The sequence below is a fragment of the Humulus lupulus genome, chromosome 3 (assembly GCF_963169125.1).
Source record: "Humulus lupulus chromosome 3, drHumLupu1.1, whole genome shotgun sequence".
In the NCBI taxonomy this organism is placed as follows: domain Eukaryota; kingdom Viridiplantae; phylum Streptophyta; class Magnoliopsida; order Rosales; family Cannabaceae; genus Humulus; species Humulus lupulus.
In genome coordinates, this window is record NC_084795.1 from 163,623,626 (window position 1) to 163,695,714 (window position 72,089).

At 43.1% G+C, this 72,089-nt stretch overlaps 2 protein-coding genes across 2 annotated transcripts; both read left to right on the top strand.

Moving 5' to 3' along the window:
• Window positions 1-22,217: 22,217 nt before the first annotated feature.
• On the top strand, window positions 22,218-23,372 carry LOC133825192 (uncharacterized). Its single transcript, XM_062258170.1, has one exon. The coding sequence runs from the start codon at window positions 22,218-22,220 to the stop codon at window positions 23,370-23,372; it is 1,155 nt and encodes a 384-aa protein (XP_062114154.1).
• A 1,075-nt stretch (window positions 23,373-24,447) lies between these two features.
• On the top strand, window positions 24,448-26,742 carry LOC133825193 (uncharacterized). Its single transcript, XM_062258171.1, has 4 exons — window positions 24,448-25,111; window positions 25,211-25,273; window positions 25,469-25,640; window positions 25,713-26,742. The coding sequence occupies exons 1-4, from the start codon at window positions 24,448-24,450 to the stop codon at window positions 26,740-26,742; spliced, it is 1,929 nt and encodes a 642-aa protein (XP_062114155.1).
• The last annotated feature ends 45,347 nt before the right edge of the window (window positions 26,743-72,089 follow it).

Genomic DNA, 72,089 nt, shown 5'->3' on the forward strand with positions numbered 1-72,089 from the left:
TCAATTTTCAACCTAAACCAAGGATCACAAAATGTTACTAGTTATCTTACTATTTGTTCTTGTGGAGGATCTAAGGACTTACTCAATTATAAGCAACAAGATTATTTGTGTTTTTTTTTTCATTTTTTTACTGTTCCTAATTTTGTTTTATTATTTCAAAAAGAGGACCTTAAATATTAAAAATATGGTGTCTTAGTCGGCAACTAATTATTTCATAAATAAACATTTTTTTTACTCTCCCTAATTTTATTTATTTTTTAAATGAGGACCTTAAATATTAAAAAATATGACGTCTTAGTCGGCAACTGAACATCAATCCAGTGCATACTAAAACGTACAAAAAATAAATTCACAATGTACCTCAGAACAATTAGCTTACATACATACATACATACATACATTTTATATATAAAGAAAAAAAATAAAAATCAACCGTTAAAAAATATATTTTTGAGTGAAAAGAAATCTGAATTAATAAAAGGATTCCCTTACAATAACTGATCAAATTGGAGGGGGATATCCTCCAACTAGTGTACATCCTCATCCAGCCCTAGAGCAAACTTAGCAAGGCCATGAGCAGCGTCATTAACAGATCTAGAAATGTACATCCTTATCCAACCCTACAATAAACTTAACAAGGCCATGAGCGGCGTCATTAATAGATCTAGAAAAAAAAAGCTATTAATATCATTAACTAAGTCAGAGAAAAAAGAAATTTGTTTATCACTGATGGACCCAAAATGGGTATGTTTTAAATATTTATATCACAAGCGCACGAATCGTTCATATAGAATAGTGATCGTGTAAGCAAGGATGTCGAACCGAAATGAGTTGTCTAAAATTGAAAAGAAAACTATTATAAACCAAAATTAATAAATTCTAACCTAGCTCCAAAGATTGATAAAAATTTGTAACAATAAAAATAAAATAAAAGACAATAATAATGATATTAAAGACAATACATATAACATAAATTAATAATAGAAATCAAGATGGTAAAAGAAATATTATTAAGATAATAGAATCCACAAAATATAAGTTCAATAATATTTAAAAGTACATTGATTCCCAAGTTTGAGTAATAGTAGAAATTAATCAAACAATCACTTATTCAAATTAGATATTCTATTTAAGCACAAGTTTTTATAAAAATATAGGATCTATCTTTACTTTTAAAAATTATAATTTCAAAGCATTTAGTGTAAATCAATCTAATGAAATAACAAATAAATCAATGAACATTATTTATAAGTGTTATCCAGATTTCCGGATAGCGTTTAAATGGATAGCCTCGGGGAAGATAAATTATCAAAGTCTTTCACGAAAGGTGACCAGAGCTTGCGGATGGACAGAAAGGCTTCGCCTCTCCCGTTCAGTGTCCAGCAGACTCTTTCAAGCAACCGCGACGCGGAAGCTCGTCGATTCTCCCGGACTCCCGAAGGGATGTCCGTCGGGGAAGGTCCTTCCAGGAGAAGTTCTTATCAGGTTACCTTCGCGGATACAGTTCCGTGTCTCGCACGGAAGAAGACCAAGCGGCCGAGTCATGGAGGAGGCATAGTTGGAATGATATCCACCTGACACAGGATCCCGCCTGACACGCCCGACAGGTCGAGGCCGCACACATCCCAGCACGCCTAAAAGTACTATTTCGCCTACTGTTCCGCTGACAGCCTGGAAAAGACAGCTGCCTTTGTGCATTCCCCATACTTTCACGTGAATATACCCACATAGAGCCTGGTAGCCAGGCGACTACGGTAATTGTATCCCCTATTTATGGCTGGTGTAATTAAGACTCATGGGGGGCAGAGTAAAACCCTAATAAAAAACTCTGGCTATAAAGACCTCCTCATTTGGCAATAGAGAGGGGGGGGGGGGGGGGAGAAACGGATGACATAGAGAGAACTCTGTCAAAATCTCTCTAGCTTCGTCTTCTTCTAGAGAACTCGAGAGAAACACTGTGAGTTTGTGAGGTTCTTGTACACCAACCATTTTACTGTAATTCTCTACAAGTATAATAACATCGACTCGTGGACTAGGGCTCGTTAACGCCTGAACCACGTAAAAAACTTATTTGTCTATTTATATTTCTGCACTTCTACGGTTCTTATCCGTTTATTAGTTTGCCTGTATTCGTTTCCGAAAAACTCGGTAAACATTTTGGTGCTTTCATTGAGAGCTGTAGGAAGTTGTTAGTCAGCTCTTTTTCTGCGTACTGAAAAGATGGTGACTACGAGAAAATCCGCGGTTGACAAAAATGCTAAGGTCAACCCCGATACTATGATGGAAGATGCGGTACAAAACGAACCCTCGGCAGCCCAGACCGAAGGAGAAAGTACCCACGACTCGGACTACCAAGGTGAAGACCCGACGTCCCGCCAGGATCGGGTCAGTACTGAAGATACGACATACTTAGAAAACGAAGAAGAGTATGTCCGAGACGGTTACTACAAAGACGGCTACTACTACGAGAAGGATCCAGAACTGGTCCAAGTAGCCGAAGAACTGGTGGCCACTAAGGCCAAGCTCGCTGAGCAGGAGCGCGTCTCCGGAAAAATGCAGCGCATGATGGAGCGCCTCCAAAGTAAGTTCGGAGTTCTAGGCGACTCGGACGAGGACGCCTCTGTTTTGGGTGGTGCTGATGCCACCATGCCAGATCCCGCCACTGCTGGACCATCCAAAGCCGCCCCTAACAAGGGCAAAGAAAAAGTTGGGGAGCCTGTGCGCACTAACGCCCCTGCACCTCCTAAAGACGTGAATCACCAGGCCGACTGCCCCCCCCCCCCCCCCCCCCCCGCGCGCAGAAGGTCTCTGGCGCTTCTAAGCCCACACGTCCTTCAGCCCCAAGGGGGCACTCTGTGCCTAAAGGGCCCGGTGCTAAGGCACCCAGGCCAAGGGGAAGGAATAACCGCCCCAGTGATTCCATCAACCAGGACGGTCGGGCTGCGGACACGCACTCCGAAGATAGCTGGTCCACGGTGGACCTAAGGAAAAGGCTGGAGGCCAAGTACGAAAAGGTCAAAGGAGAAAAGGCCCGGCCTCGCGGAGATGACCTGCGAAATCATCTCAACGACAAGCTCCGGGGACGTGACCTCCCGGAGAGCGATACAAAGAGGCTCGAGGAACAGATTGCTGCCTTGACCAAGCTGGCCCGGAAGCAAAGTGGGGCCCTGTCAGACTCTGAGGAAGAAGACCCGGAACCATGTATTCGGAGGATCGCGGAAACGCCCCTCCCGGAGAACTTCAAAATGCCTCACATAGAATTATATGAGGGGAGGACAGACCCGCGCACCCATCTAGCTAAATACAACAAGATGATGCAAGTGGCGCGCGTCAGTGAGGATGCCAAATGCATGTGCTTCTCACTCACCCTTACTAAGTCCGCGGAAGACTGGTGGAAAAGATTAGCTCCCGGATCCATCCACAGTTGGAAGGAGCTATAGTCCGCATTCAGGAGGCAGTTCATCGCTGCCCGGGACCACGACATGGAGGTTGGTTCTTTAACCAACATCAAGCAGCTACCCAATGAGAGCCTCAAAGCTTTCATTCAAAGAATGATGGAAGCTACTGGTAAGACCAAGGTCAGTGATGACATGAAGCTGATCGCCCTTCAATCGGGGCTTACCGTCGGTTCCCTGCTATGGGGAGAAATGCAAAGGAGGCGAGCAGAAACTCTGTCCGAATTCATATCAAAAGCTCAAGGAATCATCAACTTTGAGGATGCCTACCAACAGGCCTTTGGAGTTCCCCCAGCTCCAACGCCCTCCGTAACTGCACCGAGCTTTGCTTCGCAAGCTCCCGCGCCATCCCTCACGCTTCCAGGAACCCAGTTCACTCCAAGCGTGTATGGACCTTCCGCGTCTGCTCAGACGCTGAGTCAAACCCATTTCTCTGGGTACGGAGCTGTACCAATCGGATGTAGTATTGCTCCCGGCCCGTCGCAACCGCAAGCGGAAGGCCCAGAACGACATCTGAGCCAATCGCGGAATAAACGAGGCGGAAGAAACTCCAACCGGGGGGACCATTCAAAGAAACCACGGAAGGACTATGAGCCCAAGTTCACAGAGTACACCAGTTTAATAGATTCACGAGAGAATGTCTATCGGGCGACCTGTAATATGGTCAACTACAGGAAGCCCCCGAAAGTATCTCACGGAGGAAGGCGTCCGCGAGACTCCAATAAGAAGTGTGAGTTCCACGGAGACGTGGGGCACACCACAAATGAATGTCTTCAGCTGAAGGATGAGATCGAGTCCCTGGCAAGAGCAGGACACCTCGGTCAATGGGTGAGGATACCCATAATCTATCCCAGACAGGGAGTAGTTCACGGAGCTGCATATTCTCCGGGACAGAGGGGGACCGCTAGCGCTCCTGAAGCCGGTCACCCCCAAGCTCCTGGGTCTCAGTTCCCAGCGCTTCCTGCTCCGACCTCTCCAGCACCCATTGCATTATTGGCTCCAGGACCCGGAAACCCATATCCGCCCGGCCTTGCTCCGCCACCCGTTGACGGACACGTAGCCACCATTTCCGGAGGACCGCACCTTGCCGGAAGCACCCGAAACGCCCAGAAAAGGTACTTGAGGGAGTTAGAACACACCGGAGAGATGTGCGCCTTGGTTCAGTCACCTGCTCAGCGTCCCCGAATGATGGATCTTCCCATCACCTTCACGGAAGATGACGCCCGACATGTGCACTTCCCCCACAACGATCCCCTCGTGGTGGAAGCTCAGATTGCCAATAAGAAGGTATCACAGATCCTTGTCGATAATGGAAGCTCCGTGAACATCCTCTTCAAAGCTTCCTTCCACGCGATCGGATTAACCGAGACAGACCTGACCCCATGCCCCATCCAGCTTCAGGGGTTCAATGGAGATACACTCATGCCATTAGGCAAGATTCAACTTCCAGTCACCCTCAGAGGAGAAAGCGACGCTTGTGCCTTCAAGCACTGCACATTCGTAGTGGTCGACTGCCCCATGGCGTATAATGCTATCCTAGGCCGACCGGTCCTAATTGATTGCGGGGCCATAACCTCGATACGCCACTTATGCCTGAAGTTTCCATGCGACGACGCGCGTATCGGCACCCTCCGGGGAGACCAACAAAGTGCACGAAGCTGTTATAACGTCTCCGTCCGATCCGTCTGCACGGTCCAGGAGGCGGTTGTTGCCGCTCCTTTAGTGGAAGATTTACCAGAAACTGGGGGTGCCCAAGGGGCATGCGTTGACGAACTCGACCCTAGAGTGGGGGTCGAGAGAGCGATAGAGCCGATGGAGGAAGTCGAAGAGGTGATCCTCAACCCGGGAGATCCCACCAAAGTCATTCAGGTAGGGAAAAACCTTCCATCGGCCATTCGAGAAAAGATCGTGGCCACTGTGAAGAATAATCAGGATATCCTGGCATGGTCCCACGCTGATATGACGGGGATTAATCCTAATGTTGCGTGCCACACACTCAACATAGACCCATCTGCAACTCCAGTTCGCCAAAAGAGGAGGCCGTTAGACCCAGTGAGGGCCGAAGCAGTCAAAGCTGAAGTGGACAAGCTGATGTCCATAGGCTTTCTCCAGGAATCACACTATCCCGTGTGGTTGGCCAACCCGGTTCTGGTCCCGAAACCCAATGGGTCCTGGAGAATGTGTATTGACTTCAAGGACCTAAACAGAGCCTGCCCGAAAGACTGTTTCCCTCTTCCGCGAATCGATCAGATGGTAGATGCCACTTCCGGGTATGAACTCTTATCCTTCATGGATGCATACTCCGGATACAACCAGATCAAGATGCATGTCGTGGACCAGGAACACACCAGCTTCCTCACGGACAAGGGTGTCTACTGTTACGTGGTCATGCCTTTCGGTTTGAAGAATGCTGGGGCGACATACCAGCGTCTAGTAAACAAGATGTTTAAGGACCAGCTGGGGAGGAACATGGAGGTGTACGTAGACGACATGTTGGTAAAATCCAAGACCTCCAGGGACCACAGCGACGACCTTGAGGAGGCTTTCGCCGTGATCCGAAAGTATGGAATGAAACTGAATCCGAAGAAATGCACTTTCGGGGTCTCGTCTGGGAAGTTCCTCGGTTTCATTGTCAGCTCCCGCGGAGTGGAGGCCAACCCTGAGAAAATTAAGGCATTCATAGACATGCCTTCTCCCCGGAAGCATAAGGATGTCCAAAGCGTTACCAGAAGGATAGCTGCTCTCAGCCGCTTCGTATCTAAGGCCACTGACAAATGTGTCCCCTTCTTCAATGTGTTTCGAGGAAACAAAAGATTCGAGTGGACCCCCGAATGCGAAGCAGCCTTCCAACACCTCAAGGAACATCTAACCCGAGCCCCCATTCTGTCCAAACCTGTCGAAGGAGAGGCGTTGTTCTTATACTTAGCTGTGACAAAGCACGCCGTGAGTGCCGCTCTCGTCCGGGAAGACGGCCGTATCCAGCTCCCTGTGTATTACGTGAGCAAGAGGTTGCTGGACGCCGAGTCCAGATATTCAATGATCGAGAAACTCTCCCTCTGCTTGCTAATCGCTTCGAGGAAGCTAAGGCCCTATTTCCAGGCGCACACCATCAGAGTACTCACCAACCACCCTCTCCGACAAGTCTTGCAGAAGCCCGAGTCTTCTGGCAGATTACTTAAATGGGCCATGGAACTGAGCCAGTTTGACATCCACTACCAGCCACGTGTTTCCATAAAAGGACAAGCTCTCGCGGACTTTATTGCGGAATGCTTGGGAATGAATGACCTCCCGGAAGATCCTATCCCGGAACTTCCCACATGGAAGGTCTATGTAGACAGAGCCTCAAATGAAAAAGGAGCTGGAGCAGGGGTCATCCTAATATCTCCCCAAGGACATCAGCTCCAGAGCGCCATCCGTTTCGCGTTCCCAGCATCCAACAACGAGGCAGAACACGAGGCCATGCTAGCTGGATTACAACTGGCCAGAGAAGTCGGAGCCCAAAAAATCGAAGTATACAACGACTCCCTACTTGTGGTAAACCAAATATCCGGGGAATACCAGACGAAAGGTGAAAAAATGGCTGCCTACGTGTCTCTCTCCCGCGGCCTCCTGCAGCATTTCAAAGGCTACCAAATCCGCTAGGTCCCCCGGGACCAGAACTCACTCGCGGACACACTGGCCAAGCTTGCAACAGACCCGGAGATTGAACAATATGGCCTAGTGCCCATCGGGCACTTAGAAGCACCTAGTACCGAGACACAGAGGGTAAATGCCCTCATCGACCATTCCCATTCCTGGATAGGACCCATCCTCAGATTTCTCACCACCGGAGAGCTCCCCACTGATAAAGCCGACGCAAGAAAGCTCCAGTATCAAGCTCCCCGATACGTGGTTATGGATGGAAAGCTTTACCGCAGGGGGTTGTCCATACCCTTCCTTAGGTGTGTTGCCGGAACCGAAATCAGCGCCATCATCCATGAGATTCACGGAGGCTTCTGTGGCGACCATACCTCCGGGCTGAGCCTCTCCAAAAAGATCCTTCGACAAGGATACTTCTGGCCCACCATGAAGAAGGATTGTGTGGATTATGTCAGAAAATGTGAGCAGTGCCAGAGGTACGCCAAGGTTCCGCGAGCGCCGCCTACAGAAATTACCTTAATGACCAGCCCCTGGCCGTTCGCCGTTTGGGGCATTGACCTAGTAGGTTCCCTTCTGACTGGAAGGGGTGGAGTGAAGTACACCATAGTCGCGGTAGACTACTTCACCAAATGGGCTGAAGCTGAACCTATGAACACGGTCACGTCTAAGAAAGCACTGGACTTTGTCATCAAGAATATAGTGTGTCATTTCGGGCTTCCACGAAAAATTGTGTCCGACAACGGGAAGCAATTTGACAGTGAGCATTTCACGGACTTCTGTGCTTCGCATGGAATCATCAAAAGCTTTTCCGCAGTCGCCAGACCTCAAGCTAATGGACAAGTGGAAGCAGTGAACAAAATTTTAAAGACCACGTTGAAGAAAAAACTCCAAGCATGCAAGGCTCATTGGCCGGAAGAGCTTCCGCGAGTACTGTGGGCCTATCGCACAACAGAGAGAACTTCGACGGGGCACACACCTTACTCCATGACCTTCGGTTGCGAGGCCGTCATCCCAGTAGAAACTATGATCCCCTCTCACAGGCAGGACACCTACGACCCTACCCGGAACCACGCCCTTCTCCAGGAGTCCCTGGACATGATCGAAGAGCTCCGGGAGCAGTCACAGGTCCAACTCAAAATGTACCAAGGCAAGATAGCCCGACACTTCAACACAAGAGTCAAGAGCCGTACATTCGAGGTTGGAGACCTTGTCCTACGGAGAGTATTTCCTGCTACGTAGGATCCGGGAGTGGGAGTCCTCGGACCCAACTGGGAAGGCCCCTATGAAGTCCACGAAAAAGTGGGCCATGGGACGTATCACTTGAAGAGACTCGACGGATCTAAAGTCCCGCGCGCCTGGAACGCGGAGCACCTCCGCCGTTACTATCAGTAGGCCCCGGACTATCTAGTCAAAAGTCCTTGGTGGACGTAGCAAAAATGTAAAATATGGAGACAATCCTCCCAGCTGTAAAACACATGCCTAACAGGCTAATTTAATAAAACACGGAGAGTTTCACTCCGCTTTTACTGCATTTTTTATCCCTTTGTTCCAAGCTGCGTTTTAACAAGTGACCACGCGGTCCGGAGACGTCCGGACCCCACGCTCACTTGGGGGGGTATACATGGCTAAGGCATAGCCATACGCCCCTTGAACAAAATCATAAAGAGAACACCACTTATGTGCTAGCATTGTGTTTGAAATTTTTAAATTGATTAAGCTTAGGTTGATTTATTGCCATGAACATATTTGCATTACGTGTCATGTGTGCATTATGTGATTATGTGAAAATTGCCATGAAAATATCTGCCATTATGCATCATGAAAATTATCTCCTGTGTAGCCCAGCGATGAACAGGACTGTAGGTTGGGGGACATTCAGAGAGCTACGCCGAAACACCCCCAACTTCCTAACAAGTCCTTCGCAGAATACTCCGCGACTGCTGAAAGCTTTGCTTCGCAAGCTTCAGCTCCGGGTCTCATAAAGTAATGCATGGAAAGATCCGCGACCGCTGAGAGCTTTGCTTCGCAAGCTCCAGCTCCGGGTCCCGCAAGGCGAGAGATGGCAAGACCCGCGGCCGCTGTAAGCTTTGCTTCGCAGGTTTCAGCTCCGGGTCTCACAAAATAATGCATGGCGAACTCCTCGACCACTGCAAACTTCGCTTCACAAGCTTCAGCTCTGGGAGCAAATATAATCGATCCCCCAATTACAGCAGGCCTTGCTTCGCAAAGCCTCTGCTCCAGAATCGCACATGGTAGGTGTGACAATTTCCCCGACCGCAACGAACCTTGCCTCGCAAGGCTTCATGCCAAGTCCCTGAAGTCGGCCACCGTGGGTTCCGCGACGACAGTTAGTTTTTCTTCGCAATGATCTAGCCCTAAGTCTAGCAACGCTCACCAAAAGAACTCCCGTTCCGGCACCATCCCGCGGAAACGTATTAAGTGTTAGCCTCGCAAGCTTTGTAAAGATCGCAATGGAGAGATGGAACGGGTCACCCTAGCCATCCCCGCGAACGGTATAACTACAAGTCCCGAGATTGGCTATTTACCTTAGGAAGGCTGAGTACGATGAAAGAGGGAGTCTGGCCATTGGAACCAGGAATCCTCCGCAACCTAGAAACTACGTGGGAAAAGACATAAGCCGTTGGAGCTTCAAGTTAGAAATGCATAGGTTCTGGCCGTTGGAACCAAAACCTAATGCGCCCCTACAGCAGTTTCTACCGTATAAAAGCCTACCCTAAACGCAAAGTTAAGAGAACTCGGCAGAAAAGGAAAGAAAATGCTATAATTATGGCAAATATGTCTGCAATGAGAAAAGAGTACAGGGAGCTTCGCCCCAAAGAAAAATACAAATGAAAAATAATAATCAGTAAAGAATATTTTTTACAAAAGATAAGACCCCTTCAAGCACTGGGGGTGGCAGCGGCATCCACGACCGGGGTCTCAGAGACAGCGGTTTCAACTGGGGCTGGCGGAGTCAGCTCATTGGAAGATGGAACGTCATCAATGGCAAGTTCAGAGGTCCCCGCCTCTTCGGGATCCTCTGCCTCAGGGACTCCAGCAGGCTCGTCGATGTTATAAGTCTGGATGTACATCTCTGGGCTTTGATCGCACGCCTGTATCTTTTCCCTCATGGCGGCGGCGTCCTCTCCCAGGTAGCCTACTACCTCCGGGTTTATTTTCCAAAGTTGGTGCATGAGGACCACGTGGGATAGATTGATCGTTCTATTCAGCACCACCCCGGCATCTTCCTTCTCCTTCAAGCGCTCCGCCTCAGAGGTCGCCAGCTTTGCCTCCGCGACAGCCAATTGAGCCCTCAGTTTTTCCAGCTCGGCCTTGGATGCATCCCGCTCTCCCTTAAGGGAATCAATCTCCTTGCACTGCACCTTATTGTGATCCAGCAAGGATTGCTTCTCGGTCACATGCCCCCTGACGGTGAATTGCAAGGCTCCAATCTGTTTATCCTTCTCAGCAAGCCCCAACTCCAGCATAGACGCGAGATCCTTGCTCCTCTTATGATCTTGCTCCTCCTTGTGCAGCCTATTCTGAAGAGTGGCATATTCCTCTTGCCGCTTAAGGAGGAGATCATTTTTCGATTGCAAGCGGGCTTCCAAGGTATCTTTCTCCTCCCTGGCTTGGGATAGCTCTTCCCAGAGCTTGGAGTTTTCGGCCTTCAAGTCATCCGACCGCTGCTTGAACTCATTCTCCGCGCTGGCCCGGTACTCTCGATATTTGGCAAGATATTTCTTGTCCGCCTCTTCCTCAGCCGTGCGCCGGGCCTGGTCAATCTTCTCCGAAGCCTCCCCCCTTATGCTCTCGACCTGTTGGGTCAGTTTCTGCTTCTCCGCCTCCAAGGCCTGGCGAGCCACCTGACTCTCCTCCAGCTGAACCAGAACTGCACCCACCTCCCGGAACGAGCGTTCCGCGATGAGAGAGGCCTGCAAGGAAAGACAATAGAATGAGTTAAGCGGAACCAAATGTACTAATACAATTGATCCCGGAGCACAACAACTGACAGCTTACCCCCGAAAGTTGCTGCTTTACGGCATGTGTCAGCAACAGCGGGTCTTTACTGCTACTGATGGCCCATTTCTCAGAATTGAGTTCGCACAAGCTCAGGGCCATATCCTCCATCATCTCCGCTCCGAACGGCGCCAATGAACGTCCGAGCCTAGGCACCAGCCTCTTCTCCAAGGCTGGGCCATCCAAAACCGCTCCAGCCGGGTGAAGGGATCTCACCCCCTCGGCCAGCTCAGCTCTCTTCACGGCAGACAAGTTGTCTGCCCTTCCTTGAGTAACAGCCTTCTCGGCCTCCAACTGCCTCTTCAAAAAATTATCGACCCGTCTTACACCCTCCAGGAGGGCAGCGGGAAAACAGGTTGGTTTCTGAGGGAAGTGGAACTTCAGGCCAGGCCGAGGAAGGCTTGCTTGTTGAGAAAGTGGAAGAGAAGAAGAAGAAGGAGACCCCGAAAGGGTGGACTCCCTTTGGACTGTAGGAGGAAGTAGACGGGGTATTGGGGACGGTAGCGAAGACACTACCGCCCCGCTTTGTGGTTGCTGCTGATGTTGCTGTTGCTTTTGCTGCTGCTGTGGCGGTGTTGATTGTCTTTGTGGTTGTTGTTGTTGTTGCTGTTGGAGTTGTGTTTGCTGCTGGTTGGGGGTAATCTGGTGGGGACTGCGCGTAGCCCGGAGGTCTCCATCACCTCCGGGAGAAGAGTGTCTAAGGCGTTTCTTCTTGTCGCCCTCAGCCTCTCCTCCGGAGCGCTTGCTCACCCCGGCCCTCTTCGCGGGGAACACAAGACCTTCCCCATCGCTGTTACTGCTCGAGACCACCATGTTCTCGGAAGGCCCCTCGACAGGAGGCTTCTCCACCACGGGCACGATTGACCTCTCCACCACCAGAGACCCTTGCGCCTCGCCACTTGTCTTCTTGGGTGTGGCAGCTTTACCTCCCCTACCAGATCCGGCCTTTCGTCTTTTCCCCTTGGACGGGTCTTGGCTGGTGGCGGCCTTCTTGATAAGAGAGGTAGCTCTCCCCAACATCTTTGCTTCAGGATATTCTGCAAGAAATGTGCGAAGCAAGGTTAACCAACCAGCAAGCAATGTGGAAAAAGATAAGCAGAAAACAAAACAGGCACCAACATAACATCACGAACAAGTCCCCCAGGCAGGGAATAAGAAACAAAAAAGGGAAAAGTTTGAAAGGGACGACCATGCACAAGAAACGTGGATGGCCTTCCCCGAGCAAAACAAAACACCGCTTCCTGCTCCAGGAAGCTCCCGTATTCCTTGAAGCCCGGGAATGACATGCTGAGGGGAGAAGGGTCAACCATGATGACACCTTCTGGCAGACTACTGTCACTCAAACACTCGAGGAGCTCATCTACCCTATCGCAATATCTGCCAAAGGGTATCCTACGCGGATCTAGCCTAAGGAAGCGGGGATCGAACCCCGCCTGAGAAGTCCGGGAAACCTCAGACAGGCTGGGGGTGTGGATCAATCGAAAACTAGTCTTTCCTCTTCCGGAGGTACCAGCTCCCGGAGTCCCTTCATTGGGGTAAGCTGCGGCGTGGCGAGCCTCGATCTCTTCTTCCTCCGGCTGGGGGTCGGGGAACCTCTCTGCCCAACTAGGAGATAAATTATTCTCATCCCGGGCCGCTTGGCAGATCACCTTGGACAGCTCCAGAGCAATCTGCTCCCGGATGTCAGCTGACACCTGACTTTGCCCCCTGCCACTCACTGGCTCAATACTTTGGAAAGAGGCGAGCAGCCCATACTCCCTCAAAGAGTCGGTGGTCACAAGTCCTTCCACCTTCAGCTCTTCCTCCGAGAGCCCCTCGTAGAATTTTGACCTCCTTATCATCTCCGCACAGCGAGGTGTCCGCGGGACGGCTTCTGCAAAATTCAAATACGAGTATTAGAGATCCTCCCGAAAGGCAAACCAAACGTAAAGAAACAAAGTTAAAAAGGAGAGGAAGGAGCACTTACCAGGGACTTTGAAGTCCAAAGATAGGGCTGGCACCCTCTTCAATGGGAAGCCAGTCGTCAGGAACCAGTACTCCCAGAGATCTGGAACCCTCGCGGTATGACAGGTGGGACACATCATGTCCAGGTACCTCTCCAGCTTGTAAAACCCCACCTTGTCTGGATGACCTCTCATGGGCTGAGACTTCAGCCCATAGAAGTATAGCACCTCCTCCGGGGTAGGGGCCTCTAGGTCCCGGGACTTGCAAAAGATGTACCACCCCGCTAGGAGCTTGTAGCTGGGGGGAATCAACTGGAAGGGGGCAATCCCCGCCTTCACACAGAAATTGGCGAAATAACTTCTTAGGGGCAAGTGCGCCCCACACACTATGTGTGCCCAGCTCTAGGCACCAAAACCCTCGTGACTCTGACTAGTAGACTCACCTAGCACCGACAGGCGGTGCCACATCAGGCCTGGGATGTTCTTCAGGCCTGCCTCTGAGGAATACAGCTCCAGCATGCCGTAGTTCCTGAACAGGTTCGGCTTCTGGTCCATCTCCCAGATTGAACTGTTGATAGTCGGTGGGCTAGCCGCGACCACTTTAGTTTTTCCTTTCCCCTTTGAGCCAGCGACAGGGGAACCTTTCTCCTGGGCAGATTCAGCCTCTACCGCAGCGATGAGTTGTTCCTTTGAGGTGTTCGTCATTGAACAAAAGAAACAAAGAAGAAAACACTCTAAGAAGTCAGCACCCTTGTCATACCCTAACGGTATCAAAGGCGTCGGGGAGACCCTCCCCGAAAACTGCTTGGAGAGGCTCCCACCGAGCTTGCCGAGGGGTTGGCACCATGCCACCCGAAGGATAGCAAGGAACCAAACTCAAACTCCGAGCCTAAGCCCGCCGAGAAAAGTGTTTTTCTAGAGGAAGACACCCTAAAGGCATTCACGCTTATGCCCTAAAACAGCAAACCAGAACAGCACAAGCAAGACGAGGAACAACTTTCCAAACGCAAATCATCAAAGCATGCAAAGAGATCACTTATTGGCTCACATCAGTCACATGCCTATCAAAGCCCTATTCACGCATGCATAAAGATGACACCGGCAGAAAACTCAACCCTAACAACTACCAACAATATGAGGTTTAGAAGGAAATTTCAAAGTAAAAATACTTACTGGTATTCGGGTATTTGAAGGTTGAGGGAGTAACCGGATCACTGCACCGCACGAACACGTGGAGTGAAAGCTGCAAGGACAGACAACGATTCAAACCTGGAACTTCGGCGAACAAACCTACGGCCAAAACGAAAGAAAAGTTTATGGATTCCTTACCAAAAGAAGTGGCGAATTCGAAGAAAAGGAAGCTTGGAAGCTTGAGAGTTCGAAGACTTGGGAATCTGAGAATCTGAAGGCTCGAGAATTTGAAAGCGTAAAGAGGAAGAAAGGTCCGTTCCCTCATTTTTATAGCAGGAACAAAATCGTTTCGAATTCCACCAATGGACGGTCCCGATCTTCCCATACCGCATGCATCAAATCCAACGGTTGGGGATGAAGTGCCGGTCCAATTTAAGACTCCTCGGATGGGAATAAAGTATTTATTTCCCATCATTATACCATCTCGGGCCCAGTGCACCATTAAATACCGTCAAATCACTACTCAGCCAGTCGCCTCACGCACACGTCTTGGTCACAGAGCCATTCCCTGCATGACGCGTGGCCCTTGCCACACTTGAGTGCTTGAGTTCAAACAGAAGAAATTTCCTTTTTGTTTTGTACTGACACTCAGGCGGGAAAAAGGAACTCTTCCAGGAACACAGGAGGTGACCCCTCGCCTAATCTAGAGACCAGAGCACCCGGAGGACTGTACAAGCTCCCGGACCTCTCAAGCCCCGTGACCTTGGGGGGTAAATGTTATCCAGATTTCCGGATAGCGTTTAAATGGATAGCCTCGGGGAAGATAAATTATCAAAGTCTTTCACGAAAGGTGACCAGAGCTCGCGGATGGACAGAAAGGCTTCGCCTCTCCCGTTCAGTGTCCAGCAGACTCTTTCAAGCAACCGCGACGCGGAAGCTCGTCGATTCTCCCGGACTCCCAAAGGAATGTCCGTCGGGGAAGGTCCTTCCAGGAGAAGTTCTTATCAGGTTACCTTCGCGGATACAGTTCCGTGTCTCGCACGGAAGAAGACCAAGCGGCCGAGTCATGGAGGAGGCATAGTTGGAATGATATCCACCTGACACAGGATCCCGCCTGACACGCCCGACAGGTCGAGGCCGCACACATCCCAGCACGCCTAAAAGTACTATTTCGCCTACTGTTCCGCTGACAGCCTGGAAAAGACAGCTGCCTTTGTGCATTCCCCATACTTTCACGTGAATATACCCACATAGAGCCTGGTAGCCAGGCGACTACGGTAATTGTATCCCCTATTTATGGCTGGTGTAATTAAGACTCATGGGGGGCAGAGTAAAACCCTAATCAAAAACTCTGGCTATAAAGACCTCCTCATTTGGCAATAGAGAGGGGGGGGGGGGGGGGAGAAACGGATGACATAGAGAGAACTCTGTCAAAATCTCTCTAGCTTCGTCTTCTTCTAGAGAACTCGAGAGAAACACTGTGAGTTTGTGAGGTTCTTGTACACCAACCATTTTACTGTAATTCTCTACAAGTATAATAACATCGACTCGTGGACTAGGGCTCGTTAACGCCTGAACCACGTAAAAAACTTATTTGTCTATTTATATTTCTGCACTTCTACGGTTCTTATCCGTTTATTAGTTTGCCTGTATTCGTTTCCGAAAAACTCGGTAAACAATAAGGCAAAACATAATATTTTTTTTTCTAAGCATTGGATGTGTACAATTTAATGACACATCTTACACAAAGAGTATTATGTTTTTGCACTAATGAAGAACAAAGTGTAAATATGTTCTAACAATCTAAAATACAAGATGTTGACCCTCGTTTTGGTCAACTAACACGGAGTTAAATGCTTGATGTGATGGGAAGTGTTGAAATAGATCTAATGGAAATAACAGTAAACGACACAACAAATTATAGTGGTTCGGCCCCACGAATTGGTCATGACCTACGTCCACTTAAGCTATTATTAATATTAATTCTCAAAGGAGTGATCAAAGAACTAGGGTTCTTTGAGTTTCACAAGCCTTAGAGGGATGAATAATACAATCGGAAGATAATAGTTATATTTCTCTTGTAAAGCATAAACTTAAATCAGCCAAAAGTCCCTTCCTTGAGTTATTTCTCTCTATTTATAGGCTCAAGGAGGATTACATGAATTAGTTACAGATATTCTTTCCTAAATAATCGGATCATCAGGGATCATGGGAGATAATCTCGGATATGATTACAATTGTACAAGATTATCTCAAAATATACGGAGTATACGACCAAGCTGGTCGTATGTAAAATCCAAATGCTATGTCAGGGGAATCTCACTGGTCGATGGTCGAACATAACTTCTGCCAGGTGTCAGCCACGTGTTAAAAATGTTTGCCACGTCATCCACGCCTGCTTTTTGGACAACACAAGATATTTAAGATGAAAGAAAATATTTGAAGAAGAAAATCCATAAACATTATTGCACAAAATGGGAAATCAACATACAAAATAAACACTATCTAGTTGCATATTGTTTCATCATCACCTTAATAATCTTAAAAAGATTAGAAACTCATAACTAGAATAGAAATTACAAACAAAAAAATTACAAACATAAATAGGAAAATTTGGAGGAGAAACCCCCAAATTTTTCCTCCAAAAACTCATAGAAAAATGATCAAAAAGAAGAAAAAGATGAAGATAATTGAGAGGTCTTGAAAGTGTAGAACTTGTGTAGTGTAACCTCCTCTAAAATAAGCACCCCCAAATCCCTTATTTATAGCCAAAAGAAAGGGTATTAAAATAATCAATTTAAATTAATTAAATTGATTAAATTAATAATAATAGGACAAATAAGGATAAATTATAGGGTGTAATGATGATGTTTTGGGGTAAAATGTGTAGAAAAATTTGGGTAAAAAGTTGGCATTTTTGACAAAGGGGACAAATGTACATTGTTGGGCTCAAGACAATAGGCAGCTGGCTTGGTGTGGGTTGGCAGGTGCTGGAGGCTGCTGGGCCAAATGGGGCCAGGCCCGTGGGAGTTGGAGAAAGGTTTGGTGGAGTGCTGGCCGAAACTTGGTGCATTGGCTGAAGGAAGGGGCACGGTTGAAGAGGTTGTGAGTTGTAGCTGAAGGCTTGTGGCATCAGGTGTTGGGCCAAGTGGTTGGGTTCTTGGGCTGGTGTGGGCCAGACTTGCTTTGGGCCTAGGAAAATGCCAATTCTTGTCTTTCTTTCTTGAAAATGCCACATTTTTTTCTTCTTCATTTTTCTTGGTTTTTCAAACACCAATAATACAACATACTCCCTACAAAATAAACATAAATTAAATCATAATAAAATATTTTCAACTATAAAATAAATCACGTTAATTCTTTGAAAATATTAATTATAACTTAATTTATATTTAACATTTAAGTTCAATAATACAACATTTTTTTTACCTTAAATTAAACAACAATAATTCAAATAATTAACTACAACATTTTACAACAAAATAACTATAAAAACACACAAAAATATATAAAATCAAAATAAACCCAATAAATTCAAAATTACTTTAAAACTTAATAAATCAATTAAAACTCAAGAATTAAGCAACAATTAGCACATAAAAAGTGGTAAAATAACTCTATTTTGTAGAGTTATCACACCCCCAAACTTAATATTTTACTAGTCCTCAAGCAAAAGAAAAATTAAAAACACACACATTTGTATATTCACTCAAAATGAAAAGGAGTCTAATATAGATATGCAATTTTGAATCTATAGCGGAGTCACGAGGAATTAATAAGGTAGTGAGATTAACAGATCTAGAAATGTACATCCTTATCCAATCCTACAACAAACTTAACAAGGCCATGAGCAGTGTCATTAACAGATCTAGAAAAAAAAGATATTAATATCATTAACTAAGTTAGAGAAAATAGAAATTTGTTTATCACTTCTATGCTTATTGACAACCAATGGAACAGTAAGAGCATCTGTTTTAACCAAATGTATAAGTAGACCTAAATCAATTGCCCATTGGAGACCAATAATCAAAGGTTTAGCCTCCATTTCCTTGATTGAAAAATTCCCAACGAAAGGTTTAGACATAGCAGCAACAACATTTCCAAAACAATCTATCACAACAACACAAGCGCCCATGACTCCATCTGAAGCATTAGTGGTTGCATCTGTGAGGATTTATGCCCTAAAAATATGTAAGAAAATATTTTATTGGTTTAAATAAAAGTACAATTTTATTATATTTGAATGTTATAATTATTGTTTGAATAATTTGTATAAATATCAGAAAATTCCATATTCATTTATGAGAATATGATCTTGTATTAGTACGAGAGAATTCAGATCATATATAATGAATAAAATAGTCAGCAACGTATTAAAGTAAGAAATCTTTAATGAATGATTGCTAGTACGATTTACTAAGTATATGAGATGCAAGTAATCTAGATTCAAATTAATTATGTAGATAGACATCTTAGTAAATGTGTTGTATATAATAGTGATTATATATGACATGAGTGATATGAATTAATTATCTTTATAAACTTACTGTTTTCCATAAAGATTTCATTCATATCACAATAGATGATCATTTGTAGATCAATCTAAATCATGAGTAATCATGAACTCTTGTTTATGTTAATTGGATCTTTTGATTCATTCGTTAAGGTCTCTTAATCTAAAAAGGCTAGTGAATTTTGTTTTTGAGATTCAATATCGTGAATAGCTAGGAACATGATTTTACAATAATGGAATCCATGTTTTCCTAATAGATCGAATATTGGTTCCCTCCAGGGTTAATTCTAAGACTGAATAGTTATTGAGCTCAAATCTATAGTTTGATTATATATTCATTATTCGCTAATGAATAAATGATACTTAAGGAACAAGAGGTAATTAGAAGAGTAAAACAGTAATTTTGACTAGTCTAATTAGCAAACCAATAAATGGAGGACAAAACTACATTTATTGATTACATCAATGGACTACAAGAGAAAACTCTGTAAATATAATTCTATAAATACTTAGAGTGCAATTCCATATTTATAGTGGAATAATCATGAAATTAATAAATAAGATTATTGAATTAAAGAGTTTAAATAATAATCTAGTTTATTGGAGCTTCGTATTATAGGTCTATGATCCTCAGGTCGTCTCTGTCCTATAGTGTCAATGGTAAGGATGTCACAAGGAAGATTAATAGAGAAAGGGATAAATTGTAAATGAATAAATTTTCCAGGGCAAATAGATAATTATGTGATAATTATAAGCAATTCATTAATTGTGAATTAATTAATTTACTAATTAGTTTTATTTGAAAGATTTTATATTAGTTAAAATAAATATTAATCATGTTTGAATTAATATTTGAGAGAGTTTAATTATTATGAGATAATTATTTAAAACTGAAAGTTTTTAAAATAAAGTTAATTTTGAATGAATTGATATATATTTTGGGAATATATATGTTGTCTTAAAATTAATTAGATAAACACATGAGAAAAATTAGGGATAACACATTAGTGGCACAGTGAGTGGCATGTGACTCACTGTGCCTAACAGTGAGTGGCGCCACACATGTGTGTGCCACATTTATGAGATTTAAATTTTGAATTTCAAATTAATTTGTTTATTTTATTATTTAATTATACTTTTTAAATATGAGTTAAATTAAATAATTAAAACATATTATAACTGATCATTTTTAATTTAATTGGATAAAGAATATTAGAATAATTTTAATTATCTTTATAAACTTGAAAAGAAGTCATACTTTTTCAAGTTAGAAGTTTCTTGGTTATCTGACTCTCTCAAATAAAAGAAACTATAGAATTTTCTCTAAGCCTGAAATTCTAGAAGTTTCCATTGATGGGAAAACTTATACAATGTCTTAATTATTTTCATATAAAACTTATACTAAACAAATTAATATAAGACAATCTAGAACATGTTTCTATAATTGAATTTAGATAGAGATAATGATAAGAACACTTACATTATATGCATCGGAATGTAATAGTCATTCCTTCAGTTTCTCTAACCCTTGAATCATTTCTGTGATAGAGTATACCAAGAAACTGAACCGATCTTCAATTTTCTTCACAACCTTCCAAAGTATCCTTTGAATCACCTAGACTAGAGTAGACAATTATCAACACATGAGATAGATACTAAGAGAAGAAGAATAGAAGAGAATATTGAGGCTTAGAAAAGACTTATGTTGTAGAGAGAATCTAAAACCTAGAGCATCAAGAATAGATCTTCTGATCTTCTCAAAACAAGTGATTCAAAAATCTGATTTCAACTCTCACTAAGCATTCCTTTTATAGGCTCTATTAGGTCATTTATTTTAATTAAAAAATCAATAAATAATAGATAATATTAGCCATTAGGTCGAAATTATCATGGGCTTTAGGCTCGTAAAATTTCCCATTTAATTTTAAGCCCGTGGGACTTAAAATCAAGCCATGTATTATTTTCGATTCATTACTTAATTAAATAATTATTTAAATCCTTTATCAAATTTATTATTTATAATTTGAACCTTGATTTAAACTTATTTATTAATTTAGACACCAATTTGTCTTAATTAATAAATCTACCCTAAAATCTCTTTTCTTCTCTAAATTGTATAACTCAGTGAAACTATCCAAAATTGACCTGAAGAACTTTGATAATTCTAATTGATAATTAAATCATTTAATTGAGACTATCTAGATGATTTTATCCAAGGTACAGTGGGGACCATGGGCCTATGAAATCAAGTTCCAATAAGTTATCATAAATTTAACAAATAAATCTACTAACTTATTAGTTCCTCGTGACTCCACTAAAGGTTCAGAATTGCACTCTTGAATTCATAGAACGCTCTATAAGCAGTATAGATAAGTTATTAGTTATCCATTGTTACAACCATAATTGTCACTCAATCCTCTATAGACGGTCCACAATGAGATGGGACTAAAAATATTGTTTTACCCTTCATTGTATTTTATCCTTAAAACACTTAGTTACTTGTAAATGATATTTCAGTAAACTATTATTAATTACTGAAATGAGATCTCTATAATTTAGCACCTCGAACCAAAATAAAAGGAAACCATAGTTTTACTTCTTCATTCGAAGCTATAGATGTTTATATCTATGATTAACACTCCCACTCAAATATACTACCAAGTTCCCAAGATGTAAGTATGGCTAGTCCATAGGGTAAGCTGATAACGAACAAGTCAAAGGACTAACATAATACAATGAGTAAGAATACTAACCACTTAGAATTGAGATTGAATTGACCTAGTGTCAACTATATGATATGACTAGAATAGATAATAACGGTATGTTTACTTATCCTATTTACTGTCAATATCGATCCAGTCCGGTGTAACAAATACATCCGATCTTATCTACTTTGCTAATGTCCTAGAAAGAACATAACACTACGATGTGTAAGTAGATCATATCATAGATTGACAAGTCAGTACACTGACTAATCTTATGATTAACTTATGTTTGAACATATAATCATATTTATATTCCACTGTGATTACGTCACTATAGATACGATTAGCTAGATGCTCGGGATTTAATAAAAGTTTATATTAAACAAATAATCATGCAAATAAAACCTGTGAGCAAAGTAATTGACCAAGTCAAAAATTGATTTCTGTTCTTTTTATTGATAATAAAATGAGATTACAAAATATAATAACAACCATAAAAAATAAACTTTTTTTAAGAAAAAATAAAAAAAATAGTAAAAGCTTGTGACTCGGTTTGTTCTCTTCCATGGCGAAGAAGAAGAAATTGATTCGTAAGCTTGAGATTCATGTAGGAGAGCAAGATAATCTGTTGATTCACGATGAGAAGGCTCCGATTGGTTCAGTTCCTAAGGGTTTGGCAATTGATGGCCCTGCGGCTGATGGTCTGAATAATATGGACAAGGTTAGATCTGAGGGTTTGAATCTCATTATTGAAGAGGACCGACTGAATGCAACTAATGGAACCTAGGAAATCGACACTAGGGGAGATGGAATGGCTACTCCGGGTTCGACTGCTGCTTCCTGGGCGGATAAGGTGGATGAAGGGGATTTTCAGACTTCGGCTCACCGTCAATGGCAGCAGTTCACGGCAAGTAAGCTCTCCTTTTCTGACCAGAAACTTGAATTTACTGAACCATTGTTTAGAGATGGACAGAAATATGCTAGGGTTGACGTTGAAGAGGTCAAAGTTCAACCTGCGAATTGGAGTTCGGTAGTAATTTGTATGGTTCTTGGTGCTAATCCTCCAATGGCTGTTTTTGAAGGATTCATCAAAAGAGTTTGGGGTCATCTAGGGATTGCTCAAATTGCTAGAATGACAATGGGGCTGACCATGGTCAAATTTAATGATGATGCTACAAGAGATCATGTGCTGGAGAATGGTATACTTCAATTTGATAGGAAACCTGTTATTATTCGGCCATGGACTGCTGATCTCAGTGCAGTTTGTCTAATTCGTTCAGTTCCACTGTGGATTCGATTACATGACTTAGGGCTTCAGTATTGGGGAAGTAAATGTCTTAGTGCACTTGTGAGCATGATTGGTAAACCGATTATGGTTGACAAGTTTACTAGGGAGCGTTCAAGAGTTCAATTTGTTAGAGTTCTTGTGGAAATAGAAATAACCGATAATCCTCCTAGAAATATTCAGTTTCTTAATGATCATGGCCAGATTATGGAACAGGGGGTGGAATATGAATGGTTGCCTATTAAGTGCAAGGTTTGCTCTGGATTTGGTCATTCTATGGTGGATTGTCGTAAGGAGCTGAAAGCCCACTGGGTTAAAAAGGATATTGTGGCTAAAACAGAGGTAAAGGAAATGAGGGATAAGGATTCAGCTGAATCTGAAGGTGAGATGCCTGCGATTTTTCCTAGTGCTACTGGTACAGAGGGTTTTCAGGTCAAGAACTCTGAGGGTATTCAGCTTACAGCCTCGGCTAATGTTGATAAAGCTAAGGGTGCAAATGAAAGTAAACAATGGCACACACCAAAGCATGTGGCTACTCAATCTAAACAAGGATTGGTGGCAGGTATTAGTTCTCTTCCTTCTGAGCAAGGGAAAAAGCAGTTGAATAAATTTGAGGTGCTTCAAGAGCAGATGAATGGTGGAAAAGAAGGTTACAATGTCTCTAATTCTTCCTATGGATAATTGTAATATTTTGAGTTGGAACTTGAGAGGGCTGAATAGTTCTAATAAACATACTTCAGTCTTAGATTTATGTAGCAGAAATAAAATTGGAGTTGGTGGTTTTTTAGAAACTAAAATGAGGGGGAACAAAATTATGGAGTTCATGGAGCATAAACTTCCTAACTGGGAGTTTTACTCTAGTTCGGTTACTAAGGGTAGACTTTTGATAGTTTGGAGGAAGGTTTTTGTGAGGATTACAATTATAGAGGAGTCTAATCAGTATGTTCATTGTTTGGTCAAAATGGCTGGTCAGAGGCAAGCTTTTTATGTTACATTTGTCTATGGTCTCAATACGATAGAGGGAAGGAGGAGTTTATGGCAAGGGTTACAAAGGATATCGCTCTCTGATAAAGCTTGGATCATTTTAGGGGATTTCAATGCCCCTTTCTCTGGTATGGACAGATCTGGTGGGAAACTGGTTTCAGGTTTGGAGTTGGCTGATTCTCTCTAGTGGCTTGCTGATACTCATGTTGAGTCTCTTAAGAGTATTGGTTCCTATTTCACTTGGAAAAATAACCAAGAAGGTCCAGCTAGAATCTATTATAAAATTGACCATGTGTTCATGAATGAGGATTGACTTGATATCTTTCCTCATTCTACTGCTGTGTTTAGATGGGAAGTATTTTCGGATCATTGCTCTTGTGTTGTTACTATCTTGCCTATGGAGAAGGTGGGTATCAAACTTTTTAGGTTTTACAATTTTTGGACAGACCATCATGATTTCAAAGAAGTGGTTATGAGTAGTTGGATGATTCCTATTAAGGCGATTGGTTTAAGGGCTATCTACTTAAAGACAATGAGGCTGAAGCATAGATTAAAAAAATTTAACAGAGATAACATTGGTGACATAGGTTTGAACTATCACAAAGCTAAGGAGGCTTACCAGGAAGCTCAACTTTAAGCTCAATCTCATCCTCGAGACTACAGCTTTCAAGAGGTAGTGAAAGTAGCTACTGAAGCTTTCACTATTCAGGAGCATATGTATTATAGTTTCCTAGCCCAAAGAAGTAAAATTACTTGGTTAAGGAAGGGAGATATGAATACATCTTTTTTCCATGCTTGTTTGAAAAAGCGCAGAGCTGAAAATGGTATTGCAACCTATATTACTGAGCAAGGTAGATTGATAGATAATTTTCATGATGTAGTCTCTCACTTTGTAAAACATTTTAGAAGTTATTTGGGTAGTCCGAGTTCGGCTACAGGCAGGATTGATTTACACTGTATTGAGATGGGTACCAAGCTCTCGATAGATCAAAAATTGCTTCTTTTAAAACCCTTTTCTTGTAAGGAAATTCGAGCTGCTTTATTTGGTATTCCCATCACTAAGTCCCCTGGACCTGATGGCTTTGGTTCTAGTTTTTTCAAGGTTTTATGGCAAGAAATTAGGGATGAAGTTTGTTCAGCAATTGGTCAGTGTTTTAACACAGGGCATTTTCCTTCTGAGCTTCATGAAACTACTCTATCATTGGTCCCTAAAGTCACTAATCCATCTCAGGCAATAGACTACAGACCTATAGCTTATTGTTCTACATTATATAAGTGTATTGCCAAACTATTATGTTCTCGTATGGCTTTAGTCCTTCCTGATCTCATTCAACTGAACCATGGAGCCTTTATTAGGGGTCGTTCAATTGCTCATAACATCATGATATTTCAGGATCTTATCAAGAACTATCGGAGGACCTCTACTTCGCCTAGATGTTCTATTAAAATAGATTTAAGCAAAGCTTATGATACAGTCGATTGGTAGTTTCTTGAGGATCTTTTAAGGGCCCTTTGTTTTCCTATGAAATTTATAGGTTGGATTATGGTCTGCTTGAAAAATACTTCTTACTCTTTGCTTATGAATGGTAGAGTTCAAGGTAGGTTCAAGGGTAAGAAGGGGCTGCGTCAGGGTGATCCTATGTCTCCTCTTTTGTTTGTGCTTATCATGGAGTATCTGACTAGGAGCCTTCAACTAGCAGCTCAGAATTCTAAATTCAGATTTCACCCCATGTGTAAGAGCCTTAAGCTTCTCAATTTGTGCTTTGCTGATGATTTGATTTGATTTTGTAAAGGAACTCGTTCTGCTGTTAGCATTTTCAAAGAGGTTCTAGTGAAGTTTAGTGCTACAACAGGTCTCTCTATAAATGCTAATAAGTCTCATATTTTCTTTGGAGGAGTCATTGCCACTGAGAGAAGGATTATTGCCCAAGAGATTCAGCTACCTGAAGGATCCTTTCCTCTTAAGTATCTTGGGGTGCCTATGCGACCAACTAAGTAAAGACATGAAGATTGTGATATAATACTTCAAAAAATCAGATTGAAGCTTTTGTCTTGGACTAGCAGGCATCTGTCATTTGCAGGCCAAATGCAACTCATTCACTCAGTTTTGTTTGGGCTTCGTAATTACTGGATGAGTATCTTTGTGTTACCTCAGAGTATTGTTAAGGAAGTTGAGAAACTTTGCCGTGGTTTTCTGTGGGGTATTTATGGGAACAGGAGCAAGCTTCATATTACTTCATGGCAGCAGGTTTGTCTCCCTAAAGCCTATGGGGGTCTCGGTTTCAGAGATGGTGCCAGTTGGAATAAAGCTATATTAGCTAAATATATCTGGGCCATTTCTGAAAAGCCTGATATTCTGTGGGTCAAATGGATCAATACTATCTATCTAAAAGGCTTTAATTTCTATAATTACACTCTGAAACCAGATAGCTGTTGGTATTGGAGGAAGTTATGCCATTTAAGGGGCAAATTCAGTCAGACAGAGATCCTTGCTGCTGGGGTTCCAGGGAGATTTAAGCCTTCGAAGCTTTACAACAGCACTTTAAATCAGCAGCTGGTGGGCTATCATCAAGAAGTATGGTGTAAGCTTACACTTCCTAAGCATCAATTTCTTCTTTGGCAGGTGGTTAATGCTCATCTTCTCACTAGAGACAACTTGATCCGGTTTAACTTACAGGTGAACAACCTGTTATGTCCTGTCTGTGGTGGTCACAATGAGAGTCACACTCATCTATTTTTTGAGTGCTTCCTTTCTAAGATGATTCTTAATCTCATCTTTGCTTGGATAGGGTTTAAAGCTTGGCCTAGTGATTTCAATAGCTGGGTTGTTTGGCTTCCTAGTGGTCGACATGGCATTATTTCTTCTATATTGAACTTGGTTGTGGCTGCTGTTATCTACAGTATTTGGAGAAACAGAAATAGATGTATTTTTTATGGTTATTCTTTGATAGCTGATAGCATAGCTAAGGATGTTATAAACATAGTTAAGTACCGATTATACATAGTTAAAAATAGGAAGATTTCTCTCCAAGATCAGCTTTTTATAAGGAAACTCCAATGTAATTAAGTGGATTGTCAGTTGTTTATTTTTCAGTTGTCTGTATAGTTTGACTGTTAGTTACTTGGGTGAATTGGCCCTTCAATTGTATTGACTGTTTTGTTCAATGAAGTTCATTTTTCTTCATGATAAAATAAATGAGATTACAAAGAAATTGAGTTTTAATTAGGTCATAAACCCCAAAAAAATTCCCACTTGCACTAATTGAAACTAATGTCTTAATTCTACTAATCCTATATCAGTGATATGCTTATCAAATGTAGCTTCTGCTAGTGTCTTTGTAAATGGATCTGCAAGATTGTCTTCAGATGCAATCTTCATAACCTTCACATCTCCCCTGGCCACATATTCTCGAATTATGTGATACTTCCTTTCTATATGCTTACTCCTCTTGTGACTTCGAGGTTCTTTCGAGTTGTCTATCGCTCCTGTATTGTCACAAAACAACACAGGCGGTTTATCCATTTCTGGAATAACACCAAGATCCGAATAGAACTTCTTTAGCCAGACTATTTCCTTAGCTGCTTCAGACACAACTATGTACTCAGCCTCCATGGTGGAATTTGAGATCGTAGACTGCTTTACGCTTTTCAACATCGCAACTCCACCCCCAAGAGTAAACACCATTGTAGAAGTAGACTTCCTGTCATTGACATCAATCTGAAAATCTGAATTGGTGTAGCCTACACGATTCAGAACACCAACCTTGTAAACTAACACATAATCCCTAGTCCACCTTAAATACTTCAGAATATGCTTAACTGCTATCCAATGTTCCAATCCTGGGTTTGACTGATACCTGCTCACTACTCCCACTGTATAGCAGATATCTTGTCTAATACACAACATATCATACATCAGACTTCCAACAACAAATGCGTAAAGAAATTTTTTCGTTGCATTTTTCTCTTCCATTTACTTCCTTTAAGATACGCAATCTTGTAATAATTATATTGATTATATTTCCTTTTTATTACCTTGATACACAGATTTTAATGGTAATTAAGGCCCATGGCCCATGTAACCTCCTTGAGCCTATAAATAAGAATGAAAGGGCTCAAGAAGGGGGACTTTTTGGACTTTTGAACTTTTAGTCTTTGTATTCAGAGTGAAAAGCATAGTGTGACTATCCACCAAAATTGTAATTCTCCTAAGATTGGTGAAACTCAAGAACCCTAGTTCTTTGATCACAGTATTGGGATTCAATATCAATAAGAACACTAAGTGGACGTAGGTCATTACCACCTAGTTGGGGCCGAACCACTATAAATCGCTTGTGTCACTTTCTTTCCATTTGATTCTCTTCTTGATTTTCTTTTTGTTCTCTGTCGTTTATTTGACTCTGCGTCGTTGGCCAAATCAAGGGTCAACATTTTGGTGCTTTCATGGAGAGTTGAACTCAAGAACTTCAGGAAGATCAAATGGCAAAGACATCCAAGAGAGCTGGACAGACTTCTGGCGCTGCATCCACTTAGCCTCCTCTTCCAAATGTGGCTGAAAATAAGCCACACTTGGATTTTGAGGAGGAAGAAATGGATTCTGAGATGCTGAGGACAACACTGAGTGTGTTGTAGGACGAGTTGGCCAATCTGAGGGCCAAGTAGGAGAATGCGGCAGGGACCTTAGCGCTGCAATAGAGGGAGATTGCGTGTCAGCGTCAGGAGCTGAACGAGTGGCAGGCGGACATGGACCGTCGGCAGAGAGATGCCACGACCGCTCTTGAAGTAGCAATTCAGTTGGCTCGAGGACAAGCTGCGCTAGCCTCTCAACTGGATCAGCCACCAAATGCACCACCGCAGCAGGCCCCAAATTCAAGTCCTCCGCTCCAGCTAGCAAGCCTACAAAGGCCGGAGCTACCGTCTGTTGCTTAGGAGGATGTCCTAATTCAGGATCCTGATCAACAACCACCTTCTCAAGCTAGTTGTGCCAATCCCCAGCGCAAGAGGCAGAATAGGGCCGACAACCTCCCCAAAGCCCTAGACGCCCAGGGGACGATGAGCCAAATCCACCGAGTAGGGGGCGGCATCCTTCTGCTAACAGAAGGCACAACGAGTCAGGCTCTATAGTCAGGGCCCCCCACGGCATAATAATGCGTGGGGACCCACCAACCAATGCAAGCCTCCCCCTGACGCTCGGGAGATGCCAGCTAGAGGAGGAAACAGTGTGACCAGCCGGTCACGCCATAGTCGGTCGCAGTTTAGGGATGGCCATGACTATAATGAGGCCGATTCCGGCAGGAGGAATGCTGGTCGAGGGCGTGAGGAAAGAGGTGGAAACAGAAACCCCCCACCGAGAGAAAATAGGCTTGCGAGCCATAACGCTGGGGGGCAGCCCAGATAGCATAACGTCTTTGATCGGCTGGGCACTAGGGAACAAAGGTGCAGAGATGATGACCTGAGGGACATGCTCAAAGAAAGGCGTGAGAGGTACGATGAGTACGCTCCTCTGACACCAGTCACCCCAACAATCCCAGATGCGGTCCAGGCTCAAATTGATGCTCTGAATCAGGCGGTACAATAGCTGGTCGGGAGCTGGACATCCTACATTGAGTACAATCGGAGGAGAGGCACTCCGTTTGTACAGAGGATTATTGTGGCAGAAACCCCCACCAAGTTCAAGATGCCAGTGCTGCCGAACTTCGATGGGTACGGGGACCCAATATCTCATGTAAACAAATTTGAGACACAGATGGATATTCAGAAGGGGTCGGGCGACGCCCCCTGCAGGATCTTCCCCCCCACTCTATCCGACACTACTCAGGAGTGGTTCTTTAAGTTCCCTCCTGCTAGTATAGTATCATGGGAAATGTTTGTAAATGAATTTTACGGACAATTCTATGCGGGTCACGTACACCTCACTGAGGCCAACCAGTTGGTCGAGATACCCAAAAGGGAGGGAGAGCCCTTAAAGGAATACATCCAGTGTTTCATGTGAGCAGCGGCTGGAGCCAAAACAGTGGGCGATGAGGGAAAGATGATGGCCTTAACTGCTGGGGTTAGGCGCCATTCTCCCCTCTAGAACAGCCTAAGAAAGAATGGGGTAAAAAGTACCCAGGAGTTTCTTGATCGAGCTGATTGATACATTAAGCTCGAGGACGCGATTGCCAACGAGGGGAAATCACCTATGAAAGATAAGGGACCAAAGGAAGATCCCGCCAAAGCCACCAACGGGTCAGATAAACCCAATGGCAATGACAAAGGCAACGGGAACAAAAATGGTAAGAATGGTGGAAAAAAGGGCGAACAATGAGCCATCAACGTCCGAAAACAAACGCCCCAAAGGCAATAGATACGAGCCGAGATTCACCAACTATATGGCCCTTGTTGAGAGTAGAGCAGAGGTCTACCAGGCGACCAGTGCCAATGTCTCATATAAGCGACCAGCACCTATCTCCAAGAGAGATACAACAAAATTTTGTCGTTTTCACAAAGACTACGGACATGACACCAATGAGTGTAACCAGTTGAAGGATGAGATTGAGTTCCTTATCAGATAGGGACACCTAAGGAGGTATGTACGAGCCACATGAGGGTCCCAGCAAGAGGCTCAAGGAGGCAACGAGCAGGCGCCTGCACGCCAATGCTCGCCACCTTTACAGCCAGGTCCTGTGGCAGGTACGTTACTCACCATCTGTGGTGGCCCACACCTTGCAGGAGATAGTGGGAAGGCAAGGGAGCGATACGCTCAGACCTTACGACATGACCAGGACATCGAGATGATGAGTGTGGAGGATGGGGCACCTAAAAAAGCTCGAACAGAGGAGGAGTTGATTACCTTCTCTGATGACGATGCCCAACATGTCCGATTCCCACATTCAAATCAGCTGGTCGTGGACGTCCAGATTGCCAATATGATGGTTAATAGGGTGTTGGTTGACACAGGGAGCTCAGTCAACATTTTTTACAAGTCTTCACTGGAGAGGATGAAGTTGTCCATTAAGGACCTGGAGCCGTGCAACCAAACCATATATGATTTTTATGGCGAAGGGCTCGCGCCGACAGGGTTGATTAGGCTCCCAGTTACAACAGGAAATGCACCTGTAAATAGGACATTTCTCACTACTTTCATAGTAGTTGATTGTCCTTCTGCGTATAATGTTGTAATTGGGAGGCCTATTCTGGTCGATCTGCGAGCTGTAACCTCGGTATGGCACCTTGCCATGAAATTCCCAACCGACGCAAGGGTAGGATGTGTATTGGGAAACCGACGAGAAGCGAGAGAGTGCTACAACACCTCGATATCTAAGGCAAAGAAAGGTGGATCGAGGGAAACTGCCAGAAAAGAGTTGCAAACATCCAATAAAATGAAAGCCCAATCAGGTGATTGTGTCACCAAATAGGGTGTTGCCCAAAGTGAGGATAGAGATTTGGATCCTCGCTTTGGGGATTGTGATGAAGAAGTAGGACCCATCGAGGACCTCGAAGAGGTCCAACTCGATGAAGCAGATCTGACCATGGTTGTGAAAGTCGGTAAAAATTTAGAGACAACAACAAAACAAAAACTGGTGGAATTTTTAAAGAAGAACCAGGAAGTCTTTGCCTGGTCGCATAAAGACATGGTTGGGATAGACCCGACAGTTATCAGCCATGTCCTGAACTTAGAAAAGAATTTTCCACCAGTACAACAAAAAAGAAGGCTGCTCGAAAAAGACAGATCAAAAGCTCTGAAAGAGGAAGTCAAGAAGCTAAAGGAGAATGGATTCATTAGGGTAGCGTTTTATCCATCGTGGGTCTCTAATCCCGTACTAGTTCCCAAGTCAAATGGCAAGTGGAGATTGTGCGTGGATTTCACAGACCTTAATAAAGCATGCCCTAAAGATTGTTTCCCACTCCCTAGGATTGACCAGCTGGTCGATGCCACTGCAGGACACGAGATCCTGTCTCTTTGGCAGGAGCTGGTGGAGGAGTTGTCTCTTTTGTGGGAGTTGGCACAGGAGGATCCTCTGTTCGAGCCCTCTTCGCGGAGGGGTTGCTGCAGCCCTTCCTAGGCTGGCACTTGCTGGACTTTTTCTTACTCGTCGATTTGGTGTACAAGTCAAAGGCTCGGTCAGCAGGCATATTTGCAAGGTAGAAACAAACGAACAGTCAGGCAATATAATAAAAGGAGCTTACTAAGTTAAGGAAACAAGGGCAAAGAAATTAAAAGTATAATACCCGAGCTATAATTACTGGTCAGTACAATATTTACTTTACTAGTGCTATACTCACTCTCTGGCCTGAATAAGTCTAAATTTAAAGTAGGGGTGTATTTAAAGTTTCCGTCCCCTTCAAATAAGTGACAGGGAATAGGCAGACTATCTAAAAGCAAAAAATCAGTACCGTTCTCATTCGATGATTCAAGAATAGGCTCGGAGACCTTCTTCTTGCCCTTCCCTAAAGGGACCAGAGCAGCAGTAGGTCGCGGGGCGCCGGATGGTTCATTGATGGTCACTCCTGTTGCCCTCCTTGTCGGGGGTTGTGACACATGTTGCTGTTGTTTGGGGACTTCTACACTGGTGGCACTCCCCGTTGTGGATTCCCTCACATCCTGGTGAGGTGCTAGAAGGCCGACCAGCCTCAGATTGGCCTCTGTGACCAGCTCTTTGACGCTCTTTTCCATGTTGGTCATGCTGGCCAAAAGTGTCGCTCGTATCTCCATCTCTGGAGTAGGAGCTGGTCGTAGCCATGGACCTGAATGGCATACAAGTTCTAATACACATGGGAAAGCTAAAAGGAATTTAAGCGACCAGTGAATAAAGAATTTACCTCCTTTAGTGAAGGCCAAGTTGTTGGCGACCAGGTCTGTGGTTAACAAGTACTCCTGGAAGTACTTTCCAACATTGGATTTGTAGGAGGTTTCACTCAGGAGAACGAGAGTCAATTCCTGGTGGCATAAATAATTAAACCCCGTGTTGTTCTGGTTGGGGTTGGACTTGACATCAAGTAAGTAGTTGATCTCATGTGGCATAGGGACATGCCACTTTTTATGGTTATAGAGGATATAGAGAGCAGAAAGCGTTCTATACCCATTTGGAGTAATTTGAAAGGGAGCGACCCTGAAATAATTGGCCACTCCCTGGAAAAAAGGATGGAGAGGCAAGATTGCTCCTGCCTCGATGTGGTATCTCGACCAGGCGCTGAAGGCGCCGCCATGCAGGTTTGCCTGCTGGTCGACGGTGCTTCCTAAGGTAATTGGTTAGCATCCTAGCAGTAATATTGCTAGAGGGTGCATCGACCAATCGATGTTTGGTCGAAGGACGTCCTGGGGTTGGGCTCGGGTTTGGATTCTTGGCTTGGGAGTATTTTCAGTTCGATCGCTGGTCGAAGGAATTTTAGCCCGAGGAGCAGGCTGATTGGCTTAAGGGTTGGTTGGTTTCTTTTTATGGGCGGTGGAATTTACTCTACCCATGTTTGATGGATTGGTCGAAGGTCTGTTCGATGGGGTATGGGAAAAAGGGATCCCCAGAATGAGTAGCGACAGCTGTTCTTCGTCCTCAACCAGCTGAGCAAGCTGGTTGTCATTGATTGGCCTCTCACCTCCCCACGGATCTTGCATGAAAATCTACGAACATAGAAGGGGAGATGAGAATTTATGGCCCAAAAGACCAAGAGGTAAAAAGTTGGAATAACGTTGCTCGTGTATAAAAGTTAAGCTTTTATATGACCAACAACATTCTAACAAAAACACCAGGTTTTATGCGAACAGTTTGGAAAATAGATCAAAAAGCAGAAGTGAAAAGTTTTTCAGGAAAAACTTTTTCAACTCTGAAGGGGTGGGAAAAACTCAGTTTTTCTACAAGCTTAAAAGTCGATTTTTTGCTTCGATTTTACGCCCTAAATTCATAATCCTAACTACCAAACTGATCCTTAAGCCCTACAAAGTATTATTTCAAGCTCAATTCTACGTGCCCTTTCACCCTGAAGCAATTTTTCAAGAACAGTAAAAAATATTCAAGAACTCAGGAACTTAGAATAAAAAATGGAGATAAAACATATATTGCACGACATATCGACAACTGAAAAGTTTGAGGAACTTACTTGTATAGAGGATTGAGTAGAGTTCTGAGACACTAAGTCGATTTGGCTGGGCAGGAGCTTCGTGAATCGTCAAGAGCCGTCAGAGTTTCTGAAGGTTTTGAGCCTTGTTCTTCGGTTTTCTTGAGGTTATAGGTAAAACGTAAAAAGTGAAAATTGATTCTGAAGGATTATTTATATTAGTCGAGGAGCAGTTACCGAGCTAATCATAAAGGGTAACTTTTCAAGGCATGGGGAAGTGTATTAGCCGTCAAACCACTTTTGGGAAACTGAAAAGACATCATTATTTGCCTTTTTCGAGAAGGCATGGACGGCTCTGACATATTTGATGGGGCATGCGAAGGGTCGGTCACCTAAGTTTAATTTATGTTGGTCGCAATAAAATAAACTTGGGGGGCAAATGTTTACCCAAAAATGGCTCCTGATGATGTGGCAAGAATCTCTTACACATGGTTGGCATGTGGCAGTTCTAAGTGAAGGGATCTTGTTCGATTATTGACCAGATGTTTGTTGATTCATCAAGCCTCGCGTTTAGGTGCGACCAGCCTAGTCGCATACTTCCATTTACTTCCTTTGAGATACGCAATCTTATAATAATTATATTGATTATATTTCCTTTTTATTACCTTGATACACAGATTTTAATGGTAATTAAGGCCCATCGACCCATGCTTTTCTCTTTGTATTCAGAGAGAAAAGCATAGTGTGATCATCCACCGAAATTGTAATTCTCCTAAGACTGGTGAAACTTAAGAACCTTAGTTCTTTGATCACAGTATTGGGATTCAATATCAATAAGAACACTAAGTGGACGTAGGTCATTACCACCTAGTTGGGGCCGAACCACTATAAATCGCTTGTGTCACTTTCTTTCCATTTGATTCTCTTCTTGATTTCCTTTTTGTTCTTTGTCATTTATTTGACACTGTGTCGTTGACCAAATCAAGGGTCAACAAGTAGCATTCGTAGAAGTAAACACTTTCTTTTTTGAATGACTATAGAAAATTCCATCTCGAGTGCCTTTAGGATAGCCAACAAACATGCAAACTTGGGTTTGCGGTTCTAGCTATCCTTCCTTTTTCCTCAGGATGTTTTGGGGACGTAAGCTAGGTTCACGACCATTCTAACATTCTAAAGGTGTTTTGGGGATTGATTTCGACGGTACGACATTTAGAATGTTGTTCCCAGTTTCAATTTCATGTTCCCAGAATGAAGTTGGCAGAGTTGAGTAGCTAAGCATGCATCTAACCATTTCCAATAATGTTCTGTTCCAGCATTTCGCTACACCATTTTGTTGCGGAGCACCCGGGGCAGTAAGTTGTGATAAAATCCCAAGTTTAGTTAAATGATCTTGGAACTGTATATCCAAATATTCTCCACCCCTATAAGATCACAAGATCTTTAATGATTTACCTAATTGGTTGTGAGCCATAGCTAGTGTAGCGTCCCAAATTTGCTAATAAGGCTTAGGGCCTTGATTAGTGTGCCTGGAGGGCAATAAGTGATTTATTATTATTATATGCGAATTTGATGAGTATGTGATTAGAAATGCTTGTTTAGGTGAATTAAATATGCATGTGGGCCCCGTCTAGTTATTAGGGGCATGTTTGTAATTTTAGCTCGTTGAGGGCATAAATGTGATAAATGTAGTAAATGCGATATACTTATGATATATCTGTGTAGCACCATCTGAGACAGTCCTTGGGAACTATCAGCCAGAAAGTCACAACGGGGTTGAGAATCCGACTCGGGGCGAGTTGAGGGGTAATTCGGGTATTAGATGTTTTATGGGGTTATCGGGTTATGGAAATAAATATTTGGAGATATATTTGAGGTTAAAATGTTTAGGAGGGAATATTAGGGAAAATTACCATTTTGCCCTCGGGGACGTTTTTGGTACCCTGAGCCTTTGAGGTAACCTTAGAGACTAAGTTAAATAAAATAAACTAAGGATATGTTCAGAGTTTTTAGAGGAACCGACCCAAACTCTTTCTCTTCTCTTTTTCTTGTTTTCTCTCAAACTTGCCAAGGGAATTTTGAGGGGAAAGCTTTGGATTTGAGGCTGCAAATTGGGAAAATCAAAGCAAGGAGCATGGTTAAAGATAGCTGAGAGTAGAATTGTTCTTGAGGTAAGGATCTAAGCTTGAATTCTGTTTAATTTTCCTCTGTTTTGCTGAAGTTTGAGGGGTTAAAGCTTAGATAATTGGACTTGAGTTAGAGTAGGATTTTGGCTAGTTTCTTTGAGTTTATGTGCTGCCTAAAGTGTATTAGGGTGATTATGGGATTCAATTATGTTGTTGGGGGGGGGGGTGTTTTGAATGATTTCAGGGGAGTTATCTCAAAAAGTTTGCATGGGAATTATGGGTTTCGGGCTCGCGTCGCGGCCCTGTTCTTCAGCGCCGCGGCCTGCTTGCGTTTTTAGGCTAGTGGCACCGCGGCGCAAGGTTTGGGCACCGCGACCCTAGGCTGGCAGATGTGAGGCAATTTTGTCTCTGTCTAGGGGCGTGCTGCTGCGCTTAAGGGAGGCTGAGCCGCGGCCCAAATGTGGATTTTTGGCAAAATGAGGGTTTTTAGCTCGGGAACTTGAACGTTAAGGCTCGGGAAGGTTCCTACTACCTAGTTTGGTAGAAACTAAGGTCCCGGAGGTTAGAATTATGACTCAAAACTATTTAATGGATTAGAACGTGATGGTTGATTATGGTTCATGTGCTGTGACTAGGATTTCTTCAAGGCTCGGGTTAGAGGACTGCGCTCGTGATCGCGGTGCTTGGGAAGCTCGGGACACAGGTAAGAAAACTGTTGTTCCCACAGAGCTTGTATGCAGGGCAGGGCCCTATATGATTGTGTATGCAAAGCATAGCCCTTTGATTGAGTTTGTTCATGTTTAGTATTTGCTTTATTATGCTATGTATGCATATGTGTAAATATTTGGCAAGGAGCCGGGAACGGCGCAGACCGAGATCGGCAAGGATGGGAATGGCAAGGGGCTGGGAACGACGTTTAGCACGTGGAGTGCAAGGCCGAGTGTGGCAAGGGGCCGAGAGCAGCGTTTAGCACGCAGAGTGCGAGTTGCCAGGGCGAGACCCTAAAGGATACCTGGGACATCCTCACGGTGTGGACCGCGAACCCAGGGCCTGGTAAAGCACCTGGGACGGCATGGCCGTATGTGTATAGCCTATTGAATGCCTATTTATATGCTAAGTGTTTGATATGCATATGTTATCTGCTTGTGAGGGTTTTCTTGTCAGGCTTTGGCTCACGGGTGCTCTGTGGTGCAGGTAAGGGCAAGGGAAAAGTTGACCAACCATGAATACAGAGAGCGTGAAGCGGTGCGTACATGCTTGGCCTGCCTGGTTGCCACGACCAGGGGTATTTTTGGGAGATGATTGTACTGAACCTAGATTTTGTCGTTTAGCCGACTCGAATTATATTTTTGAGTTGTAAATATTTCTAAACAGTATTTTGGGATCCCAAATGTTAAACGCTTTATGATTTTCAGTAAATGGAATTATTTTCAAAGTTTATGACTCAGGTTTATGGTTTAATCACACTTTTGCCTTAAAACCTCGATTAGCGAGTTAATTGCACGTTTTAAACTCACTTAGTAACGACTCTAAGGAAGTAGGGAATTACAGCTAGGAATTCCTTAAACTTTGAAATTGTTTCTCATTTCCTATGCATTAGGTAAATCCATGAGTATCTAGAGTAATCATCAATGAAAGTGACAAAATACTCAAAACCACCCCTGACTTGAACATTCAAAGGTTCGCAAACATCAGAATGAACAAGTCCAAGTGGTTCCTTGGCCCTATCACCATTTGCAGAGAATGGACGCTTGGTCAGTTTGCCTTCTAGACAAGATTCACAGATAGGTAATTCACCTAAGGTGAGTTCCCGCAAAGGTGCTTCATTTGTAAGTCTTTGAATTCTATCATAGCCAATGTGACCTAGTCTCAAATGTCATAAATGTTGGTGTTTTATGCCCTAATTAATACTGAATTTCTTTGTAATCTCATTTTATTATCAATAGACGAATAGAAATAATTTTTTGACTTGGTCATTCACTTTGCTCACATGTGTTTATTTTCATGATTATTTGTTTAATATAAACTTCTATTAAATCTCGATCATATAACTAATCATATTTATAGTGACGTAATCACATTGGAATATAAATATGATTATATGTTCAAAATAAGGTAGTCCTAAGATTAGTCAGTGCACATGATTTACACTGACTTGCCAATCTACGATATGATGTACTTACACATTGCAGTGTTATGTTCTTTCCAGAAATAAAGAACATTAGCAAAGTAGATAAGATCAGATGTATTTTTTATATCGGACAATACCGATATTGATAGTTGATAGGATAAGTAAACATACCATTATTATCTATTCTAGTCATATCATATAGTTGACCATAGGTCAATTCAATCTCAATTCTGAGTGGTTAGTATTATAACTGATTGTATTATTTGAGTTCTTTGACTTGTTCGTTACCAGCTTACCTTACGGACTAACCCATACTTACATCTTGGGAACTCGGTAGTATAATTGAGTGGGAGTGTTAAGTATAATCAACATATATAAAAAAATATATATATACTTAATTAGAAATCAACTAGACATTAATCCACTACATACTAAAATATGCTTAAGAAAAACTAAATATATACTCAAAACAAACTAAAAAATATATAGTAAAATGATACACATCATGATATATAATTGTGATGTTTCAACTTATAGATAATATATAATATTTTAACTACAATATAATTATAGATATTTGGACCTCTATTTTCAGCCATCTCATGCCTTTTCAAAATAAATTTGCCACATCATTTATGATATAAATTCGTGATAATTTATCAAAATACATAACATTGCTCAAATATATATATATACTAGTTAATAGGTACGTGTCTGGCACGTACCCGGTAATTTAAAAAAAATTATTTTTGTTAATTATTATTTTTTAACATTTTTGTAATAAAAAATTGTCATTTTTATTTGTTTAGATTATATTAATTTAATTTTAATTCAAATTTTGAAAATGAGAAATTATAACAAACAAAATGAGTAATTATCTAAATAAATAATTACCAATCCAATTATTACAATTTTTTCATGTTATTATTGATTTTATTTATTTATCGTATCTTATTATTAGTGTATTACTAATACTAATTACAAAATATATTATTCAAAATGTATATACATGTAAAGAATTAAAAATGTAATCACTTTATAATAAATTAGTAATTTATGTTATTAGGTTATTTATAATTTAATATTCATATTATATAAAAAATTATAATAACTAAAGTCAAACCTAAAAAATACTGGGTAATAAAATATAAAGTTTGTTTAATAAAATATATTATCAATAATTGAGATTGTAGATTAAAAATTTGAGAAGGAAACATGAAAGAAATATCTAATCCCAAATTATGATTTCTTTCTAATTTATTAAGAAAATAACAACTGTACCTCTATATATATAATAAATTATAAACACAGTAAATTAACAGAAAGAAAAAAAAAGAGAGATAAAATAAAAAGAGCATATTTAAAAAAAGTACAATCAATTAGAAAACAAAATACATCACAAGTCACTGAGATATATCATCAGAAGAAAAAAATTGTCAGAACTAAAATGATGAAACAAAATTAAATATTTTTAAAGGAAGTTATCTGTTTAATTGCCTACAGTCTTAAGAAGTATAATGAAATGTGCACATTTTTCATATAATAATATTTAAAAAAAAAATTCATATAATAATATTTATATAAAAGTTTTATTTTTTATATAATGGAAAGATTGAATGGATAAAAAAAAAAGAAAAATACATGGCACATATTTAATAAGTAAAAGATTATAATTTAAAATAAATAGACACGTAAATTTGTATTTTAAAAAAAATATAAATACTTAAATCTCTAAAAACATTGAATAGGTTAAGCAAAAATAAATAAGCAAACATTGAATAAGAAAGTTATAATAAGGGATGCAAAAGGACAAAAAATTATAAGGAATCTTTCTATTAATAAGGAATATTCCTAACCTATTTAATTATCATCGCTTCTATATATTAGACTTCTTTCTATTTCTCGCTGTAAAATAATTGTTGTAGTCAAAACATTAATAAGTAAAGTGTAAGTGTGCATGCTTGATACCTTTTTATTTACTTTATTATTTTCAGAAAAGGAATATGTTATCCAAAAAATTGGCATTGATGACGTGACAACTGATCTCTGGACACGTGGCTGACATCTGGAGGAACTCTGCTAGTGCATCGACCAGAAGACGTATTAGAAGCAGTAAGCAGCCCAGTCTTACCTGCGACCAGTCTGGTCGATGGTTCCGCATGCAATGTAACATTACTGTGAAGATCTTTGTAAATCCCGAATTTAACTCACACAATCTCCTGAGTATCCGATTATTCAGGAGAGAATATCTGCAACGATCTTATGTTATTCTCCCTTGAGCCTATAAATAGAAAAAGAGAGCTCAAGGAAGAGACTTTTGGGCTTTGGAATTATTGAAGATTAGAGTAATTCTCCTTGGAATATTGTATTGTTCTTCAGAGGTTAGTGAAACTCATTGAACCCTTGTTCTTCGATCACTCCTTTGATTCTTATATCAATAACAGTCTAAGTGGACGTAGGTCATTACCAAATCCTGGGGCCGAACCACTATAAAATATCGTGTTCTTATTACTTTTTGTCATTGGATTCTTCTCAACATATTCATTCACATCAAGCATATTTCGACTCCGTGTCAGTTGACCAAAATCTGGGTCAACATTCTGGTGCTTTCATTGAGAGCTTGATTTATCATTGCTGAGAAAACTAATGGAGAAAACTGGAAGGAAAGCTGGACAGGCAGTCACTGCTGCGCCATCAAACCCACCTCCTCCTCCCCCTGCGAGCGTGGCGGAGGATGAGCCACATATGGAATTTGAGGAGGAAGAGATGGATGATGCAACGCTGAAGAGTACCCGGGGGGTGTTGCAGGAGGAGCTGGCTAGTCTGAAAGCCAGTTAAGAGATTGCTGCCGAAGTTGTGGCGCAGCAGCAGCAGGAGATTGAACGGCAGCGCGCGGAATTAAGCGAAGGGCAGGCGGAGATGGACCGCCGCCAGAGCGAAGCCATGACAGCCCTTGAGGCGGCCTTGCAACTGGCAAGGAATCAGGCCGCACCTGTTTCGCAGCCTGACCAACCTATCAAATGGCCACCCCAGAGGGGTCCTAATCCCAGCCCACCAATCCAGCCTTCGAGTCCACAAAGGCCCGAGCAGCCTCAGGTGCCCCATGACGATGTCCCGCTGGACCCTGAGGCACAGCCACCATCCCAAGCTGCTCGCGGCAATCCCCCGCAACAGAGGCAGAATAGGGCCGAGCATTAGCCTCGTAGTCCTAGACGCCGTAGGGGCGATGAGCCAAACCTACCGAATAGAGGTCGGTATCCCCCTAGTAACAGGAGGGACTCAGAGTTAGGCTCTATGGTCCGGGGTCCCCCACGGCATGATAAAGTATGGGGACGCCACGACCAGCGCAGGCCGCCCTCTAACGTTCTGGACATTTCAGCCAGGGACGGAAATCGAGGGAACAGTCAATCCCACCATAGCCAATCAAGGTTCAGAGATGACCATGGATATAATGAGGCCGACTCAGGCAAGGGAAACGCTGGCCGAAGGAATGAAGAAAGAGGTAAAGGCAGGAGCCAGGTACCTCAAGATGACCAGCCCAATAGACGGGATGCTGGGGGGCAGCCCAAGCAAAATAATGTCTTCAATCGGCTCGGGGGTAGCGAGCAGCGGAGAAGAGACGAAGATTTGCGTGACGTACTCAACGATCGCCGCGAGCGGCATGGCGAGAACGTCCCCCCAGCAACAGAGGCCGCAGCGATTCCTGCCGCTGTACAGGCCCAAATAGATGCCCTCAACCAAGCAGTGCAACAGCTGGTCGGGGGAAGGACGTCGTATATCGACCACGATAGGAGGAAAGGCACTCCTTTTGTACAGAGGATAGCTAATGCAGAAACTCCAAGCAAGTTCAAAATGCCTACACTTCCAAATTTTGACGGGTACGGAGACCCAGTATCTCATGTCAATAAATTTGAGATACAAATGGACATTCAGAAAGTGTCCGAAGATGCTCGGTGCAGGATCTTCCCTGCAACACTTTCTGAAGCCGCGCAGGAATGATTTTTTAAGTTCCCTCCCGCAAGCATAGTTTTCTGGGAAATGTTCGTAAGGGAGTTTTACGGACAGTTCTATGCAGGACGTGTGCATCCGACCGAAGCAAACCACCTGGTTGAAATTCGCCAGCAGGATGGAGAATCAGTGAACGACTACATCCAGCGCTTTATGCGAGCGGCGGCTAGAGCGAAAACGGTGGGTGACGAAGGCAAAATGATGGCCATAACCGTAGGGGTTAAACGTCGTTCTCCCCTCTGGAAAAGTCTTCGAAAGGAAGGAGTGAGAACTACCCAGGAATTTTTGGACCGGGCTGATCGCTACATCAAGCTCGAAGAAGCCATTGCCGATGATGGAAAACCCTCAAGCAAGGATAAGAAGGCTTCCAAAGCCGCCAATGGTTCCAAACCTAATGGCAACGGCAAAGGCAACGACAACGGCAACGGCATGAATGGTGGAAAACGGCCGTATAACGAGCCTTCCACCTCCGACAATAAACGAGCCAAGGGTAATCGTTATGAACCTCGGTTCACTAACTACACTGCCCTCGTTGAGTCACGGGGAGAGGTTTATCAGGCCACAAGTTCTAATGTGCCTTACAAAAAACCTGGCCCCATTCGAAAGGATATTTCAAAGAGAGACACTACCAAGTTCTGTCGTTATCATAACGACTACGGACATGACACCAATGAATGCAACCAGTTGAAAGACAAAATCGAGTTCCTTATTAGACAAGGACACTTGAGAAGATACGTACGGGCCTCGGGAAATTCCTAACGAGAAGCTTCGGGTAGGAACGAGCAGGCGCCCACGCGCCAACACTCGCCACCCTTACAGCCTGCCCCCGTGACTGGCACACTCTTAACCATCTGTGGAGGCCCGCACCTCGCGGGAAATAGCGGAAAGGCCAGGGAACGATATGCTCGGACTCTGCGCCATGCCCAAGACATCGAGATGATGACTGTGGAGGACCGTGCACCAAAAATGGCTCGGGCAGAGGAAGGTGAAATAACCTTCTCTGACGGGGATGCCCAACATGTCCGTTTCCCGCATTCCGATCCGCTGGTCGTGGATATCCAGATGGCCAACATGATGGTGAAGAGAGTGCTGGTCGATACAGGAAGTTCAGTCAATATCCTGTATAAGTCTACACTGGAACGCATGAAATTGTCCGTTAAGGACTTGGAGCCCTGCAACCAAACGATATACGGCTTCTCTGGAGAAGGACTCGCCCCCGCCGGATTGATCAAACTACCAGTGACGACGGGTACAGCGCCTGCAACAAGGACATTACTCGCCACTTTTGTAGTGGTTGATTGTCCTTCAGCGTACAATGCCGTCATTGGAAGGCCTATACTGGTTGATCTACGGGCCGTCATCTCTATGTGGCACTTGGCCATGAAGTTCCCAACAAACGCGGGGGTAGGACGTGTGTTGGGGAACCAGAGAGAAGCCAGGGAGTGCTGCAACACCTCAATCACAAAGGCGAAGAATGGAACGCTGAAGAGCACTACCTCCGGTAGGTTGCAGATGACAGTTGATACACAAGCCCAATTCGGTGATGAAGTCACCAAATAAGGTGTTGCCCAAAGTGAGGATAGAGACTTAGATCCTCGCTTTGGGGATTTTGAAGAAAACGTTGGACCCGTCGAGGACCTTGAGGAGATCCAACTCGACGAAAAAGACCCGACCAGAGTCGTGAAGGTTGGGAAAAACTTAGAGCCTACCATGAAGCACGCACTGGTGGAATTTTTGCGAAAGAACTAGGAGGTTTTCACCTGGTCGCATAAAGACATGGCTGGGATAGATCCTGCAGTCATCAGCCATGTCCTGAATATAGACAAGACCTTTTCACTCGTGCAACAAAAGAGAAGGCTGCTCAATAAGGATAGATCGAGAGCCTTAAAAGAAGAAGTTGAAAGGTTAAAGGAGAATGGGTTCATCAGGCTGGCATTTTATCCATCATGGTTCTCCAATCCAGTGCTGGTTCCCAAGCCAAACGGCAAATGGCGAACCTGCGTGGATTTTACAGTCCTCAATAAAGCCTGCCCAAAGGACTGCTTCCCACTCCCAAGAATCGACCAGCTGGTCGATGCAACTGCAGGGCACGAGATCCTCTCGTTCATGGATGCGTATTCGGGCTACAACCAGATTAGCATGCATCCCCCCGACGAGGATCACACCAGCTTTCAGACCAATACGGGTTTATACTGTTACAAAGTAATGCCCTTCGGACTGAAAATTGCAGGTGCGACTTACCAACAGCTAGTCAACCACATGTTTAAGGAGCTGATAGGAGTAAACATGGAGGTATATGTGGACGACATGCTGGTAAAGTCTAAAAAAGGAGAAGGACATGTAAGGGATTTACAAAAGTGCGCTGATGTATTGAACAAATACCAAATGAAGTTAAATCCCCTTAAGTGTTCCTTCAGAGTTGGATCAGGGAAGATTTTGGGGTTTATTGTAAATTCAAGAGGAATTGAGGCCAACCCCGACAAGATAAAAGCCTTGATCGATATGAAGTCGCCAGAAAGGATCAAAGATGTACAAAGTTTAACCGGGAGAATCGCAGCCCTAAGTAGATTTATTTCGAAATCAACAGACAAGTGCGTCCCCTTTTTTAATCTACTTAGGGGAAATACGAAGTTTGAATGGACATGAGACTGCGAGCAAGCATTCCAAGCCTTGAAAGCCCATATGGCACAACCTCCCATCTTATCAAAGCCGATCGAAGGAGAAACTTTGTTTATTTACCTGGAGATTACTGAAGTTGCTGCTAGCGCGGTACTAGTGCGAGAGGAAAAAGGCGTACAAAAGGCAGTCTATTATGTCAGCAAGAGACTGATCGGGGCAGAATTGAGATATCCACCAATCGAGAGGTTAGCATATTGCCTAATCCTGGCCTCTAGAAAGTTACGCCCCTACTTTCAAGCCCATCCTATTACAGTTCTAACTGACCAGCCCCTTCGACAAGTCCTCCAAAAACCAGAAGCAGCTGGACGATTATTAAAATGGGCAGTCGAACTGGGGCAGTTTGAATAACTTATTCACCGCGAGCAGCAGTCAAGGGACAAGTCTTGGCCGACCTTATTGCAGAGTTCACCGAACTCCCAGACAGCGAGCAGTGCAAACAGCCTAGTGCGCCTGATCCTCAAGAGAAAGCCCCTTCGTGGAAATTATTCACGGACGGGTCATCTAACGAATCCCACGCAGGAGCGGGAGTGATATTGATAACGCCAGAAGGGCATCAATTTCACTGCGCTATTAGGTTTGACTTCACCGCGTCAAATAATGAAGCCGAATACGAAGCACTCCTCGCTGGATTGAGGATGGCGAAAGACATGAGCATAAAGACGCTTAATATTTACAGTGATTCATAGCTGGTGGTGAATCAAGTTCTAGGAGAATATCAAGCGCGAGGCTTAAAAATGGTGGCCTACTTGAATAAAACAAAAGATTTGCTAGCCTAATTCACGGAGTACACCCTTCAGCAAATTTCGTAGGATCAGAATTCAAACGCAGATGCCTTAGCCAAACTCGCGAGCGCGAAGGATGCTGACACTTTGAAAATTGTGCCAGTGGAAAGACTGAGTAAGCCAAGCATACAAGCGGTCGAATCCATTATGGAGATTCGAATGGAGGATACATGGATGGCACCTTATTTGGAGTATCTGACAAACGGTACGCTACCAACGGATAGAAACAAAGCCAGAACTCTACAAAGGTGAGCTGCTAGGTACATACTGGTCGATGGTGTTATGTACCGAAGAGGATATTCCTTGCCACTACTCAGATGTGTTACACCAGAAAAAGCTAAGGAACTCATGAAAGAGGTTCATGAAGGCTTCTGTGGGGATCACGCTGGGGGGCAGAGTTTGGCGAAGAAAATTCTAAGGCAATACTTCTGGCCAACTATGAACGAGGATTCGATGGAGTTTGTACGAAGATGCGATAAATGTCAAAGGTTCTCCAAGATTCCACGAGCAGCTCCAAACGAATTAAAGCAGATGCAAAGTCCATGGCCTTTTGCAGTATGGGGGATAGATTTGATTGGATCCCTACCTACAGGGAAAGGCGGAGTAAAGTACGCAGTCGTAGCAGTCGATTACTTCACCAAATGGGCCGAAGCTGAACCGCTCGCTACCATCACGACCAAGAAAGTTCTTGACTTTGTTATCAAGAACATTGTCTGTTGATATGGCTTGCCTAGAAAGATAGTTTCAGATAACGGAACCGAATTTGACAGCGACTTATTCACCGATTTCTGCGAAAGACATGGAGTTATCAAAAGCTTTTCTTCAGTTGCACACCCCCAAGCGAATGGGCAGGTCGAAGCCGTGAATAAAACTCTTAAAGATACCCTGAAGAAGAGACTTGAAGAAGCTAAGGGAGCATGGCCAGAGCAGCTGCCTGAAGTCCTCTGGTCATATAGAACGTCTCACTGAACAGCGACAGGACATACCCCATTTTCCTTAGCCTACGGATATGAGGCGATGTTGCTTGTCGAATTAGATCCCCCCTCACATCGACGATTAACATACGACAAAGACCAGAACAACCAACTGATGATGGAATCCCTAGACTCGATTGACGAGATACGGGAGAAAGCCCAACTCCGAGTTGCTGCGTACCAGCAAAAAGTCACCCGGTACTTTAACTCCAAAGTTAAAGAAAGAAAATTCAACGTCGGAGATTTGGTGCTACGACGAGTTTTCTTAAACACCCGCAACCCCACTGCTGGAGTACTCGGACCTAATTGGGAAGGACCTTACCAGATTGAAGAAGTCCTTCATCCGGGCACCTACAACCTTGCACGCTTAAACGGGGATCTCGTTCCACGTTATTGGAATGGAGAACATCTGCGCAAGTACTATCAATGAACAGTCCTTTTTAAAGGACTGGCTTGTATTAATTTTACTTTTTACAAGTTTTGCAAAGAGGGTTAGCCACGCTGTATGGCTAATCACTCAAATATGTAAGATTCTATCTTAGAATCACTCGTAAAGACATGTTTAGTCCATTTTTAATACGAGATTATAAGGGACTGTGCGCAGCCAGTCATTCTTGCCAACCTTTGTGAATTTATATTTACAAGTATTTGTTCATTACGTGTGTTGTTTTGCTGTATTACAAGTATTACTTTTTCTCCCGAGCAGAAATGTTCGAACAGGTCGTGGTCAAGGCAAGTGACCAAAGACCTAAAGCTCCTCGATCACTTGAGGGGCATATAAGGCACATCGATAGCAAAGCGTACCATGAGGTATGTAAACACATGAACAAAATGAGGGAAAGCATGCTAAGGTACTTAGAGTATTTTTCAAAATTTATATTTTGTTAAATCAAGCCAAAGTACTATGCTAAGTTCGGTCATACAGACAAATGTTATAATAAATGAAAATGTTATAGCATCATGATGTAATCTTTTACACCGCAAGCATCACTGCTTGGATGTAACTGTTCAAATAAAAGAAAAGGTTTGCTGCCCATGCAGCAAATTCAAAAAAGGAATTGTCTTTACATCACGACCCGTGGGTCGTATAAACAAAAGAAATAAAAAATATTAAAAAAGCTCAAGAGGCATTGGGAGCAGGAGGATATTTATCAGCATTCTGGTTGGCAGCATACTCAGCAACTCCTTCTTCCTCTACGCCAGCAATGCTTGGGGAAGCAGGGACCCTGGCTCTTGCCTCCTCTTTAGCCAGTTGGGCAGTGCAGCGAGCCAACTCAGCAGTCCTGAAATCTTCTGAAAGATAGCTGAAGTCGGCACCCTGATTGTGTTTCCAGAAATTGTAAAAACACCGGAGCGTCGTCCTCTTATATCTTTCCAGATTCTTGGAGTTGTCAAGCTCCAGCTACTTTACTTTGCCCTCAAGAGTAGCAATGGCCTCGTCTTTGGACTTATGCTCCTCTTCCAATCTCTTGACTTCGCGATACTGGGTGCGGCTGGCATCTTGATACTCCTCCCTCTGATTTATTATAGCTGCCTTCATAGCTTCAGCCTCTGATAGCTTTGTCACCGCGGCATCCCTTTGCTGAGCCAGCGCCTCCAACTCCTTTGCGTGCCTAGCCTCTGCAGCCGAAAGTTCCTCGGCTGCCTTCACCTGGTGCCTCTCGATAGCCTTTGCCCAAGCCTGTTCGATGGTGGCTTGGGTGCGGGTATGAGCAGTAGTGGAAGACAGCAAAGCCTGAGGACAGAGGATAAAGTTAGAACCTGTGGCAAAGATTAAAAGACTAAGGCCGAAAAGATAAAGAAGTACTTACGCTGGCTATTTCATTCAGGGTCCTGTTCAGAATTAGGTCGACCGTCATACTCTCTGCCTCAACCATTGCATCCTTGACGCGGTCGTTTTTCCCGATGTGCGCAATACGGTCTTTGGCTGCTCGTATGGCACGGCTCGAGAGTCTGGCCCCAAGAGTTTCTTCCCGCTTGTCTTGTTCCCTGCTGGGCGCAGCCGAAGGATGGTTCATTGGAGCAGAGGGAGTCTCCTTCTCAGCAGGGGTCGGAGGATGAGCATAAGTTTTCCCAGTTGGCACGCCCCTAGGAGGGTCTTCTGTTCGACTCTTTTTGGCAGGCCCCTGGCTCGTCTTGCCGTGGTGTCTCCGTGACGACTTTCGCCGAAGCTGAGGAACTTCCTCTTCCTCCTCAGCCTGGTATAAGTTGAAGACGTTGGGAGTGGCCATATCTGCACACAAGTAAAAACGTGCAAAGGGTAAAGATAAAAGCAGATGAAGACTCTTTATCAAAACGGAAAAGAAGGTCACAAAGTTAGTACCTGAGCTACAACTATTGGTCGCTATACTATTGACTCTATTATTCACACACTCACTATCTGGCATGAAGAAGTCTGACCCTAGATTTGGAGTATATGTAAAGTTGCCTTCCCCGTCAAACAAATGACAGGGAATTGGCAAGCTATTTAAAAGCAAAATAACTTTACCATTTTCATCAGAGGATTCCCCCAGGTCCACAACTGGTTCTTTGGCCTTTTGTTTCCCCTTGCCTTGGGGAGCAGAAGGCCTTTCTACGGAAGGATTGCCCGTGGGCTCCCTGATTGTAACCCCTGTCAGCCTCCTTCGAGGAGGGGACGCAGGAGGTTGCTGCTCGGGAACCCCCTCGGCAGTGGCATCAGCTACCACATACCCTCTTGTTTCATGGCGAGGAGCCAGGAGGCCAGAGGCCAGACAGCCTCAGGTTTTCATCAGTAACCAGGGACTTGACGCTTTTTTCTGCGTCTGTCATCCTGGCCAGTCTATTGGACCTCAACACCATGTCTGGTGTTGGGGTCGGACGTAACCATGGGCCTGAAAGACAAAGTACAGTTTGAGAAAAATGAAAGGAAACTCCTTGATTAAAAGTATCGACCAGTCAAAGACGGTACTTACCTCCTCGAGTGAAGGCCAGGTTGTTGCTGGTTATGTCCGGAGTAAGGAAATACTCCTTACTGTACTGCCCCGTGTTAGAAATGTGCGTAGTGTCACTCAGGAACGTCCGGTTTGTCTCCTGGTGACAGAAGTGGAAGAAACCCGTCCCATATTGTTGCGGGTTGGATTTAAGGTCGAAAAGATAATTGACCTCGTGGGGAGTAGGTTCTGGCCATTTTTTAAGTTTGTACAGGATATAGAGTGCGGCCAGCATTCTATATCCGTTTGGAGTAATTTGGAAGGGGGCGACATCGAAATAATTAGCCACCCCCTGGTAAAAAGGATGTAGAGGGAGGAAAGCCCCCGCCTCTATGTGATACCGAGACCAGGCGCTGTATATACCTCCGGGGAGGTTAGCCCTTTGGTCTGCGGCAGGAATTTTGATGGAAACCCCTGTGAGGGGATACTTCCTGAAATAGTTAGCAACCATCCGAAGGGTCACTACGCTGGTCGGGGAAATATACCACTCGATATCAGGCAGATTCTGATGGCGAGGGCGGGCTCTAATTTGGATATTAGGGTCAGGAATAGGATTGTTTCGACCACTGGTCGAGGGAACCCTAGCCTGCAAATCAGGCTGAGCTGGAAGGTTTGGATTATCGTCGGAGTCAGGTCTTTTCTTGCCTACGGATTTGGAACGAGCCATTTGAGGAGGAGAAGGACGAGGTCTGGATGAGGATCGAGAAAAAGGAATCTCGTGGATTCGGGCGGCCGGTTGTTCTTCGCCTTCGAGCAGCTGGGCGAGAAGATCGTCGTCGATGGGCCGTTCACCTCCCCACAAATCTGGCATCAATGTCTGCAAACAGAAGAATGGGGAAGTGAGGATGGAGAATTTTTAAAGGCTTTTTAGAATAACGCTGGTCGAGTATAAAAGCCAAACTTTTATACAACAACATTCTAACAAAAAGCTAAATTTTTCCACACGAACAGTTTGAAAACGGATCAAAGGGTGAAAGTAAAAAGTTTTTCAAAAAAGCTTTTTCAACTCCCCTTAGGGCGGGAAAAACCTATTTTCCAACTAGCCTAAAGATCGAATTTTTACTTCGATTTTACGTCCTAAAAGTACGATCCTAACTATCAAACTAACTCGTAAATCTTTTTACCCACAAGCATCTCAAACCAGAAACAGATGAACTCAAACAGTCGACATACAGAAGCATGCATTGCGAAAATACAAAACATAAAAATTTGAAGACTTACCAGAAAAAAGATCGTTGAGAAGGGTAGAGAGTCTTCAGAAGTCGAGGTGCTTTCAAGATGAACTTGGAAGGTGCAGAAGGACGGTTTCTAGGAGAAGACGAAAGCTCTGGTTTCAGGGTTTCTGGAAAGAGTAGTGGCGTGCGTAAAAAGAAAAGGAAGATTTCGAAGATATTATATAAGTTTGTCTGTGGCATTAAAAAGGTGTAATCATCAGTTTCCCTTTATCAAAATATGGGGAAGAGGAATGGCCGCCGAATTATTACTGGGGAACTGAAAGGTCATGATTAGACAGGAGTAGGTTGCTTTTTCCAAGAACACACGAAGGGTTCTGACACGTAAGGCAGGGTTACCGAAGGGTCTTTTGCTCAAAAGTTTATTTATTGCTCGTAATAAATAAACTTGGGGGGCAAATGTTATCCAAAAAATTGGCATTGATGACGTGACAACTGATCTCTGGACACGTGGCTGACATCTGGAGGAACTCTGCTAGTGCATCGACCAGAAGACGTATTAGAAGCAGTAAGCAGCCCAGTCTTACCTGCGACCAGTCTGGTCAATGGTTCCGCATGCAATGTAACATTACTGTGAAGATCTTTGTAAATCCCGAATTTAACTCACACAATCTCCTGAGTATCCGATTATTCAGGAGAGAATATCTGTAACGATCTGATGTAAATCCCCTTGAGCCTATAAATAGAAAAAGAGAGCTCAAGGAAGGGACTTTTGGGCTTTGGAATTATTGAAGATTAGAGTAATTCTCCTTGGAATATTGTATTGTTCTTCAGAGGTTAGTGAAACTCATTGAACTCTTGTTCTTCGATCACTCCTTTGATTCTTATATCAATAACAGTCTAAGTGGACGTAGGTCATTACCAAATTTTGGAGCCGAACCACTATAAAATATCGTGTTCTTATTACTTTTTGTCATTGGATTCTTCTCAACATATTCATTCACATCAAGCATATTCCGACTCCATGTCAGTTGACCAAAATCTGGGTCAACAGAATATTTTAATAATTTATTATAACAAATATATAACTATATATATATTATAAAATAAGTTTAAATAATATAAAGAAATATATTAAATAAATAAAAATCAAGTATATAATTATTATTAAAGCAACTAATTAAATTATTTTAAAACATATAATTGGCATTCATATTATTCTGTAATTATTTTAAAACAATAAAGCAACAAACTATTGGTGGGGTTGATCTATGCTTATTTGGAAAGAAAACCTAGTTTACTTCACACTCGTTGTAAGCTTGAGTGCTTGTGACTAATTAGACATTTAGTTGAAATTTCTCTTTGAGTTTTCTTTCTATTAATTATTGTAAGTAACTTAATATGTCTATGTTGATTGATTTTGCTCTATAAACATTATCTTCTTGTAATAAATTATGTTTAATTAACCTATTAATGAATATTTCCTTTACCTTTAAAAAAACTACATTATCAAGTATATGTTAATATACTAAAAATAGTGACATGTTTAATTAACTAAATAATACGTGTGGGGAAAAAAACAAATGATACATCTAAATTTGAATATTTCAGCATATATAAAATATATATTTAAATAAAATTGAACCTCTCAAAAGTGCCACTGAGTACAAACAATCCCTTCAAGAAAAGAAAAAAAAACTAAGTCCAAAAATAATAGACGGAAAAGAGCTGATAGCAGTTTTTTCTTTTTCTTTTTTTAATAGAACCCAATAATTAAAGATTGTCCAAACACCAAACAATATAAATTAGTATAAAATTATTCAAACAAAACATGAGAGAAAAATACAGGACAGGTTTCAATATACTCACCACAAAACAAAATAATAAAACAATACTTAATTAGCTCACTCTGTTCTACAATTAATATATATATATATATATAATCAATTATAAATAAAATAAAATTTATTGTAGAACTTTTGCAAATTAGCAAACTGGTTATTGAATTTAATTAATTAGAAATTAACTCAAATTTATAAAATTTTAACAATTACAATATATCTTTTACTCCATTGAAGCATCTCAATATTATTCTTTTTTTTAACTTTCCAATTTTGTATGAAATAAATATGATTTGTTTAATGTCAAAGATGGACTAAACTTGAATCATAATCCATTGATTGAGATTAAACAATTATGATTCTTCGTAAACTTTTTGTACCACGTATTTTTATACATTTTGTTCGTGTCTTTTTTTTGGCTCGTTTATTATTCTTTCAAAAATATAAAAAATAAGGGCACAAGGGTAATTTTGGTGTGGCGAGCTTAGGTTGAACACGTGGACTTATTTGGTTGAATAAAAAGAAGAATGTGAGAAATAATATTATAAGAAAATAAAATGGTTGAAATAATTTTGGGGTTATATTAAATAAAATAAAATAATTGAGAAATTGGTTCAGAGCATTTGAATGGTGGACCAAGGAGACCCCACTATGTGTCTGCGTGAGGGAGATGTGTCCACATGATCCATTGGTGGAAATTTGCCCTGTTTACCCAAAAATGGCTCCTGATGACGTGACAGGATTTTCTTACACGTGGCTGGCATGTGGCGGTTTCGAGTGAAGAGATCCTGTTCGACCATCGATCAGATAACTATTGATTCGTCAAGTCTCTTGATTAGGTGCGGCCAGTCTGGTCGCATACTCTCATTTACTTCCTTTGGATACGCAATCTTGTAATAATTACATGTATAATGTTTCCTTTTATTACCTTGATATGTTGATCTTAATTGTAATTAAGGCCCATCGGCCCATGTAATCCTCTTGAGCCTATAAATAAGAAGAGGAGGGCTCAAGGAAGGGACTTCTGGACTTTTGAACTTTTCATCTTTGTATTCAGAGAGAAAAGCATAGAGTAATTATCCACCGAAATTGTAATCTTCCTAAGGCTTGTGAAACTCAAGGACCCTAGTTCTTTGATCACATTATTGGGATTCATTATCAATAAGAACACTAAGTGGGCGTAGGTCATTACCATCTTATTGAGGTTGAACCACTATAAATTGATTGTGTTGTTTACTTTCCATTTAATTTTCTTTTTGTTTTCATCTTATTTCCTGTTGTTATTTTGACTCTCTTCTGGCGCTGCATCCACTCAGCCTCCTCCTCCAAATGTGGCTGAAAATGAACCACATTTGGATTTTGAGGAGGAAGAAATGGACTCTGAAACGTTGAGGAAAACACTAAGTGTGTTGCAGGACGAGTTGGCCAATCTGAAGGCCAATCAAGAGAATGCGGCGGAGACCTTGGTGCAACAACAAAGGGAAATCGAGTGTCAGTGTCAGGAGCTGAATGAGCGGCAGGCGGACCTGGACCACCGGCAGAGAGATGCCACAGCCACTTTAGAAGCAGCCATTCAGTTTGCTAGGGGACAGGCTGCGCTGACTTCTCAACTGGATCAGCCACCAAATGCACCACCGCAACGGGCCCCAAATCCGAGTCCTCCGCTTCAGTCAGCAAGCCCTCAAAGGCCGGAGCAACCGCCTGCTGCTCAACAGGACATCCCAATTCAGGATCCTGAGCAGCAGCCACCTTCTCAAGTTGGTCGAGGCAATCCCCAGCGCCAGAGGCAGAATAGGGCCGGGAAGCCTCCCTGAAGCCTTAGACGCCCAGGGGACAATGAGCCAAATCTAATGAGCAGGGGGCAACATCCTTCTACTAACAGAAGGCACGATGAGTCAGGCTCTACGGCCAGGGGACCCCCACGACATAATAATGCACGGGGACCCACTGACCAATGCAGGCCTCCCCCTGACGCTCGGGAGATGACGGCTAGAGGAGGAAACAGCGTGACCAGTCGGTCGCGCTATAGTCGGTCGTAGTTTAGGGATGACCATGACTATAATGAAGCCGATTCCGGCACGAGGAATGCTGGTCGAAGGCATGAGGAAAGAGGTGGGGATAGGAACCTCCCACCAAGAGAAAATAGGCCTACGAGACAAAGAGCTGAGGGGCAGCCCAGACATCATAACGTCTTTGACCGGCTGGGCGCTAGCGAACAGAGGTGCAGAGATGATGACCTAAGGGACGTGCTCAATGACAGATGCAAGAGGCACGATTAGTACGCTCCTCCAGCACCAGTCACCCCAACAATCCCATACGCTGTACAGACCCAAATTGATGCTTTGAATTAGGCAGTAAAGCAGCTGGTAGGGAGCTGGACATCCCACATTGAGTACGATCGGAGGAGAGGCACTCCATTTGTACAGAGAATCACTGTGGCCAAGACCCCCAACAAATTCAAGATGTCGGTACTGCTGAACTTCGATGGGTATGGGGACCCAATATCTCATGTTAACAAGTTTGAGATACAAATGGATATCCATAAGGTGTCAGATGATGCCTGCTGCAGGATCTTCCCCGCCACCCTATCCGACACTGCTCAGGAGTGGTTCTTTAAATTCCCTCCTGCTAGTATAGTATCATGGGAAATGTTCATAAATGAATTTTACGGAAAATTCTATGCTGGTCGTGCACACCCCACTGAGGCCAACCAGCTAGTCAAGATACGACAGAAGGAGGGAGAGCCCTTAAAGGAATACGTCCAGCGTTTCATGCGAGCAGCTGCTGGAGCAAAAAAAATGGGCAACGAGGGAAAAATGATGGCTCTAACTGCTGGGGTAAGGCGCCATTCTCCCCTCTGGAACAACCTAAGAAATAATGGGATAAAGAGTACCCAGGAGTTTCTTGATCGAGCTGATCGATACATCAAGCTCGAGGACGTGATTGCCAACGAGGGGAAATCGTCTGCGAAAGACAAGGGACCAAAGGAAGATCCCACCAAACCCGCCAACGGGTCGGATACATCCAATGGCAATGGCAAAGGCAACGAGAATGGGAATGGTAAAAATGGTGGAAAAAGGGCGAACAATGAGCCATCAACGTCCAAAACCAAGAGCCCCAAAGGCAATAGGTATGAGCCAAGGTTCACCAACAATACGACCCTTGTCAAGAGTAGAGTAGAGGTCTACCAGGCAACCAACTCTAGTGTCCCTTATAAGCGACTAGCTCCTATAAGGAAAGATATCTCCAAGCGAGATACAACAAAATTCTATCGTTTTCACAACGACTACAGACATGACACTAATGAGTGAACTAGTTGAAAGACGAGATTGAGTTCCTTATCAGGCAGGGACACCTAAGAAGATACGTGCGAGCCACAGGAGGATCTCAGTGAGAGGCTCAAGGAGGCAACGAGCAGGAGCCTACATGCCAATGCTCGCCACCTTTACAGCCAGCTCCTGTGGCAGGCACGTTGCTCACCATCTGTGGCAGCCCACACCTTGCAAGAGATAGTGGGAAGGCAAGGGAGCGGTACACTCGGACCTTACGCCACGACCAGGACATCGAGATGATGAGTGTGGAGGATCAAGCTCCTAAAAAAGCTCGAACAGAGGAGGAGTTGATAACCTTCTTCGAAGACGACGCTCGGCACGTACGATTCCTACATTCAAATCCGCTGGTCGTTGACGTCCAGATTGCTAAAATGATGGTTAAGAGGGTGTTGGTGGACATAGGGAGCTTAGTCAACATCTTGTATAAGTCTTCACTGGAGAGGATGAAGTTGTCCATCAAGGACCTGGAGCCGTGCAACCAAACCATATATGGTTTTTCTAGCGAAGGACTCGCGCCAACGGGGTCGATTAGGCTCCCAGTTACAGCAGGCACTGCGCCCTTGAATAGGACATTACTCACTACTTTTATAGTAGTTGATTGTCCTTTCGCATACAATGCTGTAATTGGAAGGCCTATTCTGGTTGACCTACGAGCTGTTACCTCGGTTTGGCACCTTGCCATGAAATTCCCAACCGACGCAGGGGTAGGATGCGTATTGGGAAATCAATGAGAAGCTAGGGAGTGCTACAACTCCTCGATATCTAAAGCGAAGAAAGGTGGATCGAGGGAAACCGCCAGAAAAGAGTTGCAGACAGCCAATGAAGTACAAGCCCAATCAAGTGATTGTGTCACCAAATAGGGTGTTGCCCAAAGGGAGGATAGGGACTTGGATCCTCGCTTTGGGGATTTTGATGAAGAAGTAGGACCCATTGAGGACCTTGAAGAGGTCCAACTCGATGAAGCAGATCTGACCAGGGTTGTGAAAGTCGGTAAAAACTTTGAGACAACAACTAAACAAAAACTGGTGGAATTTTTGAAGAAGTACCACGAAGTCTTTGCTTGGTCGCATAAAGACATGGTTGGAATAGACCCGGTAGTTATCAGCCATGTCTTGAACATAGCCAAAAGTTTTCCACCAGTACAACAAAAAAGAAGGTTGCTCGACAAAGATAGATCAAATTCCTTGAAGGAAGAAGTCGAGAAACTAAAGGAGAATGGATTCACCAGTGTAGTGTTTTATCCATCGTGGGTCTCTAATCCTGTACTAGTACCAAAGCCAAATGGAAAATGGAGAATGTGCGTAGATTTCACAGACCTTAATAAAGCCTGCCCAAAAGATTGTTTCCCACTCCCGAGAATCAACCTGCTGGTCGATGCCACTGCAGGACACGAGATCTTGTCATTCATGGATGCATACTCTGGGTACAATCAGATCAGTATGCATCCACCTGATGAGGATCACACTAGCTTTCAGACTGATACAGGGCTTTTCTATTACAAAGTAATGCCCTTCGGTTTGAAAAATGTTTGTGCGACTTACCAGCGACTAGTCAATCACATGTTCAAGGAGCTGATCGGTCCAAACATGGAAGTATATGTTGATGACATGTTGGTTAAGTTGAAGAAGGCAGAAGGACACATAGCTGACTTGCAAGAATGCTTCAACATCTTGAATAAATATCAGATGAAGCTAAATCCCCTCAAGTCTTCCTTCGGAGTTGGATCATGGAAATTCTTGGGATTTATAGTAAACTCACGAGGAATTGAAGCTAATCCCGAGAAGATCGAGGCCCTGATCAGTATGAAGTTGCCAACGAAGATCAAAGATGTTCAAAGTTTGACCGGAAGGATTGCTGTTCTAAGTAGATTTATCTCCAAATCGACAGACAAGTGTGTCCCGTTCTTTAATCTACTTAGAGGTAACAAGAAATTTGAATGGACGGAGGAGTGAGAACATGATTTTCAAGCTTTAAAGACGCATATATCATAACCGCCGATCCTATCTAAGCCGATCGAAAAGGAAACTTTGTTCATATATTTGGCGGTCACTGAATACGCTGCTAGTGCTGTCTTGGTAAGAGAGGAGGAGAATGTGCAAAAAGTCGTCTATTATATAAGCAAAAGGCTAATAGGAGCAGAGCTGCGATATCCTCCTATTGAAAAATTAGCCTACTGCTTGATTTTAGCCTCCAGAAAGCTGCGGCCATACTTCCAAGCTCACCCAATCACAGTTTTAACTGACCAGCCTCTACGACAAGTTCTGTAGAAGCTAGAAGCCGCAGGCCGATTATTAAAGTGGGCAGTGGAACTTGGGAAGTTTGAAATCTCTTACTTACCACAAGCAGAAATAAAAGGACAAGCTCTAGCCGACTTCGTCGCAGAGCTCACTGGGCTTCCAAACAACGAGCAGACAGAAGAGCCTGAACCTCAAAGCCAAACTCCCTCTTGGAAGTTGTTTATAGATGGTTCTTCTAATGAGCACCACGCTGGAGCTGGAGTGATTTTGGTGACGCCTGAAGGACATCGATTCCACTGCGCAATCAGATTCGACTTCAAGGCGTCCAACAACGAAGCAGAGTATGAAGCACTGCTTGCAGGGTTACGATTAGCTAGAGACATGAACATAAAGTCACTTGAAATCTGCAGTGACTCTCAATTGGTGGTTAATCAGATCATTGGAGAATATCAGGATTGAGGTCTAAAGATGGTTGCCTACTTGAATAAAGCAAAATATTTGTTGGCACAATTTGAAAAGTATACTCTCCAGCAAGTACCTCGCGATCAAAACTCGAACATTGATGCTTTGGCCAAGTTAGCAAGTGCCAAGGATGCTGACACACTGAATATAGTACCTGTTCAACGGTTGTCCGCACCAAGCATCCAAGTAGAAGAAACCTCTCTGGTAATTCAGGCGGGGGATACATGGATGGCACCTTTCATTGAGTACTTGACGCATGGTGTGTTACCGACAGACAGAAACAAAGCTAGGACTCTTCAACGGCAGGCTGCTAGGTTCATCCTAGTCGACGGAATTTTGTACCGAAGAGGATACTCTATGCCACTCCTCAGGTGTATTTCAAAAGAAAAGGCCAAAGAATTGATGAGAGAGTTCCACGAAGGCTTTTGTGGGGACTACGCTGGGGGGCAGAGTTTATCGAAAAAGATCCTAAGACAAGGATACTTCTGGCCAACAATGAACGAAGACTCGATGGAATTTGTTCGAAAATGCGATAAGTGCCAGAGATTCTCCAAGATTCCGGGAGCAGCCCCTAATGAGCTAAAGTAGATGCAAAGTCCGTGGCCATTCACAGTATGGGGTATAGACCTAATTGGATCTTTGCCCATAGGGAAAGGCGGCATCAGATATGCTATGGTGGCTGTTGATTACTTCACGAAGTGGGCTGAAGCTGAGCCACTTGCAACCATAACGAGTAAGAAAGTGCTGGATTTAGTGGTCAAGAACATTGTGTGTTGCTATGGATTGCCAAGAAAAATTGTCTCAGACAACGACATGCAGTTTGATAGTGATCTGTTCAAGAATTTTTGCGAGCGGCATGGAATTATCAAAAACTTTTCTTCAGTTGCTCACCCGTAAGCAAACAGGCAAGTCGAGGCTGTCAATAAAACACTGAAGGATACTCTGAAGAAAAGGCTTGAGAAAGCAAAGGGGGCATGGCCAGAGCAGTTGCCTGAAGTCCTATGGTTGTACATAACATCCCATCAAACAACAACCGGCCATACTCCATTTTCCTTAGCTTATGGATATGAGGCTATGCTGCCTGTTGAATTAGATCTGCCATCGCATCGACAGATAACATACGATCAAAACGCCAACAGTCGGTTATTGATGGAATCGCTGGACTCGATCGACAAGAAGCATGAACAAGCCCAACTCCGAGTAGCAGCTTACCAGCAAAAGGTCGCCCGATATTTCAATTCTAAAGTACGTGAAAGGAAATTTAATGTGGGAGAACTAGTCCTTAGAAGAGTTTTCCTTAACACCCGCGACCAAGCCGCTGGGGTACTCGGACCTAACTGGGAAGGACCGTACCAAATCGAAGAAGTCCTCCATTTAGACACTTACAAACTTGCCCGCTTAAATGGAGATCTCGTTCCTCGTTATTGGAATGGAGAACACCTACACAAGTACTATCAATAAACAATTCTTCTTAAAGAATTGGCTTGTATTAATTTTACTTTCTACAAGTTATGAACAAGGGTTAGTCATTTTTGTGACTGATCGCTTATAAGTGTAAGATCATTTTAGTGATCACTCGTACAGACACGATTTGTCCATTTATTACGAGAAATAAAAGGGATTGTGTGTAGCCAGTCAATCTTGCCAACTATTGTATTTATTACAAGTATTTGCTCATTACGTGTGTTGTTTTGCTATATTTTCATTTTTACAAGTATTTATTTCGAGCAGGAATGTTCGAATAGGTCCTAGTCAAGGCAAGTGACCGAGGACCTAAAGCTCCTCAATCACTTGGGAGGCATATAAGGTATCTAGTAAGCAAAGCATATCGAAAGGTATGTAAACACACGAGCAAAATAAGTGAAAGCATGCTACGGTACTTAGAGTATTTTTCAAAATTTTGTTATTTTGTGAAATCAAACCAAAGTACTATGCTAAGTTTGGTCATGCGAACATATGTTATAATAAAATGCAAGCATTATAATATAAAAAATGAATCCCTTTACGCTGCGAGCAGTTACTGCTCGGATGTAATTGTCTATTAAAAGAAAAGCTGCCCGTGCAGCAATAAAAATAAAAACTATCTTGACTACAGGATAAAATTAAAGAAAAAAAAATACTATGAGACAGGAGGGTCTTGAGGATTTTCTTGGTCGATGGTGGTTCCAACTTCATTTTCCGCGCCTTCAATTCCTGTGGCTAGGGAGATTTCTGGGGAGGCAGGAATGTTGGCTCTCTCTTCTTCCTCCAGGTGAGCAGTGCACCAGGCTATTTCAGTTTGCCTCAGGCGCTCAGAAAGATAATTGAAGTTGGCCCCACGATTGTGCTTCTAGAACTCATGAAAGCAATTGAAGGTGGCTCCCCTATACCTCTCCAAGTTGCTGGCATTAGTCTCCTCGAGCTCCTTGATACACCCCTCCAACTCCTCAGTCTCCATTCTGCTTGCGATCAACTCAGCCTCAAGCTGTTTGGCCTCTAGAAAGTTAAGTTTAGCACACTCCCTAAGCTTCTCTTTGTCTTCATTGGCTTTGGTCAAGACAGTCTGAAATTGTTGAAGCTCTGCGGCCAGCTTGGAGTTTTGCTCGAGCAGTTCAGTGTTTTTCCCGAGCAGTTCAGTGTTTTTCCCCTCGAGCACCTTGACCTCCTCAGTATGCTTGGTGTCAGATTCTTGGGTTTGGGTGATCAAAGCCCCCGTGCGGTGCCAGTCAGCAGTCATAGTCAGCATTCCCTACGATCAGATAAAGAGATAAGATGATGGTAGAAAATGACAAAGTAAAATAAATAAATCTTAGCAATAGAAATCAACTTACATTGGCTATCTCGTTTAGTGCTCAATTTATTATCTGATCAGCCTCCATGGAGTCTGTGCCGATGATGGCCTCTCGGCTGCGTTTGTGCTTTGAGAGTTTGTATATTCTCTCTTTGGCCGAGCTGACCATGGTGCTTGTCAGGACATCTCTAGGTAGATCATGAGGTGTCTGGTCGGCAGGTGCTGGAGGGGTAGGATTCTGGTCTGCTGGTGCAGGGGGAGACGTCTGGTCGAGTGGAGATGGAGGGGGCGTTGTTTCTCTTGAGGGAGAGACTACTGGAGGATCCCCAGTTCGGGCCTTTTCGGTTGAAGGAGCCTTGCTGCTCTCTCCACGGTGTCGCTTGCTCGAAGGAGCAGCAGGTGTGTTGTAGCGGTCAAACATATCTCTAGAGGACATATCTGCAAGTAAGGAAACATTGCGAGCAATTAGATGATACCCGAGCTATAAGGAAATTATAAGTAAAATACCCAAGCTATAACTACTGGTCGCTACATTACTTACTGAACTACCGCTACACTCACTCACTGCCTGGAAGAAATCTAAATTTAAATTGGATATGTATTTAAAGTTTCCGTCCCTGTCAAATAGATGACATGGAATGGGAAAGCTATCTAAAAGTAAGAGGACAGTACCGTTCTCATCTGAAGATTCATTAACGGGCACAGGGTGTTCGGAAACCTTCTTTTTGCCCTTTCCCAATGGAGCAGGGGGAGCGTTTGCTCACGGGGTGCTGGAGGGTCCCCTGATTGTCACCTCAGTTTCCCTCCTCCTCGGAGGTTGTGACACATCTTGGTGCTGCTCGGGAACTTCTCCACCAGTGGCACTCCCCGCCGTTGATTTCCTCACATCCTGGTGAGGTGCCAGAAGGCCGACCAGCCTTAGGTTGGCTTCAGTGACCAGCTCTTTGACACTTTTCTCTACATCGGTCATGCTGGCCAGGGATGTTGCTCGAATCTCCATTTCTGGAGTAGGAGCTGGTTGTTGCCATGGACTTGAAGAGTACTAATTTTCTAAGGAGGATGCAGATAAAATAAAAAGAAATAAATGACCAGAGAATAAAGAAATTACCTCCTTGGGTGAAGGCTAGGTTGTTGGCAACCAGATCAGTAGTTAAAAGTACTCCTGGAAGTACTTTCCTACATTGGACTTGTAGGTAGTCTCACTCAGGAAGATGTGAGTCGATTCCTGGTGACAGAAATGAAAAAACCCCGTGTTGTCTTGGTTGGGGTTGGATTTAAGATCGAACAGGTAGTTGATCTCATGTGGCGTAGGGACATACAACTTTTTATGCTTATAAAGCATATAGAGAGCAGAGAGCATTCTATACCCGTTTGGAGTTCTTTGGAAAGGAGCGACCCCGAAATAATTGGCCACTCCCTGGATAAAAGGATGAAGAGGCAAGATTGCTCCTGCCTCAATATGGTATCTCGACCAGGCGCTGAAGGCGCCGCCAGGCAGGTTTGCCCGTTGGTCGTTGGTGGGTTTGAATAAAGTTACCCCAGGAAGTTCGTACTTCCTGAGGTAATTGGTTAGCATCCTAGCAGTGATTTGGCTAGGAGGAGCAATGTACCATTCGTCGTCTGGTCGAAGGACGTCCCAAGTTGGGCTTGTGTTTGGATTTCCGGGCTTGTGATTGGTCGAAGGACGTCCCAGCTGAAATCCTGCTCGGCTCGACCACTTGTCGAAGGAATTTCAGCCCGAGGAGCAGGATGATTTTTTGAAGGGTTGGTTGATTTCTTTTTCTGGGAAGTCGATTTTACTCGGCCCATGTTTTGCAGTCTGGTCGAGGGATTATTTGAAGGGTTGCGAGAGAAAGGAATTTCTCGGATTAGCAACGACAGCTGTTCTTCGTCTTCAAGCAGTTGCGCCAGCAGGTCGTCGTCGATTGGCCTCTCACCTCCCCATGGATCTTGCATGAAAATCTACGAACAGAGAAGGGCAGATGAGAATCTACGGCCCAAAAGACCAAGAGGTGTAAAGAGTTGGAATAACATTGCTCGTGTATAAAAGTTAAGCTTTTATACGACCAGTAGCATTCTGACAAAAACACTAAATCCTGTGCGAACAGTTTGGAGAACAGATCAAAAAGCAGAAGTAAAAAGTTTTTTTAGGAGAAACTGTTTTGACTCTGAAGGGGCGGGAAAAACCCAGTTTTTCTCCAAGCTTAAAAATAAAAATTTTTACTTCGATTTTACGCCCTAAATTAATTATCCTAACTACCAAACTGATTCCTAACCCCAGCAAAGTGTTATTTTCCTACCATATTAAACACAGATCAACATACCCATTTACCCCGAAACAAGTTTTTTAAGAACTCAGAATCTAAAGCGAAGGGAAGACAGATATTGTACGATAGAATGAAAGGTTTGGGGAACTTACTTGGATGAATGTCGAAGTAAATGTCTGAAAACGTTAAGGCAAGTCTCCAGCTAAAAGCTCCGCAGATCGTGAAGGATTGTCCGAATTCTTGAACTGTCGTGTCTTGTTCTTCAGAGTTCTTGAGGAAAGAGTAAAAGGTAAAAGGTAATTTTGAAGGGGTACTTATATTGAGCAAGGGGCAGTTACCTAGGCAATCATAAAGGGTAAATTTCCAAGGCATGGGTAAGTGCAATAGCCGTTAGACCACTTTTGGGAAACCGAAATGACATGATTAGTTGACTTTTTCGAGAAGGCATGGACGACTCTGACAGATTTGACGGGACATGCGAAAGGTCAGTCACCTAAGTTTACTTTATGCTGGTCGCAATAAAATAAACTTGGGGGACAAATGTTTACCAAAAAATGGCTCCTGATGACATGACAGGATTTTCTTACACGTGGCTGGCACGTGGCGGCTTCGAGTGAAGAGATCCTATTCGACCATCGATCAGATAACTACTGATTCGTCAAGTCTCTTGATTAGGTGCGACTAGTCTGGTCGCATACTCTCATTTACTTCCTTTGGGATATGCAATCTTGTAATAATTACATGTATAATGTTTCCTTTTATTACCTTGATGTGCTGATCTTAATTGTAATTAAGGCCCATCGGCCCATGTAACCCTCTTGAGCCTATAAATAAGAAGAGGAGGGCTCAAGGAAGGGACTTTTGGACTTTTGAACTTTTAATCTTTGTATTCAGAGAGAAAAGCATAGGGTGATTATCCACCGAAATTGTAATCTTCCTAAGGCTTGTGAAACTCAAGGACCCTAGTTCTTTGATCACATTATTGTGATTCAATATCAATAAGAACACTTAGTGGACGTAGGTCATTACCATCTTATTGGGGCCGAACCACTATAAATCGATTGTGTTATTTACTTTCCATTTGATTTTGTTTTTGTTTTCATCTTATTTTCTGTCGTTATTTTGACTTTGTGTTATTGGCCAAATCAAGGGCCAACATGCCTCATATATAATAGTTATATATTTTTTCTTTAAATAGACATAGGGAATATTCATTCACTAAGGAATATTCTGAACTATATTGAATATCACCTCTTCTATATATTACTATAGAAATATATATATTTATACCAATTAAACTTAAGAAATAGATAGAAGCATCAAAACTGCAAGTCCTAGCTTGAGCATAGCCACATGTGTATTTGAAAAAGGCCATTGCCACCAATCACATGCATCTTTCTAACTTTATGAAACATCTGTTTTAGCCAAGGATTATAGTACTAGTACACAGTCAGAAAGAGGCGTGAGTCCACTCTTGTTGCTATATGTCAGTTTTCTTAGGAGCAAGACAGGTTACATACATACACAAATTAAGACCTATGGGTCCACTCTCGTTTTTTTTTTCTTTTTTTTTTTTTCTGCTCTTCCATTTTACATCACCTTCTCAACACTGACAATCTTTCTTTATTTTTCTTAATCTATCTATATATATATACATTTATATTAATATATACTAGTAGATTACTCTATTTCATTTTATATATTATATATTTATGGGTAAATACTCATTTAGTATTCTGTATTTTATAGAAATGCATACTTGGTACATTATTGTAATGCCCAAATTATTCGGCCCAGAGGAATTTCCTTTCTCGGGTTAATGGAATAGTGCGCTTCATGTAATGAGAGGCAGAAGCCAAGAAACAGAGGCAGACCTCCTAGCTGGCCTTTGCGGTTCGGGTCTGTAAGGGGCATTCCTTGGCGGGAAAATCAGTTATACAAACAACCAATCAGGAAGTCCTTCTCAGTCTTATATGTCCTAGTTTTTCCTATAAAAAGAACCTCGGGGGGATTGATGAATGGGATATAGACTTAAGCATCAGAGTGTCTTTCTTGCAGGTACCACTAGGTAGTTCAACGATCATCAGAGATCCTAGCTTGGCTGGAGAAGATCGGAGAATCAACGAGTTATAGGAGGATACTTCCAGAAATAGAAAGACCAAAATTGTTGCATCAACAATTTGGTGCCATCTGCGGGAAAGAAAACAGAATCAAGAATCAATTTTTTCAAAAACTTCCGAAAATGGATTAACCCTCTTTGAACAACGAAGCTTTGTGTGATCAAGAATCAAATGAACGAAAAAGCCATGCTATTGAAGACCAACAAACGACGACGGTGACCACTACAACTGCGATAGAGGTTGACATTAGCAAACATGTGGATAAGATGTGTCGATTGATGGAGGCTAGCCAACATCAATCCGATGAAGCCAGAAAAAGATAGAAGCAGAGATTGTCGAGTTAACGAAAGAGAATGCTAAGCTTCGTAAGAATCAAGACAAGAATGAGCCTAACGCTACTGGGACTAGGACTCCGGTTGTCATTACCGAGCCCTCTGACGACAACACTTCGCATGATAGATCATCCCAGAATACAAGGCCATCGTTACTTACTTTCCATAAGATAAAAGCAGTTGATCATTATACAAAGCCGCAAGAAACACGCAAAGATTCAAACACGGAGCTGCCACGGGCCAATCCTACCATCGCTGAACGTGGACGCCCATGATCAAATACTTGGACTGGCCTAGGAGTAACAACCGACAACCCAACTCCAACTACCTAATTCGTAGAAAGTTGGAAAGAAGAAATGATGCAAGAGGTAACCCAGCTCCAACTACCCAATGCAGAAGTTCTCTGAGGTGAGAACCAACAAGGTTCAGATCTAACAGAACTGGTTACGAATGGCATTGACAAATCTCCATTTACCGAATGGATTCCATTCGAGCCCAAGCCTAAAGACTTCATGATCCCTTCTTTGCCTGCCTTCAACGGCAAAGGGGACCCACTTCTTCACCTTTTACAATTTCAACAGAAGATGGCATTGAAGGTCAACAGGCGATTCATTGCAAAGTGTTCTCTATTAAATTTTTCGAGCCAACCTTACTGTGGTTCTGGCAACTCAGATAAGAATCAATTAACAACTTTGGCGATCGTCGCAAAACTTTCTTGAAACAATACAATTCTAATCGTGAAGCTCCAAGAACCATGTCAGATCTTTATCAGATTGAACAAGGAGAAAATGAGCATCCAAGGCCATACTTACAACACTTCTTTTCATACCCACATAATTTTTCCACTGGTCAGCTCTGTCTCCTTTACGTACTCCAGATGATATCCTCGACAATCCATCTGCCAGAGTTTCTAATTCCTTCTCAATAAGTATTACTGTCTTCGGCCTCTCAAATGGCACCTTTGAGGTAACCTCTCTATGTCCATCTCCCTCTCGGAACATTCTCAACACCGAGCCCTTCCAGTTCGCTACATGCCCAAAGCATAAGCTCGCCAGTTAAATACTCATCCTTGAGGACTCAGCCTCGAACCTTGAATGTATCGATGCATTCCAGTTCTCCGTTTCCCGCACCATGGGAAATCCATCCTAACATCCCGAGTCATTCTACGTAGAAGTCATGTCCTCACCTGACCTCCTCTCAGGTGGCATCCTCCTCCTCATGTGCATACCAATTAACCTCCTGGTTCCTGTCGCCATCTCGAAAACTACCCTTTTCGATCAGGCTTCTTTCCAATCTCAATCTAGGTGCCCAAGCACTGTCTGGAGTCCTTTTTCCCTCAAAATTGAGAATCCGACCTCGCTGCGTTCTATCAACAAAAGTACCGTCTTATCAGTCAGACTTTCCCCCCCTTTCTTGGCAATCCAGAAGCCACAACACTATCCGGGGTTCTTTCAACTTGATTATCACGAATCTGTCTTTACTAATTCCATCAAAGGAAGCACCGCCCTTGCGGCTCTAGCACTCCTGCTCTAATCATCAACCATCAGTTCCTCGAACAACATGGCCCTCTCTGCCATCAACATGCAGACGATAAACTCGGTCCAAACCAAACTTATAAGTCCACCAGTCTCCACAGTTCAATTCACGTATTTATAACCTCTAACAATTCATCATCTAGGTTCTTCCCAACCTATTAAGCCAGTACCTCAGCCCGAGTACCAATTCCAGGCATCTCCCTGCCTCAACATTTAACATAACCCTCTAATCAGGATCTCTCATCCTCTTAACCATGGGTGGAGTTAACTCTGCTCGTTTATTGATAAATTCCTTGTCAACTCGAACCTTCCTCAACACTAGAGGATAACACCCTATACCCCTTTCATATAGTACCCTTATCTGTCCATACCTCACAGTAAACCAACACCGGTAACCTTACTGTTAAAACCTCAAAAATTAGCTATTTCCCCCGAGAAATCCGCTGATCACTTATCCCATCTCGACTAACAAACTCCACAACTTACCCACACACTAGTGACCCTTTGCTGCTGCATCCAGGGATAACTGGAGATCTCCACTCCAACTTATATCTAGAATCCCCTCTTTAACACAATATCAGGTCCACGAAACCCTTCTAGGAACAACCAACACGAGTTCACCCGTCAAACCGACCAAACCCCTGAACTCTGTGGTTCATACCCTGAACCAAACCATAACTAGGTCCAAATATCCACAGGTATAATGCACACACAAGCATATAATAGGTCAAATCCACAATAATATGCATTTAGCTACCAGATTCTATCATCACTAAGTATAACCATACTCATCATGCTTCATACAAGCCAATATACAGATATAACATATGAATTAAATCCAGAAAATTATCCACATACACTCAATATGCGAACCATTATGCCAATATTCATCCATATGCATAATAGTACTATTCAGCATGCATCAATCTCAACATGCAATAATCAAGGGCTCAGCCCAACAGCATCTCCTGCATATGTCAACTCATTTCTCATGCTCCATACAGATAAGCAGGGGAACAGGGCAATCAAACATATATTCAAGCATATTAATCATTCATACCAACCAACCCTGAGTCGAGCTTGTCACTGACAGTGAGCGTACATGTTCGGTCGATCTCCAGAACCAATAAACCTTGGCTCGCTCTGATACCAAGTTGTAACGCCCTACTCCCTTAGAGCCGTTACTAAGTGAATTTTTTAAGACAAAACAGTGCAATGAACTCGCTAACCGAGGTTTTGAGGCAAAAGTGTGACTAATAAAAGTTAAGGCTGTAATCCTTGAAAATGCGTTGACTCAATAAAAACTTCTAGTTTTAAACAATTGGGATCCCAAAAATAAGGTTTGAAAACCATTTTCATCTTGAAGTAAGTTTACAGTTGATCAGTTATAAAATCATAGATTATTACAGCCAATTTCAAATAAACCCCCAACCAAAGCAGTCGGGCAGGCCAAACATGTACGCGTCGCTTCACGCTCTCCGTACTCATGGTTGGTTGACTCAGTCTTTGCCCTACCTGCAACACGGAGCACCCGTGAGCCGAAGCCCAGCAAGAAAACTCATGCAGAACATAACATATGCAAATTATACAATTTATCATAACAGATAATCCACACATAAACAAGTCAACCATAGACTAAGCAAACACGGCCATGCCGTCCCCGAAGCCTTACCGAAGCCTGGGGTCTCGGTCTTCACCGCAGGATCTCACACATATCCTGTGGGTCCCGGGCCCTGCCCTGACCATAGCATCCCATGTGCTAGGTGTTACTTCCGGCCCCGCTGCCGTTCTCGGCCTTGCCGCCCTCGGCCATAGCCGTGCAATTCACTATAATCATATATAGCATAAATCAAACACATTCAAACAAATATCAATTCATTTAAATCTGCACCCTAACATGTAATGCAATAGAGGGCCATGCCCGGCAATCATTTCATCATGCAACATGCAATATAGGGCCGTGCCCCGCAATCACACTATGGGCCCACGCCCTATCCTACGGGTGTTATAGTTTTCTTACCTTAGTTCCAAATGCTTTAAATAGAAAATGACGGCCCCCGAGCACGATCCACTTCCCGAGCACTAGCTTAACACCTAGTCACAACCAAGATAATGGATACCAATAAGATTAATCTCAAATGAGTTTCTAAACCAAGTTCTAGTACTCGGAACGTTGAAATTCACCAAACATTGTAAAAGACTCAACCCCGAGCACCCTAGGTTAAATTCCCAAGCCCAAATTCTCAAAATCCCAAAATTCCTTAAGCGCCGCGGCATGGCCTAACCATGCCGCGGCATGGCCCCCAAACAGGGCCACAAAAACGCCCAGAAACAGGTAAGGGCCGCGGCCCTACATGGACCATGCCGCGGCCCGCCCTCCATCCTCAGTACAACTTAGCCTTCAAGGGCCGCGGCCCTCCAAGAACCATGCCGCGGCCCGACCCTTCGAACCCAGAAAAACCCACCATTTTCAAGCTTAAAACCTCACCTTAAGCCATCCCAAAGCTCCCAAATCAAAACCAATTAATAATCACAACATTAGGATGGTTTAAACAACACAATTCCACCAAAAATCCAACCTAACACTCACCAAGATCCCAATTCCAAATTTCTGAAATTTCAAACCTAAAACTCAAAACCAACCATGGAAATTCTCAATTTCAACCATCAAACTTTAATTTAAACCTTACCTCAGTTGTAGAATCATTTCCCAAAGGATCCCATGACCTATCTTCAAAGTTTCAAGCCACAAACTCCACCTTGAACATCAAAATCCATAAACATTCACAACCCAACAAAATCTCATAAATTTAACTTGAGAAAAAGAATTAATTGCTTACCTTTACCCTGATTTGTTCTTGATTAACTCATGAGCTAAACCTCCAAATCCCACAATCAATTTTCAGAAATTCAAGCTTGATTTCTCCTAAGATTTCTGTGGATTCATGAAAGAAAGAGGAAAGAAAGAAGAAGAAGAGAGGGTGGAGGCTGGGTCGGTTTCTCTAAGTCTCCAAATGGTTTATTTGTTTTGTTTTTATAACTTAAGCTGGTTACCTCAAGGTTCGGGGTATCAAAATATCCCCGAGGCAAAAATGGTAAAATCCCCCAGTATTCCCGCCTAGACATCCTAACCTCAAATATATCTCCAATTATTTATTTTCATAACCCAACATCAAAATACTCCTTGACTCGCTCAAAGTCAAACATAATGCCCCGTTGTGACTTTTCCTCGCTATCCAGCTCTAGGATCGCCTCATGCCGAAAGTTACACATCACGGATATACCCACATACCACTGTGGTCTCAACAATCATCACATAATAATACAGTTATGCCCAACATGGCCAAAATTACAATTATGCCCTTCTAACACAATCCGGGCCTACATGCATACTAATATACATAGTCATGCATCTCAAATAATCAAATAGTCACATAACACGCTTTAAATCATAACCATGCATTTAACTCATAAAATCACACATAAATCCCAACATGCCCTCCTGGCACACTAATCAAGGCCCTTAAGCCTTATTAGCGAATTTGGGTCGTTACAACGACTCTTCAAGATTCACTTCTTTTAAGTTCATTGTCCTAGAAGCAGTCATTTATGAAGAAAACAAAGATCGCCCAATATTGCGGGAACCTTACAAGATCACCTCACCACCCGAGTGAAGAGACAAGAATAGGTTCTGCATTTTCCACAAAGATCACAGACACACAATTTATGAATGTCACAATCACCATAACCAGATCCAGGCTCTGATGAGAAATGGGTGATTGACTCAGTATATCAGAGGTTCTACTGGGGCCACCCCTACTTAACCCGCTGCCGCTGCACTTGCCCCAAAAATGACAATAACCCTTGCTCCAACGTTCGTGGCTTCCACGAGTGCGCAAGAGTCACTAAAGCAAGTTCCAATGATACACGGAACCATCGAGCCTTCTGCGGAAGATGAAAAGTGAACTAAATGTCAGAAATGAATGGAGGAAAGAGTGAAAATTATATTACTGTAGAGGAGCGGTGTTATCCAGCTACCCCTATCACTTTCACTGAGGTAGATCTGCATGGGATCCACTTGCCACACGACAATCCCCTCGTCATAAAACTTTAGGTGGATCGATGCCGATTGGGAAAAGTTCTAGTTGACAGAGGCACTGGCGTCGACATCCTTTTCAGGGAGGCCTTTCAGAAAATGGGCCTCTCGAAAAGCCTCATCAGACCTTCCACAACACTGATTCTAGGATTTAATAGCCTTAGAGTCTACCCGAAGGGAGCGATCAAGTTAAATGTGTTTGCCGCAGAGCGTATTCTGGAGGTCGACTTCTTGATCATCGACTCCCTCACAAGTTACAATGCAATAATGGGATGAAACTTGAATCTCCGAATGCAAGGCATCGTCTCTACCCTACAACAAGTGATGTGATGCCAATTGCTCGATGGCTGCTATACCATCGATATTAAAGGTTTTCAGAAGCAAGCCAAGAAATGCTACTTAACGCTGAAAGAGATCAACAATGTTGACACCCCTACTTCTGAGGGCACTGATACCAAATAACAATCAAAGGGCAAGTTACCAACATATCTCAAACATGTAGAGGTGGAAGAGGAGTACGATAATCCACAATCAACACTCAACGAGTTAGAAGAAGTTTGAATAGATCCA

Coding starts and splice junctions, on each gene's coding strand:
- LOC133825193 (XM_062258171.1), top strand. CDS start 24,448: ATGAATACATCTTTTTTCCATGCTTGTTTGAAAAAGCGCAGAGCTGAA. Junction 25,112..25,210: donor GACCTCTACTTCGCCTAGAT/GTTCTATTAAAA, acceptor TGAAATTTATAG/GTTGGATTATGGTCTGCTTG. Junction 25,641..25,712: donor GAAGGATCCTTTCCTCTTAA/GTATCTTGGGGT, acceptor TCAAAAAATCAG/ATTGAAGCTTTTGTCTTGGA.
- LOC133825192 (XM_062258170.1), top strand. CDS start 22,218: ATGGCTACTCCGGGTTCGACTGCTGCTTCCTGGGCGGATAAGGTGGAT.